This window comes from Eschrichtius robustus, chromosome 15 (genome assembly GCF_028021215.1).
Source record: "Eschrichtius robustus isolate mEscRob2 chromosome 15, mEscRob2.pri, whole genome shotgun sequence".
Taxonomy (NCBI): Eukaryota; Metazoa; Chordata; class Mammalia; order Artiodactyla; family Eschrichtiidae; genus Eschrichtius; species Eschrichtius robustus.
The window spans coordinates 41,296,196-41,368,284 of NC_090838.1; positions in this window are offsets into that span (position 1 = coordinate 41,296,196).

The window sequence follows — 72,089 nt, forward strand, 5'->3', positions numbered from 1 at the left end:
ACACAAAAGTAGTACATATTGCTTGATTCCATTGATATGAAGTTTAAAAACAGGCAAAACTAATCAATGGTGATATAGGTCAAAGAGTGATTGTTTCTGGATGAGCATATGGACAAGAAGGGGTCACCAAGAAGTTCCAGAAAACAAGAGAGTTGAAAGTGTGCTCTATCTTTTCCTAGTTGTGGTTATAAGGGTGTAGATACATCAAAATTCATCAAATTGTATACTTAAGATTTGTTCAATTTACTGTATGTTTTGTATTATGTAGTAAAGAGAATAATAGCCCCCTGAAGATGTCCACAACTTAATCCCTGGGATTTGTGAATATATTCCTTATTTGACAAAAGAGAGTTTTGCAGAAGTAATTAAAGACACTGAGGTGGGGAGATTATCCAGGACTATTTGAGTGGACCCGATCTATACACATCAGCTCTTAAAAGTTGAAGAGGATAAGAAGAATGGGTTAGAACTCTGAAGCATAAGAAGGACTCCATCCACCACTGCTAGCTTTGAAAATGGAGGAAAGGGTCCATGAGCCAAAGAATGTGGGCAGCTTAGAATCTGGAGAAGGCAAGGAAAAAGATTCTCCCCTAGAACTTCCAGAAAGGAACATAGCCCTGATAATGGCTTTATTTTAGCCCAGTGAGACCCATGTCAGCTTCCTGACTTACAGAGCTATACCGTGATACATTAGTGTTGTTTGAAGCCACTAAGTTTGTGGTAGTGAGTTATGGCAGCCATGGAAAACTAATATACCTCAACAAAAAAAGTAAAAGGATATTACAAAGCATTCCTATATCTCTTTTTTGAAGGGTCTTAAAAGTGACACTGTATCCACTTGCTAAACCTGGTTACTCTATCCCTGGAGTGCTCACAGAATTCCATTTTGCTGCTATTCCCCTGTCTTATCTTTCATCCCCACTGGATTGTGAGTTCTCTGAGAGCATCTTCATATCGTCCACAATGCCAGGCACTGTACATATGTACATTCTATAGAGTAGATGCGCCATACGTGCTTGGTAAATTAAATTACATTACACCACTTATCTGTATGAGAGGCAGAGACCAAGACAGACAGGATCGTGCTAATGTGTTCTTTGAGTCGACCTAGCGAGCTCTCCACTGCAAAGACACGTTAATGTTAGTGGTTCTAAATAATGAGGCTGAAGTTGTTTAAAACAACAGGCTGGCATCAGATGAAACATTTCCATACCATTCTAGATTAAACAAAACATTTACCATTTCATGCTTTCTTTCCTGGTAATTTTTGCCTCGTCCTTCACGTTAGTGATTTGTTCCACGTGGCCACTCATTTAGGATAACAGCAAGCCAATAGGCGTGACAAAAAGAGACGGGTCCATACCTGATCACTAATATTCCACTACGCTTCCTTGAGCTGGGGGCCTGGTAAAGCTGTCAGTGTCTTTAAACAAAGGAACTGTGCTCGAGTCTACGTGTTAGGAATTCAATGACTGCAGTAGCAGTAATCAAATTATACAGTAAGTGGAGCGACATGGCTATAAAGGGAGGCCACCATCACAAGGAACTGTTTTCCCTGTGTCCAGTCAAACAACAAATATTTTTTAGCCCATATTATATGTACAGCCCTGTGATAAGTACTGTGGGGGGATATGAAAGACAGATTCCTTGTACTTCAAAAATGTATAATACAATTGGGGAAATAAAACATTTAAGAAAAGTAACACAGGAAAGGGACCAATACATAGTATAAAATTTCAGAAGAGGGAGGGAGCATTTGGAAAGGATTCGGGGAGTTGGTAGGAGTCAAAGCAGGAGTTATACTTTGGAATTAAAGGTGGAAAACTGAGGTGGTATGGTAGGGAGTTGTGCCCAGAATATTCCAGGAACAATTTGCAGCCCCGTTTATCTAGAGTAGGGTTTCCCAATCTCAGCGCTATTGATGTTTGAGACCGTAATTTTTTATGGGGGGTTGTCTTGGGTATTATAGGACATTTCGCAGCATCCCTAATCTCTACCAACTAAATGCCAATAACTTCCCTCCCTGCAAAGCTATGACAACCAAATGTGCCCTCTGGGGGTAAAATTGCCCCTCGCTGAGAACCAATGTTCTGGAGTAAACATTCCCAGGGGGAACTCATGGGAGTTACATGGCAAGGCAAGGAATTTGGATTTTACTCTACGTATATAATAGGGAACCACTGAAAACATTTGTGCTGAAGACTGGCAGGCTGAAGACTGTAGTTTGAAGGGAATTTATCTGATTGAGATCCCCTCCCAAAATTGGAGCAAGGCATTGTGGGAAAAAGGAAGAACAACCCAAATCCTATCACAACAGTCCAAGCACGAAATGATGAAGATTGGTAGCCACAGGATTAAAGAGCACTCAGTGCCTGCAGGTGTTCTTGATGCCCTACAACTTTAAAGTACTTTTATATTTAGATCAGCATTTCAGCATCGCCTGGCATGTTTCATCTGAATACCAAGTTCTCAGAGGTACTTCTCCTTTTAGGATAATAAAGCAGCAGAACTCCCTGCACCCACTCATGGGCCTCCCTGGAGAGAGGAACAGCCACCAGCCGTGTCTAAAGCAATCTGTAGCTTGGGAAGCTTGGCTGGGAACGCTCCACCACCTGATGGCTAGGAAAAGCAGTATAGGCAGCACAGGACCCAACAGGTGGGGCACATCCTCTGGGACCATCCTCGAGGCCCCTGGAGAGAAGACAGCAACAACTTAGAAGCCTCTAGAAGCCGCCAAGGCAATAACTTTCTTGTACTCCACTCTCTCTATACAGTTCAAGTTTATATCTAATTATGGTAAAAAAATATTTTTTTCACAAGTATTTTTTTTAAATTTCTTTTTTCTTCCTTGTGAAATAGCAGTGAGAGGAGAAGGGGAAATAAGTGTATCTTGGGCCCTGCATTCTGGTGGGAGTTTCCTAAGCTCACTGAACCAGGCTGAAATATTGGGAAACCTATAAGCATGGCTGAGCTGCATGGAGGGCCACTTTCTTCATGATCTAAAAATAACACTGATGCATTTAGAGAAGTGTTTAAAAACATATGTAATGAAGATGTTTATAAGAAAAAAAAAAAACAAAGGCTTAAACGGAAAGATTACTAAAAATTGAGGAAATTTGTGAAATATAGCATAATATAAAATGAGTAATTTCAAAAACATAGTAAATACTTTAATTAATAAATATTTCAGTTCTCAAACTTGAAAAAATTTAATTTATCTCAGTAATATTTTAAAGAGAAATTTAATGAAAGAAAACTTCAAGTGTTATTGATAGGTTTAAAAATAAACTCGAATGGGACTTCCCTGGTGGTGCAGTGGTTAAGAATCTGCCTGCCAATGCAGGGGACATGGGTTCAATCTCTGGTCCGGGAAGATCCCAAATGCTGCAGAGCAACTAAGCCCGTGAACCACAACAACTGAGCCTGTGCTCTGGGGCCCACGTGCTGCGACTACTGAGCCCACGTGCTGCAACTACTGAAGCCCGTGCGCCTAGAGCCAGTGCTCTGCAACAAGAGAAGCCACCACAATGAGAAGCCCGTGCACCGCAATGAAGACCCAATGCAGCTAAAACAAAACACCAAAAAACCTCGAATGAATGGACACAAGAGCATATACCTTAGTGGAATGGTTAAATGAATATAAAAGGTATGATTTCTTCCCCATTCAACTCACTGAATTCTGAATATTTGGGGGAATACAGCAACATGATTTTCAAGTTAATTGAGAATTCCTGTACAATTGAGATTACCCTCCCTCCAAAGCTCTAAAAAGGAGTGAAATAGAACAGGAATATCATAGACCTCCCAAATGTTAAAACTTGAAAGAAAAAAACAAAAAAGCTAAGCTAGTTAAAATAGATGTTATGACTGCAAAAACAGATTTCTGGCATAGGGTAGCTTAAAAAATATATAAACCATTGCAAAGTGGTATTTCAAATAAAACATTTTCTGAATAGTGAAAAAAAGCAACACTGAAATTCAATAGATAGGTGTTCATGTTTAGGATACACTGATAGAATTCAAGAAATCTCTTCAAATAGGTTAAAATTTCCACAAGGGCAGTAACTACATATATTCTGTTATTCTACACATCCTTACCCAGTAAAGTGATGGGCAAATGACAACTCTCAACTAACAACTGTCTGAAATTAAATTCACCCTGACCCATCATTAAATGAGTTGTCAAAGGAATGAAGTTCATAGTATCACAGGTTGAGGATACGTTCTCCCCAACAGAGAAATAGTGTATTTCCTTGGAGCGTGAGCTCAGGACTCAGACAACTGGGGTTCAAATCCTGCCTTCACATCTTCTAGGTATATGACCTTAGGAGATTCATTTATTTTCTGTGCTCCAGTTCCCTCAATTATAAAATGGGGCTAAAATAGAACCCATCTTACAGGGGAATTGTGCAGAATTAATGCATCATATATAAATATATATAAATACTTCATATACATATACTTGATAAATAAAGAAATATTATTGGAATGGTGAATGCAAATTAAAGTAAATCACTTAATATTTTTAGTACTAATTTTTTAAATATTAGAATTTTCTATGTGCTGACTATTTAAAGGGACCTCCTAGGAAATCCTTTGGCACTGTGAAGGCATCTTCTAATTTGTTTAGTGGCCAGGGATTTTAATATATTGATTTACTGAAAGCAGGAACTTTCCCTCAATCATGGATCACTTAGGAATCAGCAGTGGGAAGGAAAAGCACAGTCTGCGATCAGATCTCACCTGTGACACTGATTCTGTCTATGATCTTGCTTCCCTGAGCCTCATGCCCTTGTCTATAACAAAGAGATGATGTCTACCTCCCTTGTTAAGAAAATTAACATGTTTGTCCTCTACTGCAGGGTCTGGGCCACAAAGAAGTTTAATGTCCCATTTACCTGTCTCAAGAAAAGAGACTTTGGTCTGTGTTACCATGTGGGGTCCTCCCTCGTCCTAGAAAATATCAAAAATCTGCGAACTTCTGATAGAAAAGTTTTCATTCTCCATATAAATGCAAAAATATTTCCATATCAATTACAGTCAGTCTCAAATACATGTCTCTCAGTCACCTTTACTTTTCCCATCATGTACATCAAGTAAATGGGCTTGATTAAAGTGGGCTGCCAAGCTAGCTGGGGAAGGAGCAGCCAAAACATTACAGAACAAGGTCCTGCATGATGATTTTCAAGGATGAGGCACAAGTGCTTTGTAGCAATCATTTCCTTGGCCCATGAAACACTTTTTTTATTGACTACAGAATATAGACATACTGCCAAAGGCTTTTAAATCAATTTTATACAATATCTTTCTTGAACTACCATTACGCCAACAAGATTCATACCTGCAGCTGATTTGGAGAGAATTGTGACTAAAATATCAGAGCTGCAGCTCTTATTGAAAAATTCCTCTCTGTAGATTGTTATTTTTTTGGCACTTAAAAGCCTAATACCACAGAGAAATGAAATTCCATTTTGCATCTGCCTTTTTAAGTGTCAGCTTTTAACTATCATAATTCCTAAGCCAAGGTTCACACATATCACCTTATTCCAAACAGAACTTTGGGATTAACGGTCTGGTATTAGAAGCAGAAACAAAAATGCAGTTGCTTTGGGAAGCGCTTAAGTACCTGGCTGAAGAAAAGGACTTAATACACAGCTGAAAAGCTAGCTTTGCATTAGTTATCAGTGCAATAATGTTGGAAGGTAGTAGATCACTCTTCCATTTACTGGCATTCTGAAACTATGGATGTAATTCATGTGTTTAACCCTTGATAAATTGGGTTCACTTACTGCACCATTGAGAATCAATAAAAAAGACCAATCCAGGTGTCTCCCCTTCTTCACCTCTGCTAAACACTAAGCTTCCTGATGGCTGGGATTCCAGGTTATTAGCCTTCATAAAAGCCATAATATTCAACCCATATCAGGTCATCAGTAGGTCTGTCGAATACTGTCCAGGCACTGGGGACACAAAAAAGAAGAAATGACTCTTGCCCTCAAATACTAGAAGGAAAGGGAGATGTAATCAATTAATTGCAAGTAAAGGTGTCTTATAGTACAAGTAATAGAAAGTTGACATCTAGTTTTAGACCAGTTGGAGAACAAGTAGAGACTTCCTTCCTTCCCTAGAATCTTAGAATTTCCATAAAAGGGAAACAAAGGTTAATGTGCTTCAAAACAAGTTTACCAAATAAGATAAAAACATTGTGAAACACTTTCAGAATAAGATGATCTGGCCTCTGGACACGTGTTTGTGGAAGGAGGGCTGCTGAAGACCAAGAGAAGGATTAGGGAATAAAGAGTAGACTACAACACGAGAGGACTAAGGGGACATTGGGGGGTTGCTAGAAATAGTTTTCTAGTCATTCCCTTTTCTCTCTAATAGATCAACTGCACAATAGCTATCATGGGAGAGAGAAGTAGCAAATCCAGTCCAATACCAGCCATAGACAATAAGCTCACATCAGCATGGAAATTGAATGGAGATGGATAGATGCTCACATCAATAACTGCAGACACGCTGATCTGTCCCAGAGCATTCTTCTCCCTGCTTCCTAGTCCTTCCGTCTACTATCAGTGGACCAATTTAATATAAAAGAGAGTGGAAGGCCCCAGAAAAGAGTACTACCTGAGACTGAGGTATTAGGAGACTCCTGGGGTCAAGAGATACAAGGTGAGGGAGATGTAAAAAGGAAAAGCTAAGCTATAATCTGAGCTAATGTACCGGAAGATTCGATTGCGAAACTATTTCAGAAGACATCAAGACAAGATAGATCAGGAATTCCACTACTAGAATGGGGGCTCTAGGATCTCTGAGAACGTGTTCCCCAGAGAAATAGGCATAACTGGCTAGTATTTCATATATATCTGAAAGATATAAGTGAAACATATATAAGAAAGATAATATATACGAGAAGCCACTTAAGATCTCTAGAAATTGTTCTAACTGCATACAGCAAATGAGGAAGCATTCATTCAAGAAAATCTACTAAGTCTCAGTAAGAACAGCCAGAGTGTGGCACTTGAGTCACAACCCACTCCTCTTCTAACTGCACCCCAGCCTCCTCAGCTCAGAATGATGGAACCTCTATTCTGGCCAGATGTGGCCAGGAAGACAGGGTTCCTTATCCTCTCAGCTCATAGTCAAGGTATCTCACTGAGAGGGGAAGGCCCTGAGTATGCCTCATCACCCCTCCCTCCAAGTTGCAGAAGCTAGATTCCTGGCAAGTGTTGCTTTCCCCATCCAGCTTCCACTTGTAAGGTGGAGGCTATATGCCTGGGGTGGCAGGCCCCACTTGCCCTTACCCCCACTTGCTTGTAGGGCAGCGGTTCCCACATTGGGAGAGGGAAGCTGAAGAGATCAGAGGCTAGTGCTCACACCCAGATCCCTGCTAGCAAAGCAGGGTGCCACTCAAGGGAAGCAAGCCACCGTCCCCCCACTCAGCTGCAGAGCTGTGGCTCAGAGATTTTTTTCCCAAGCAAGATGACATAAAATGAACTCCATGTAAGAAAAAAAACAAAGAGATCCATACCTAGACAGAGGATAGTAAAAATGCTAGAAGTCAAAGACAAAAAGAAAAATTTGAAAGCAGTGAGAGGAAAAGGGATAAATGTAGAAGATACTGCAGCATGCTGAACATAAGAGATATACTTAGAAAGTGGGAAAGTATAAGAATGGAAAAGATATACCAGGCATATCAGGGATGAAATAATTCTGACAAAATTAGATGAAGGAAGATTATCTGTTATATAGATAGAGAAAGGCATAGATCTACTCTTACATACTCAGAAATGGAAAACCGGAATAATAAATCAAAATAAAACATATGTAAGCTCCCCTACAGACTCAAATATAAAGTGATAATTGACAAAATTACGGGGAGATAGATAAACTAGTAATTGCAATTACGGATTTTAATATGGCCTTCTTGGTAACCGTTAGATCAAGCAAAAAAAAAAAAAATGATAAGGAGGGATAAATAACACTGGAATAACACAATTAATGAATTCAATTTAAAAGCTAAATATAAAATTTTAAATCAGCAAACACAGAAACTTCATCCTTTGAAATTAGAATAGTCACAGTAATTGATGACATATTAGACCACATAGTAAGGAGTAGAAAAAGAAAATATCAGGAGATGCAAGTTACTGATAATTTTCTAGTTCTTGCACTGGATGGAAGGCTCCAAAGTGTCCACTATATTGTATATAAACAAGAGAATGTATAGATAGATCAAAAAAAGGTAAACCAGCAAATAAAAGAGTGTCCTGCATAGAAAAAGTTATAATGTGTTATGAACCAAGAATTGTAATTAATCAAAATCTTTGCACCTGAGATACAAAAAAAGTAGAAAAATTAATTGTATTTTTTAACTGTAAGTCTTACACACCAGGGAAGATGGTGGCATAAGAAGCGGTGGGAATCTGTCTCCCCTTCCTAATCATACTCCCCTACCTAACCATACTGGCAGAATGTGTCTGATGTAATTATTTTGAAACGCTGACTGAAGCAGCTTCCAGAGAATTTAAAGGGCCAGCGCTGTGTTTTTCTCCGCCTTCATTTCCCACTTTTCCTTCTTTCGGGAGCCAGACATATAAAGGTCAGGACATTCAAAACCAACTGCATGCGTAGGGGAAGTTAGGACGCCACTTATCCCAGGGAAAGACAGAGGCTCAGAAAAGACCTGGAAAGCCTGTGAGTTTACACCTCAGTCTGACTCTTGGCACAGATCCATCCCACAACAACTGAACAAACAGAACAAACAAAAAGCAAAGGCTGGGAAAGAAAGAAAACTTTTCCTTTAAGATAAGAGCAATTCAAGGATGCCCTCTTTTACCACTTCTACTCAACATAGTATTAAAAGTTCTTACCAGAGCAATTATGCAAGAGAAAGAAATAAAAGGCATCCAAATTGGAACAGAAAAAGTAAAATTCTCTCTGTTCACTGATCACATCATCTTATATACAGAAAACCCTAATATTACCCCCACAATTGTTATAATTAACAAACAAATTCAGTAAAGTAGTAGGACACAAAATCAGTGTGCAAAAATCAGTTACATTTTTATACACTAACAGTGAATAATCTGAAAAGGAATTTAAGAAGAACAATTCCATTTACAATAGCATTGAAATGAATAAAATGCTTCGGAATGAACTTAAACAAGAAGGTGAAAGACTTGTACACTGCAAACTACAAAACATTGCTGAAAGAAGTTAAAGAAGATGTAAATAAAGACATCTCTGTTCACAGATTGAAAGACTTAACATTGTTAAGATGTTGATGATACCCAGAGCAATCTACAGATTTAGTGGAATCTTTGTCAAAATCCCAACAATATTTTTTTTGCAGAAATAGAAAAATCCATTCCAAAATTCTTATTCCAAGGGACCCTGACTAGCCAAAATAATCTTGAAAAAGAACAAAGAGTTGAATTCTACTTCTAGATTTAAATTTTTACTGCAAAACTAGAGTAATCAAAACAGAGTAGTACTGGCATAAAGACAAACATACAGACCAATGGAATAGAATAGAGAACCCAGAAATTAACTCTTGCATATACGGTCAAATGATTTCTGAGAAGGAAGCTAAGACTACTCAATGAGGAAGGAGGGAAGATGTGAAGAACATGTTCCCCAACCAGAGGCTATAAAATTTAGAATTGATAGCAAAAGCCTAGCTGACAAAAAAATCCCATTTTTCTTTAATTCAAATACCCTTTTTACTAAGGAAAGTTCAGTTTAAAAAAAAAAAAACAAAAATAAAATTTTAAACCCTATAGCCTAATGATAACTATAGCACGACAAGTCAACTTTTTAAAACGCAGCTGATGCTGCTATCAGTTATTGGCTTGAATTCATACATTAGAAAACTAGCAAACAACAATAACAATAAAACAGTGAAAGCAAATGATCTAAGCTCGCTATACCAAAAACTAGAAAAAGCAAAAGGTAAGAAGGAAATATTAAAGTTAAGCATATAAACCAAGAAATAAAACAAAAGGAACTGCTAAAGATGATGCACAAATTAAGCTGATTCTTTAGGAAGAATATGAGATAGAAAAACTTTGGCAAGACAGAGAAAACTGATACGGATATTTAGTGTATTAAAAGGGAGAAATATCTATATATATAAAGCAAGAAAAACAATATAACAATTCATTTGCCAACCTAATTAATATAGATAAACTTTTGGAAGAAATATAAAAATAATACTTACAATATTTAGTAGAAAATCTGCATAGCCTAATAAACATTTGTGGAATTTAAATGGAAATCAAAACATTGGTTTTCAAAAAGACTAAACCCAGATAACTTTATAGTTGAGTTCTATAAAATTTTCAAGGAACAGATCATCTTTTTTTAAATGAAGGTTTTATCAGAATAAACAAAGAGAGGGCAATCTGACCAAGTGAACAAAGTCCAAAAAAAGAAAGGTAAAGCCAATTTTATATATGTATATAAATGAAAAAAATCCTTAATGAAATAGTAAGTACCTGAGGATAAATGTTCCCATATATATCATGATCAGGAAGGATTTATCCCAAGAATGCAATGACAGTTCAAGTCAGAAAATGTATTGATACTGTTTTCCTTGTCACAAGATAAAAGAGAAAAACACATGATTCTATTAATAGGTGCAAATAAAGCAGCTGAAAGTTCAACACCTATTATTATTAAAAAATAAAATAGAAAACCTTAGAAAACTAGAAATAAAAGGTAAAATTTTTTTAATCTTGATAAAGGTTATCCAACAAAGGCCTACAGCAAATATCATACTTAATGAAGAAACTTTGGACATATTCCCTTTAAGGTCAAGAATATGACAAGGATGCATGCTACCATTTTTACTGATAAACAGAGCACTGTAGTGTTGGTTAATAAGCTCCTTCTCTCTCTCGCAATCTCTCTCTATGTATATATGATATATGTATATGACTTAAAAGGTGTGGTAAACGTAGAGATGGGCTGGTCAGATTCCCTTTTATAAAAGGACTTGCACCCAGCTGCATGGAATGCAGTTGACTGATGGCCCTCAGCACTCTGCTCCTTCAGTGTGCCACTCGTTGGCAGAGAACTTTCTCCCCTGAGGTCATATCCTTCCAAGAGCACCTGCTATCTGGTGATTGAACGAAGCAGTGTATAAAGGCCTGTTTTGACCCAACATGACCCAACATGGGGACAAGTCTGATTGATACTCATTCCAGAACTCCTGCTGAGATGGCTAAGGCTCTATCTAGTCTGCATAGCAGTTCAACGTCTCCCTCTTGCCTCTGCTGATTCCTCTCCTTTCCTTTCATAGGTATTGATTCCCCCAGTAAACATCTTGAACACTTACCCCTTTCTCTTGCAAGAGAACCCAGTCAGGGACAGAAGGGAACAAATATGACCGTTGATGCAAAAACATAATGGAATGAATAAGAGAGTTCAGAAAAGTTGCTGATTAAAGGATCTGTATTTTTTTTTAAGTCAATTTTTCGGGTAAGCTGGGCTAGCAAACTACAGGTCAAATTTCTCACCAATAACAACTAAGAAGTCTAGTTCTTCTAGACTAGCTCTTCTTCTAGTTCTTCAAACAATGGGAAACATTGCTTGAAAGAATTAGAGAGCTAAAAAGACAGTCAGGACTTGAGGGACCAGAAAAGCCAACTTTCCCTTTGATATGTTTGCTAATTTTTATTAGCACAGCAATGAGGCTAAGAAGCAAAGCATAAGTTAGCCATTAAGAGTTAGAAAATCTCAACAGAAATGTTAGCTTTCCCACTGTTTGGAAGGAACAAAAGAGCAGCTTTAAAGAAAGCAGATATAAAAATCTGTTACAAAGTCATAGTTAAAGAAACTGTGTGTTGCTAACCCTAGAATCAATCAATAGGCAATGGAATAAAATAGAAAACCTAGGATCAGACCCATATATGAGTAGGAGGCATCACACATTAGCGGGCAAAGAATGGATTTTTGAAGAAATGGTATTGGAAAAACAGGTTCACTGTATTGAAAACCATAAAAACAGAATTTTACCTCCATCTCACTCCTAAACTCCAAATGAATTAGAGGCCCAAATGATTAATTATAAAACCAATAAGAAAAACATAGAAAATATTTGTCATCTTGGGATGATGAAGGAATTCCTAAGCAATACAAAATGAAAAATACTTGCAAGGAGAAAAATTGATGAATTTGCCTGCATTCAAATTACACAATTTTTGTCACTGAGCTACTCCATAGACAAAGTTACCAGCTTTGTGACAAGATTTGAAGGTGATATTTACACCATTTAAACAAAGGATTGATATCTATAATATAAAAGAACACTTGGAATAAGTAAACAACAGGAAACCTAATAAAATTTTTGGGAAAATGTACAAATAGTTCACAGAAAGAGATTAAATGGCTAATATGTAATAATGATGAAAATATTTATTATATTAGTAATAGCTGATACTATATTCCCAAGATTTATGTTTTATATATATTACTTTTTAAAGCATTAATGACAATTCCCTGAAGTAGATATTATGTTAAACATGTAAACGAGTATTCACCTTCATTAGTGTCCCCAGAAATACAAATTAAACCAATTAGATACCATGTTACAAGTATCATGTTAGAAAAAAATAAGAAAGGTGAGAAACAGCAAGTGTTATTGAGGATATAAGTAAATAGAAATGGTTATGAACTGCTGTGGAAGTTTTGATGGAGGGATCTAATCTGGAGAAAAAAAATGGGTCAGTACTCAGTAAAAGTAGGGATGTGAATACCCTATGAGCTAGTGTCACAACCCTTCTATTTATATCACAGGTCCACGGTGAGACGTAAAACATAATGCCCATTTCAGAGTTAAGGTGAAAATTAGGGTAAGGAGAAAGTAGGTGGTCTTCACTATAAAATGGGATAAGAAAATATAATACGCTCAAGTGGTAGAATATAATATATACATACACATGCATATATACATACATTTATATACACACATACATGCGTGCATACATATGTATGTATACATGTACACACATACATACTTATATACATACATGCATGCATATGTATGTATATACATACATACATATACCATTATGGAAGAAAGTTGAAACGGAATAAAATCAGCACACACAACACACCAATTTTAAGTTCACATGTATATCTAAGTAAATCTGTAAAGATGAATTTTGTGATTATATATTCAAAACATTGGAGTGAGTGCCTAAGTAGGAGGAGAATGAGAAAAGTGATAGGAAATGAAGGGGTGCTCCATTTAAAGGAGAGGTTGAGAGAGAGAATATTGCCATTATTTTGAGAGTGTAATCAGTTCAGTTTTATAGACTTAAGGTCCTAAGTGGAAGGAGGGAGAGAGGGAGGAAAAAAGGAAGGAATGGAGGGAGGAAAGGAAGGGGAGAAATCCCATCATGAACTAACTTAAGCACTTAGGAAATTTATTCTCTCACATACCGTGAAGACTTAATCTAGTGACTGTCTGCTTTTCTCCAGGCGTCTCTTGGGAAACTCTGCTGTTCTACCCTACATATTATCTTATTTTATTTAATTGGGTTATAGTTGATTTACAATGTTGTGTTAGTTTCAGGTGTACAGCAAAGTGATTCAGTTATACGTATACATAAATTCATTCTTTTTCAGATTCTTTTCTCATATAGGTTATCACAGAATATTGAGTAGAGTTCCCTGTGCTATACAGTAGGTCCTTGTTGGTTATCTGTCTTATATATAGTAGTGTGTGTATGTTAATCCCAAGCTCCTGATTTATCCCTGCCCCCATGTTTCCCCTTTGGTAACCATAAGTTTATTTTCGGTATCTGTAAGTCTGTTTCTATTTTGTAAATAAGTTCATTTGTATCATTTTTAAAATTAGATTCCACATATGAGTGATACCATATGACATTTGTCTTTATCTGATTCACTTCGCTTAGTATGATAATCTCTAGGTCCATCCATGTTGCTGCAAATGGCATTATTTCGTTCTTCTATATGGCTGAGTAATATTCCATTGTATATATGTACCACGTCTTCTTCATTCATTCCTCTGTTGATAGACGTTTAGGTTGCTTCCATGTCTTGGCTATTGTAAATAGTGCTACAATGAACATTGGAGTGCATGTATTTTTTCAGATTGTGGTTTTCTCCAGATATATGCCCAGGATTGGGATTGCTAGATCACATGGTAGTTCTATTTTTATTTATTTATTTATTTTTTCTACATAATTTTTTTTAAAAATTCAAACAGAAAGTCACAAAAATTATAATCATCCTCATCAGTTCACTCCATCCCAGGTAATTAATTTTTTTTCACCTTGATCTTTTGTTAGAATTTTTATGAATTCATCAGTTTTCCATTAGAGTTCTGAAAATGCTTATTCATTCAGTTCAGCAGTATAGTCAGTTACCAGAAACCTGTACTTGTCAGAGTCTTTTCCATGAATTCCTTGAAGATGAAACCCTTTTATAGGAACATTTTTGCGAAAGCATCAGAGTACACCCAGAACTGTCTGTAAATGACAAAAGACTTAAAAATGACCACGGTTAAAGATTTGATGAAAGTTCATAATAATGCAATTGACAAGGAAATTTAGTTATTTCTGAGATATACATTTTAAGGTAATAATTAGAATTATGACTTGTAACATTATACCAGAACATATAAGATTTTTAGGAATTTCATGTAATGTCTGAAACATTTATATTAACATATTTCCATACAAATAACCCAAAGAAAGTTTAGTATTAGTTTTGTTTTTTCTTTTAATTTTTGAATTTTATTTATTTATTTATACAGCAGGTTCTTATTAGGCATCAATTTTATACACATCAGTGTATACACGTCAATCCCAATCGCCCAATTCAGCACACCACCAACCCCACTCCCCCATGGCTTTCCCCTCTTGGTGTCCATACATTTGTTCTCTACATCTGTATCTCAACTTCTGCCCTGCAAACCGGTTCATCTGTACCATTTTTCCAGGTTCCATATACGTCCGTTAATATACGATATTTGTTTTTCTCTTTCTGACTTACTTCACTCTGTATGACAGTCCCTAGATCCATCCACGTCTCAACAAATGACCCAATTTCATTCCTTTTTATGGCTGAGTAATATTCCATTGTATACATGTACCACTTCTTCTTTATCCATTCGTCTGTCGATGGGCATTTAGGTTGCTTCCATGACCTGGCTATTGTAAATAGTCCTGCAATGAACATTGGGGTACATGTGTCTTTTTGAATTATGGTTTTCTCTGGGTATATGCCCTGTAGTGGGATTGCTGGATCATATGGTAATTCTATTTTTAGCTTTTTAAGGAACCTCCATACTGTTCTCCATAGTGGCTGTATCAATTTACATTCCCACCAACAGTGCAAGAGGGTTCCCTTTTCTCCATACCCTCTCCAGCATTTGTTGTTTGTAGATTTTCTGATGATGCCTGTTCTAACTGGTGTGAGGTGATACCTCATTGTTGTTTTGATTTGCATTTCTCTAATAATTACTGATGTTGAGCAGCTTTTCATGTGCTTCTTGGCCATCTGTATGTCTTCTTTGGAGAAATGTGTATTTAGGTCTTCTGCCCATTTTTGGATTGGGTTGTTGGTTTCTTTAATATTGAGCTGCATGAGCGGTTTATATATTTGGAGATTAATCCTTTGTCCATTGATTCATTCGCAAATATTTTCTCCCATTCTGAGGGTTGTCTTTTCATCTTGTTTATGGTTTCCTTTGCTGTACAAAAGCTTTGACATTTCATTAGGTCCCATTTGTTTATTTTTGTTTTTATTTCCATTACTCTAGGAGGTGGATCAAAAAAGATATTGCTGTGTTTTATGTCAAAGCGTGTTCTTCCAATGTTTTCCTCTAAGAGTTTTATAGTGTCCGGTCTTACATTAAGGTCTCTAATCCATTTTGAGTTTATTTTTGTGTATGGTGTTAGGGAGGGTTCTAATTTCATTCTTTAACATGTAGCTGTCCAGTTTTCCCAGCACCACTTATTGAAGAGGCTGTCTTTTCTCCATTGTATATCCTTGCCTCCTTTGTCATAGATTAGTTGACCATAGGTGCGTGGGTTTATCTCTTGGCTTTCTATCTTGTTCCATTGATCCATACTTCTGTTGCTGTGCCAGTACCATATTGTCTTGATTACTGTAGCTTTGTAGTATAATCTGAAGTAAGGGAGTCTGATTCCTCCAGCTCGGTTCTTTTCCCTCAAGACTGCTTTGGCTATTCGGGGTCTTTTGTGTCTCCATACAAATTTTAAGATTTTTTATTCTAGTTCTGTAAAAAACGCCATTGGTAATTTGATAGGGATTGCATTGAATCTGTAGATTGCTTTGGGTAGTATAGTCATTTTCACAATATTGATTCTTCCAATCCAAGAACATGGTATATCTCTCCATCTGTTGGTATCATCTTTAATTTCTTTCATCAGTGTCTTATAATTTTCTGCATACAGGTCTTTTGTCTCCCTAGGTAGGTTTATTCCTAGGTATTTTATTCTTTTTGTTGCAATGGTAAATGGGACTGTTTCTTTAATTTCTCTTTCACATTTTTCATCATTAGTATATATGAATGCAAGAGGTTTCTGTGCATTAATTTTGTATCCTGCAACTTGACCAGATTCATTGGTTAGCTCTAGGAGATTTCTGGTGGCATTTTTAGGATTCTCTATGTATAGTATCATGTCATCTGCAAACAGTGACAGTTTTACTTCTTCTTTTCCAATTTGTATTCCTTTTATTTCTTTTTCTTCTCTGATTGCCGTGGCTAGGACTTCCAAAACTATGTTGAATAATAGTGGTGAGAGTGGACATCCTTCTCTCATTCCTGATCGTAGAGGAAATGCTTTCAGGTTTTCACCATTGAGAATGATGTTTGCTGTGGGTTTGTCGTATATGGCCTTTATTATGTTGAGGAAGGTTCCCTCTATGCCCACTTTCTGGAGAGTTTTTATCATAAATGGGTGTTGAATTTTGTCAACAGCTTTTTCTGCATCTATTGAGATGATCATATGGTTTTTCTTCTTCAATTTGTTAATATGGTATATCACATTGATTGATTTGCGTATATTGAAGTATCCTTGCATCCCTGGGATAAATCCCACTTGATCATGGTGTATGATCCTTTAATGTGTTGTTGGATTCTCTTTGCTAGTATTTTGTTGAGGATCTTTGCATCTATATTCATCAGTGGTATTGGTCTGTAATTTTCTTCTTTTGTAGTATCTTTGTCTGGTTTTGGTACCAGAGTGATGGTGGCCTCATAGAATGAGTTTGGAAGTGTTCCTTCCTCTGCAATTTTTTGGAAGAGTTTGAGAAGGATGGGTGTTAGCTCCTCTCTAAACGTTTGATAGAATTCACCTGTGAAGCCATCTGGTCCTGGACTTTTGTTTGTTGCAAGATTTTTAATCACATTTTCAATTTCATTACTTGCAATTGGTCTGTTCATATTTTCTATTGCTTCTTGGTTCAGTCTTGGAAGGTTATACCTTTCTAAGAATTTGTCCATTTCTTCCAGGTTGTCCATTTTATTTGCATGGAGTTGCTTGTAGTAGTCTCTTAGTATGCTTTGTATTTCTGCGGTGTCTGTTGTAACTTCTCCTTTTTCATTTCTAATTTTAGTGATTTGAGTCCTCTCCCTCTTTTTCTTGATGAGTCTGGCTAATGGGTTATCAATTTTGTTTATCTTCTCAAAGAACCAGCTTTTAGTTTTATTGATCTTTGCTATTGTTTTCTTTGTTTCTATTTCATTTATTTCTGCTCTGATCTTTATGATTTCTTTCCTTCTGCTAACTGTGGGTTTTGTTTGTTCTTCTTTCTCTAGTTCCTTTAGGTGTAAGGTTAGATTGTTTATTTGAGATTTTTCTTGTTTCTTAAGGTAGGCTTGTATAGCTATAAACTTCCCTCTTAGAACTGCTCTTGCTGCATCCCATAAGTTTTCGATCATCGTGTTTTCATTGTCATTTGTCTCTAGGTATTTTTTGATTTCCTCTTTGATTTCTCCAGTGATCTCTTGGTTATTTAGTAACGTATTGTTTGGCCTCCATGTGTTTGTGTTTTTTACGGTTTTTTCCCTGTAATTCATTTCTAATCTCATAGCATTGTGGTCAGAAAAGATGCTTGATATGATTTCAACTTTCTTAAATTTACTGAGGCTTGATTTGTGACCCAAGATGTGATCTATCCTGCAGAATGTTCCATGCGCACTTGAGAAGAAAGTGTAATCTGCTGTTTTTGGATGGAATGTCCTATAAATGTCAATTAAATCTATCTGGTCTATTGTGTCCTTTAAAGCTTCTGTTTCCTTATTTATTTTCATTTTGGATGATCTGTCCATTGGTGTAAGTGAGGTGTTAAAGTCCCCCACTATTATTCTGTTACTGTCGATTTCCTCCTCTGTAGCTGTTAGCAGTTGCCTTATGTATTGAGGTGCTCCTATGTTGGGTGTATATATATTTATAAGTGTTATATCTTCTTCTTGGATTGATCCCTTGATCATTATGTAGTGTCCTTCCTTATCTCTTGTAACATTCTTTATTTTAAAGTCTATTTTTTCTGGTATGAGTATTGCTGCTCCAGCTTTCTTTTGATTTCCATTTGCATAGAATATCTTTTTTCATCCCCTCACTTTCAGTCTGTATGTGTCCCTAGGTCTGAAGTGGGTCTCTTGTAGACAGCTTATAGATGGGTCTTGTTTCTGTATCCATTCAGCAAGCCTGTGTCTTTTGGTTGGAGCATTTAATCCATTGACATTTACGGTAATTATTGATATGTATGTTCCTATGACCATTTTCTTAATTGTTTTGGGTTTGTTTTTGTAGGTCCTTTTCTTCTCTTGTGTTTCCCACTTAGAGAAGTTCCCTTAGCATTTGTTGTGGAGCTGGTTTGGTGGTGCTGAATTCCCTTAGCTTTTGCTTGTCTGTAAAGCTTTTGACTTCTCCATCGAATCTGAATGAGATCCTTGCCGGGTAGAGTAATCTTGGTTGTAGGTTCTTCCCTTTCATCACTTTAAGTATATCATGCCACTCCCTTCTGGGTTGTAGAGTTTCTGCTGAGGAATCAGCTGTTAACCTTATGGGAGTTCCATTGTATGTTATTTGTCGTTTTTCCCTTGCTGCTGTCAATAATTTTTCTTGGTCTTTCATTTTTGCCAGTTTGATTACTATGTGTCTCGTCGTGTTTCTCCTTAGATTTATCCTGTATGGGACTCTCTGTGCTTCCTGGACCTGGGTGGCTATTTCCTTTCCCATGTTAGGGAAGTTTTCGATTATAATCTCTTCAAATATTTTCTCTGGTCCTTTCTCTCTCTCTTCTCCTTCTGGGACCCATATAATGCGAATGTTGTTGAGTTTAATGTTGTCCCAGAGGTCTCTTAGGCTGTCTTCATTTCTTTTCATTCTTTTTTCTTTAGTCTGTTCCACAGCAGTGAATTCCACCATTCTGTCTTTCAGGTCATTTATCCTTTCTTCTGCCTCAGTTATTCTGCTATTGATTCCTTCTAGTGTAGTTTTCATTTCAGTTATTGTATTGTTCATCTCTGTTTGTTTGTTCTTTAATTCTTCTAGGTCTTTGTTAAACATTTCTTGCATCTTCTCAATCTTTGCCTCCTTTCTTTTTCCGAGGTCCTGGATCATCTTCACTATCATTTTTCTGAATTCTTTTTCTGGGAGGTTGCCTATCTCCACTTCATTTAGTTGTTTTTCTGGGGTTTTATCTTGTTCCTTCATCTGGTACATAGCCCTCTGCCTTTTCATCTTGTCTTTCTGTGAATGTGGTTTTTGTTCCACAGGCTGCAGGATTGTAGTTCTTCTTGCTTCTGCTCTCTGCCCTGTGGTGGATGAGGCTACCTAAGAGGTTTGTGTAAGTTTCCTGATGGGAGGGAGTGGTGGTGGGTAGAGCTGACTGTTGCTCTGGTGGGCAGGGCTCAGTAAAACTTTAATCCCCTTGACTGTTGATGGGTGGGGCTGGGTTCCCTCCCTGTTGCTTGTTTGGCCTGAGGCAACCCAACACTGGAGCCTACCTGGGCTCTTTAGTGGGGCTAATGGCAGACTCTGGGAGGGCTCACGCCAAGGAATACTTCCCAGAACTTCTGCTGCCAGTGTCCTTGTCCCCATGGTGAGCCACAGCCACCCCCCGCCTCTGCAGTAGACCCTCCAATACTAGCATGTAGGTCTGGTTCCGTCTCCCCTGCAGTCACTGCTCCTTCCCCTGGGTCCCGATGCATACACTACTTTGTGTGTGCCCTCTGGGAGTGGATTCTCTGTTTCCCCCAGACCTGTCGAAGTCCTGCCATCAAGTCCCACTAGGCTTCAAAGGCTGATTGTCTAGGAATTCTTCCTCCCGTTTCCAGACCCCCAGGTTGGGAAGCCTGACGTGGGGCTCAGAACCTTCACTCCAGTGGGTGGACTTCTGTGGTATAAGTGTTCTCCAGTCTATGAGTCACCTACCCAGCAGTTATGGGATTTGATTTTACTGTGATTGTGCCCCTCCTGCCGTCTCATTGTGGCTTCTCCTTTGTCTTTGGATGTGGGGTATCTTTTTTGGTGAGTTCCAGTGTCTTCCTTTTGATGACTGTCTGGCAGCTAGTTGTGATTCTGGTGTTCTCACAAGAGGGATTGAGAGCATGTGCTTCTACTCCGCCATCTTGGTTCCTCCCCTCCACTCTATTTTTACTTTTTAAAGGAACCTCCGTACTGTTCTCCATAGTGGTTGTACCAATTTACATTCCCACCAACAGTGTAGGAGGGTTCCCTTTTCTCCACACCCTTTCCAGCATTTATTGTTTGTAGACTAACTGATGATGGCCATTCTTGACTGGTGTGAGGTGATACCTCATTGTAGTTTTGATTTGCATTTCTCTGATAATTAGTGATGTTGAACATCTTTTCATGTCCCTCTTGCCCATCTGTATGTCTTCTTTGGAGAAATGTCTATTTAGATGTTCTGCCCATTTTTTTGATTGGGTTGTTTTTTTGACAGAGCTGCATGAGTTGTTTGTATATTTTGGACATTAATCCTTTGTCAGCTGCTTCATTTGCAAATATTTTCACCCATTCTGTGGGTTGTATTTTTGTTTTGTTTATGGTTTCCTTTGCTATGCAGAATCTTCTAAGTTTAATTAGGTCCCATTTGTTTATTTTTGTTTTTATTTTCATTACTCTAGGAGGTGGATCGAAAAACATATTGCTGCGATTTATGTCAAAGAGTGTCCTGCCTATGTTTTCTTCTAAGGGTTTTATAGTTTCCAGCCTTACATTTAGGTCTTTGATCCATTTTGAGTTAACTTTTTTGTACGGTATTAGAGAATGTTCTAATTTCATTCTTTTACATGTGGCTGTCCAGTTTTCCCAGCACCACTTATTGAAGAGACTGTCTTTTCTCCATTGTGTATTCTTGCCTCCTTTGTCATAGATTAATTGACCATAGGTGCATGGTTTACTTATGGGCTTTCTATCTTGTTCCATTGATCTATTTCTGTGTTTGTGCTAGTACCATACTGTCTTGATTACTGTAGCTTTGTAGTATAGTCTGAAGTCAGGGAGTCTGATTCCTCCAGCTCCATTTTTCTTTCTCAGGATTGCTTTGGCTATTTGGGGTCTTTTGTGTTCCCATCAAAATTAAATTTTTTTTGTTCTAGTTCTGTGAAAACTGCCATTGGTAATTTGATAGAGATTGCATTGAACCTGTAGATTGCCTTGGGTATTACAGTCATTTTGACAATATTGATTCTTCCAATCCAAGAATATAGTATATCTCTCCATCTGTTTGTGTCATCTTTTGTTTCTTTCATCAGCATCTTATAGTTTTCAGAGTACAGGTCTTTTGTCTCCTTAGGTAGGCTTATTCTTAAGTATTTTATCCTTTTTGATGTGATAGCAAACAACACTCCCAAGTTCATTCTGTGAGACCACCATCACCCTGATACCAAAGCCAGACAAAGATACCACAAAAAAGAAAATTACAGGCCAATATCACTGATGAACATAGATGCAAAAATACTCAATAGAATACTGGCAAACCAAATCCAATACGTTAAAAGGATCATACACCATGATCAAGTGGGATTTATCCCACGGATGCAAGGGTTCTTCAATATATGCAAATCAATAAATGTGATACACCATATTAACAAATTGAAGAATAGAAACCATATGATCATCTCAATAGATGCAGAAAAAAGCTTTTGACAAAATTCAATACCCTCTTATGATAAAAACTCTCCATAAACTGGGAATAGTGGGAGCTTACCTCAACATAATAGAGAGCATATATGACAAGCCCACAGCTAACATTATTCTCAATGGTGAGAAGCTGAAAACATTCCTTCTAAGATCAGGAACAAGACAAGGGTGTCCATTGTTGCCACTTTTATTCAACACAGTTCGGAAGTCCTAGCCATGGCAATCAGAGAAGAAAAAGAAGTAAAAGGAATTCAAATTAGAAAAGAAGAAGTAAAACTGTCACTGTTTGCAGATGACATGATACTATACCTAGAAAATTCTAAAGATGCTACCAGAAAACTACTAGAGTGCATCAGTGAATTCAGTAAAGTTGCAGGATACAAAATTAATACACAGAAATCTCTTGCATTCCTGTACACTAACAATGAAAGAGAAATTAAGGAAACAATCCCCTTTACCATCGCATCAAAAAGAATAAAATACCCTATGTATTATGTTCATCCTCAGGCTGGTGGCAAGATGGCTGCAGCAGCTCCAGAGCCACCTGTACCTAATAAGCTCAGAAGGAGAGAGTTATGATAGCCTTCAAAGCCTTTTTTTTTTTTAAACAAAAATTTTCTCAGAAAAACCAGAGTAGACCCCAACTCCAGTTTCATTGGCCCAAATTTGGTCATATGTTCTTTCCTGAAAAAAATTACTGGCAAGGTAATGGGATTATTCTTAGAAAATTATGGAGCTAGAAGGAGGATTGCTTCCCCTAAGGCAGTGGTTCTCAACTGGGGCAGTTTTGTCCCCTGGGGAAACATTGCCAAGTTCTGGAGACTTTTTTTTTTTTTAAATTCTCACAACAAGAGGTCAGTTGCTACATCTATTGAGTAGAGACCAGAGATGCTGTAAAACATGTTACAGTGCTCAGGACAGGCCCCCACAATAAGTTTCCCAGTTCAAAATGTCAATATTCCTGCTCTATGGCATATGGGTTCTCTGTGGAAGGGATGAATTGCTGAAGAATATAGATAGGACCTCTAGATAGTAAGAAGAAAGAGGAAAACACATCAATAATTGCTTCCAGATAGAATGTTATGGAATGCCAAATAGAAAGGGAAAGAATTTGTGGGACAATAAGGTATTACTCTATCTGGTGGCAGATTTGAATAGATGAATACTTTCAAGAATGCCTTTGGAAGGCTGTTTGGGGGAATAGACATGGGTTTGTATCCTAACCTTGTAATTTACTACCTATGTAAACTTGGTGAATTATTTAATCCGTCTGTAAATTTGCTAAATACAGTGTCAATGTATAGAAATTAATTGCATTTCTCTCTATAACAACAAATATCTCAAGTATTAAATTTAATAAAAATATAATTTATAATAGCATCCATAAAATACACGTAATCAAAACTAGAAAAGTATTTTAAGATTTCTATCTAGAAAGGAAATAAAAATATTGAGAGTAAATTTAGAAAACGTACATAGTTGAAGAATATACTAATTTCATGGTTTGGAAGACTCAATAGTGAACAGACCAAATGCAATACCAATCAAAATACCACCCCATCCCCTCTTAGGTCTACAGTTTTAATTCTTGATTTCCTTTGGGATCTGTCATCTGAAAGTGGGAATAACAATATTTATCTCATGGTGGTGATGTTAAGTTTAAATGAGATAATCATGTAAATAGATTAATATTCAACACATGCTAGACATTATCATTACCAGCTCCATGAGACACTGGTGCTTAAAATGATTCTTGAAGGCGGGAGAAATTTTCCAAGAATGAAATGCAGAGTTAGGCAGCATAAGAGCATTCCAGATTGTAGGCAATCCGGGGCAAAAGCTTAAGCCATGAAGCAGTACTCATTAAGGGAACTCTTAGTATTTTGTTGGGTTGGGACCAAGCTTACACACAGGGTAAAGGTGTCAGAAGGGACTGAAGGGGTTGTCAGAAGCCAGATCGGCCGTCTTTTCACACTCTTACCATAGATTCCTATTTGCTTTATTCTAGTTGTAAATCAATGGCCTTCTTTTCCTTTCAAAACTTAATTCTAAGTCATCACCAGTATCCTTGGATTTTTAAAACTGAGAGAAGATACATCTGGTTTGACTTGAGGCTGACATAGTGGTTGTAAGGAAAACCACAGATTTCCTTAAAAAATCATGCCTCATCCTGCAAATTCAGTGATGGATAAAGATGTTCCTTGTTGTATCAGAAGTCCTTATCAAGAGACCCCACAGGGAAGTCAGATCTTGGGATGATCTATGGCTTCCAAACCCACTGACTCTTTCCCACATGGAGATTCTCCAAGGCATGCAGAGGTGCTGTCTGGAGCACAGCTGGAAAGGAGGATGAGAAATAATCCTATGAGACTGAATTAAGCTCAGTGACCTGTTCAGCTTTAAAAGGCCTGAGAAAGATACAGATTTTTGAAAGAAATACAAGGTCACTTATAATAATATGCCTTTTAAAGGATTTAAAGAGGGGAGAAACAAATTACTAGATAAAGATTAATGCATTTCATTTTTCTTCAAAATTCTACCTTGCAAGGATAAACAAAATGAAGAAAAAGACAGCAGAATGGACATTAGCCTGTATTTTCTTCTCAGATGGTAGAGAATACAAATTTCAGGGCTTAAGGTGAAGACATTCACCCCACCAACTCTGTGGGGAAGGACAAAGAAAAAAGCAATATGCTCTATACTTCATTTCTATTCTAACCATCAAATCTCCAACAATTTCCCCTTAAAATATAAAAATGAAAATAAATTGCATTCAAATGCACAAGGAGAGATAAGAAGGATGTGATTTGTTTTTGTTGTTATTTCTTTATAGTTCAAATACGTCTGTGGCTTTTTTTTTTTTTTTCAGAATGACAAGTGCTCCTGTTCTAAGATGCAGTCAGTCTGTGTTCCCTGGGGCGGGGGGTGCTCAGCAATCAGCAAGTTGCTATGCTGTATTCTGAGGGTAAGATGAGATCAGGCAGGGGGCCAGGGGCCTGTCAGTGTTCTTGTACAAACTACGGAGGGTATGAGACACACAAATTGATTGGCATTACGCTCTACACTGTCAGTCACTGACATGGTGAAATGAAATGTCATCCTCTGGGGCTCTCCTAGAAGTAGCCCCCAGGATTTGCATGGTTCTACTCTATTCTCACCATTTTCTAAAAACATACATTGCCACCTAACAGAGGAGACTGAGAAGAGTTGAAAATTTTGTCTCCTTTTAATAATTTCTTCTCTTTCCATGTAACCTTCCTAGCACCCAGCTGGCACTCAGGGGCTGTCCCAGAGCTTCCATTTGGAGGAAGTGCACACACATTGTGTGTTCACCCGGGATCCTGGGCTGCTACTGCTAGCAGAGATTAGTACCCAAAGGACATGCCTCCTGTGTTCTCCCAGGGATAGAATGTGTGTATTCACAGGGAAACGTGCCTCCAAAGTGCTAAGAATGGCCATACCATCTTTATCATTATTTTGCAAAATCTATGCGCCACCCAAACTGTTTCCGTAAATCAATCAATCTTTCTCTTTCCTTCTTTCTTTTTCTTTTATTCTCCTTCTCTCCCTCTCCCCCTCCTTCTTTCTTTCTTTCTTTCCTTCTCCTTTGGAATAAATAAGAATTTATTCCATAAATTCTTATTGAGCGTGTGCTCTGTGCTGAGCACTGTTCTAGTTGGTGAAAAAGCGGTAAACAAAACAGGCAAAACCCCTCCCGACATTCTATGAGTTAAGATTGAAAATACACAAGTAAGCTGTAAGTAAAATACCTACTAAGTTAGAGGGAGATCCCTGTCATAGAAAATACTAAAGCAAGGCTGTAGGATAGGTAATGCCGGGGTAAGATCTGGTTGCAGTTGGCAAAGAGAGCCTCAGGCAGCAGGAACAGAGCAGACAAAGCGCATGTCCGCTCCGCTGGAGGACTGAGGAGTGGACACTGGCAGAAGCAGAGCGGGTGAGAAGGAGCGTAGGACAGGTGGGGACGGAGACGTAACTGCAGGGGTGGGCGGCTCCCATTTGGCCTTGCGGGCCACTTTGGCTTTTACTCGGCTGAGTGTAATAACAAGCGGGTTAAGTTTGCCTCGATTGCACACTACCTCCTCGTAGCAATCTTCTCCCCTCATTGGTGGCATTCCTCGTCCCGTTCCCTCTCAGATGGCCTGCAGTTTTTACTCTTGATTTCCTGTGGGGTCCTGTTCTTAGGAATAGATCTGAAAAACATACTCACAATGAGTTAGGGGACTGCTATCTCTGGAAAGTTGGTGGGGGACATTCCTTTAATAAAATTTCTCTGCCATTTGGGTTTATGTCAGAATTCATTAGGTCAGTGCCCTGCTTTTGTATCCTGTTGCAGTCAGGGAGAACCAAACCCTTTTGCAATTTCTGTTTTCCATATTCACACTTGGGTGCGTGGATTAGTTATCTAACCAGAAGGACAAGGGAAAAACTGTACGGAAAAACTGCAGAAAGGGCACATTAAAGTAGGTCAAAATTTATGCAGAAATATTAACTAAGTGAAACTATGTATGATGAGTCAGAATACAGCCATCAACTTTGTGATTTCTGGGTTGGGAGGAATAAGATTCTTGCAGATACTAATTTTCCATGGATTTGTGGAATGAAGGAGCTGCCTGCATGTCATGGTGGCTTGAGGAGAGCTGAAAGTCTCCCAGGTGCCAAATGCTTCCCATATTTTATCATAGTGCAAGGAATGCAGATAAAAGGAATTGATGATTGATTGTAGGTTATCTGGGAGTAGTGACTTAATACTTAATAATCAGTAATTGATGCCATAGCTGGGATTAATCCATTTGATTGGCTTATTTTCCAGCTGGAGATAAGAGCCACCATGTATTAGTTCAGATATAGAAGAAAGGGGAGAATTCAGGAAAGATCCAGAAAATGGAACTCTATCTATGTGGGACTTCTTACTGAGAAGCCATGGCTGAAGCTTGTGTGTGTGTGTGTGTGTGTGTGTGTGTGTGTGTGTGTGTGTAACTACCATACCACTGTAGGGTGTGGTTTATCTCCCCAACTCCTAAAATAGTACCTGGAACATAATAGGTACTCAAAATATATTTTTTTATTTACTGAGTAAATGGATGGTGAAAAGATGAGAGTAAGGAAAAGCTACGTTATAAATACCTCTCAGGGAGGGAGTATTTTTGACTAAGGAGAAAAACGGCTGCTTGAAGTGACTTTTCTGAGGGCAGGGCTGACATAGTGAAAGGATAAAAGCATGGTGGGTGGTAGGGAGGGGACAGTGTAAGGAGTGGGGTAAAGAGGTCACTACCAAGCAAGCCTTGTCACCTTTATAATCTGTCTCAGATTTAAAATAAAACAAAACAAAAGCAAACAAACAAACAAAAAACAGTTGGTCTACAAGTACCCTACAGACATGGCACTGATACCAAAAGCCTGAGGGCAGGCCATCCTCTGCATCTCCATTGCCTCAGAGCAAGTAAGGGGCCCGGATCTCATTTGAAGAGAGAGTGTTCTTGTCACCCAAGGTACAGATGTGTTTTGGAAGTTGTTCATGTTTGGAGGGAGAGAGAGAGAGAGTGAGAGTGAGAGAGTGAGAGAGAGAGAGAGAGAGCGAGAGAGAGAGAGAGATTTCCAGTATTTTATTTCTTTTTATTTTATTTTTGGGCCACACAATGCTGCTTGTGGGATCTTAGTTCCCCAACAAGGCATCAAACCCCGGCCCCGGCAATGAAAGCGCCAATTTCTAACCACTGGACCGCCGGGGAATTCCTTCCAGTATTTTAAAATAGGCTAGTAAGTTGAGGAAACAACACTGGCCTGGAATTGTACCATTATAGGGGAGGCTGGCTTCTCTATCAGGCAAATCTGAATTTGTCTGATGTTGTATACTTGGGAATATATCAGAATCACATGGGGAACCTTTTAAAAATGGAGGTCTCTAGGCCCACAGTGATTCAGGTCTACTGAATTACAACTTGTTCTTTTTGGTTTTTTGTTTCAAATAAATTTTTCCAAGTTGGAATCTTGGGAATAGGAAGCTATCTGGGTAGGGGTCAGAGCCACCTTTGACAAGTCTCTTACACTTATCAATTTCATCTTCCTCCTTTGAAAAATGGAAGTACTAATAGTAACTTCCCTTATTGCATGTAGCATTACAATGTCCAATACACATTGTACAGTTAATGTACAGTTTTGCCTTATCGTACACCAGCTATGTAACCTTGGTTCCATGCTCTTCTTAGTTATTAACACTTTTTATGTAAATCATCCCCTTATCTCAAGGGACAAGATTTAGAAGTCAAAAACTCGGGTTTTAGAGTCAGTTATTCAGAATTCTGCACTGCCGCCTACTTGCTGGGCAATTTGCAAAAGATCTCTGAAGCTAGTTTGCACGTGTGTGTATGTGTGTTTGTGGTTTCTTTTCATCTGAAAAAGGAAGATAATATCCATAATATATCACAGGGATGGTAGAAGGACAAAGATAGTATGATGCCTTTAAAGCACTCAGCATCCTGCCTGGCAGAGTGAGAGCTCAAACATTGCTTTCAGGTTAATTGCATTGCATTCCAAACCAGAGTTCACTGTGTGAAATGAAATTCTGTTTTAATTGTGAAAGGAACATGCAATGAGAGGCATCAGTAGGGAAGGTATGATTTAAGACCATTTTAAGGGTAGGGATAGCAAACTAAGTTTCTGCAAATAATTGAGGGGTGGAAGCAGGAAAGAGGGACTTTGGCTATGCATTTGGAAATAAGTAGCATACAGTCAAGTCCATCTAGAGAAGACATTCTCAAAGGCTGCTCAGAACATCAGAATTTTAAACCTTAAGGAAACCCAAAAACCAAGGCCAAGCATGGTTAAATAACTTGCCTGAGATCACAGAATGGCAGACTTAAGACGAGCTGAATTCTAGTATGTTGTACAGATGTTTAATATAGTCCAAATGAGTGAAAAATAGCTATAGCAAAAGTAGTTACTGAAAATATCCACATTTATGTTCCATAGTCCCAATTTTTAAGCCTGATGACCTTACCACCATGTAGCAATCTAGCCTCTGTTTGTTTTATAGTATTAGTGCAGTGATTGAAATATGGGTGAGTTTCTTCATTTGTGAATGAGGGTTAAAAATGGTATCTTCCAAGGAAGATCACTGTGAGGCTTACATTCAAAGGACTCAGCATGGTTCCCAAAGCACAGCAATTGTTAAAATTTGGTAACTGGTAATATTATTGCTGTTAGTTGCTTCCTTAGGAAATGTATCAATGTTTTCCTCTTCCAAATGTGTGCATTTAGGCCGAAATCATCACCATTAATACAAAGCTCAGACACTCTAGAAGGAATTTCAGGGATCAGCTGGACACGGAAGTAATTTGGGTGATCAGGTACTTCTTGGAACCCCTGATATGGACTTTGATGATTCTAGAAATCCCCAAGAATAGAAAGGAACTGATGTTGAGAATATGCTTACTATGTTCCTGATGTTCTTCCAGGCAATTTATGCACATTTGCTCATATTTCCCTTATAACACCCCCTTTAGGTAATCAATAATGATACAGATGAAGAAACTGAGTTTCTGAGACATTAAATAACTTAGCAAAAATCATAATTAGTGGTACAGCATGAATTCAAACTCTGCTTTGTCTTCTTCTTCTCTTCTTCTCCCTCTCCCTCTCCTCCTCCTCCCGCTTCTTCTTCCTCTTTTTCTTTTTTTTAAACATCTTTATTAGAGTAAAATTGCTTTACAATGGTGTGTTAGTTTCTGCTTTATAACAAAGTGAATCAGTTATACATACACATATGTCCCCATATCTCTTCCCTCTTGCATCTCCCTCCCTCGCACTGTCCCTATCCCACCCCTCTAGGTGGTCACAAAGCACTGGCCTGATCTCCCTGTGCTATGCGGCTGCTTCCCACTAGCTATCAATTTTACGTTTGGTACATAGTGTATATATGTCCATGCCACTCTCTCACTTTGTCCCAGCTTACCCTTCCCCCTACCCATGTCCTCAAGTCCATTCTCTATGTCTGCATCTTTATTCCCGGCTTCCCCTAGGTTCTTCTGACCATTTTTTTTCCTTTTTTTTAGATTCCATATATATGTGTTAGCATACGGTATTTGTTTTCTCTTTCTGACTTACTTCACTCTGTATGACAGTCTCTAGGTCCATCCACCTCACTACAAATAACTCAGTTTCGTTTCTTTTTATGGCTGAGTAATATTCCATTGTATATATGTGCCACATCTTCTTTATCCATTCATCTGTTGATGGACACTTAGGTTGCTTCCACATCCTGGCTATTGTAAATAGAGCTGCAATGAACATTGTGGTACATGACTCTTTTTGAATTATGGTTTTCTCAGGGTATATGCCCAGTAGTGGGATTGCTGGGTCATATGGTAGTTCTATTTTTAGTTTTTTAAGGAACCTCCATACTGTTCTCCATAGTGGCTGTATCAATTTACATTCCCACCAACAGTGCAAGAGGGTTCCCTTTTCTCCACACCCACTCCAGCATTTACTGTTTCTAGATTTTTTGATGATGGCCATTCTGACCGGTGTGAGATGATATCTCATTGTAGTTTTGATTTGCATTTCTCTAATGATTAATGATGTTGAGCATTCTTTCATGTGTTTGTTGGCAATCTGTATATCTTCTTTGGAGAAATGTCTATTTAGGTCTTCTGCCCATTTTTGGATTGGATTGTTTGTTTTTATGATATTGAGCTGCATGAGTTGGTTGTATGTTTTGGAGATTAATCCTTTGTCAGTGGCTTCATTTGCAAATATTTTCTCCCATTCTGAGGGTTGTCTTTTCATCTTGTTTATGGTTTCCTTTGCTGTGAAAAAGCTTTTAAGTTTCATTAGGTCCCATTTGTTTATTTTTGTTTTTATTTCCATTTCTCTAGGAGCTGGGTCAAAAAGGATCTTGCTGTGATTTATGTCATAGAGCGTTTTGCCTATGTTTTCCTCTAAGAGTTTGATGGTGTCTGGCCTTACATTAAGGTCTCTAATCCATTTTGAGTTTATTTTTGTGTATGGTGTTAGAGAGTGTTCTAATTTCATTCTTTTACATGTAGCTGTCCTGTTTTCCCAGCACCACTTATTGAAGAGGCTGTCTTTTCTCCACTGTATATTCTTGCCTCCTTTATCAAAGATAAGGTGACCATATGTGCGTGGGTTTATCTCTGGGCTTTCTATCCTGTTCCATTGACCTATATTTCTGTTTTTGTACCAGTACCATAGTGTCTTGATTACTGTAGCTTTGTAGTATAGTCTGAAGTCCGGGAGCCTGATTTCTCCAGCTCCGTTTTTCTTTCTCAAGATTGCTTTGGCTATTCGGGGTCTTTTGTGTTTCCATACAAATTGTGAAATTTTTTGTTCTAGTTCTGTGAAAAATGCCAGTGGTAGTTTGATGGGGATTGCATTGAATCTGTAGATTGCTTTGGGTAGTAGAGTCATTTTCACAATGTTGATTCTTCCAATCCAAGAACATGGTATATCTCTCCATCTATTTGTATCATCTTTAATTTCTTTCATCAGAGTCTTATAATTTTCTGCATACAGGTCTTTTGTCTCCTTAGGTAGGAGAAATATTCCAGAGATTTTATTCCTAGATATTTTATTCTTTTTGTTGCAATGGTAAATGGGAGTGTTTTCTTAATTCTTTCAGATTTTTCATCATTAGTGTATAGGAATGCAAGAGATTTCTGTGCATTAATTTTGTATCCTGCTACTTTACCAAATTCACTGATTAGCTCTAGTAGTTTTCTGGTATCATCTTCAGGATTCTCTATGTATAGTATCATGTCATCTGGAAACAGTGACAGCTTTACTTCTTCTTTTCCAATTTGGATTCCTTTTATTTCTTTTTCTTCTTTGATTACTGTGGCTAAAACTTCCAAAACTATGTTGAATAACAGTGGTGAGAGTGGGCAACCTTGTCTTGTTCCTGACCTTAGTGGAAATGGTTTCAGTTTTTCACCATTGAGGACTATGTTGGCTGTGGGTTTGTCATATATGGCCTTTATTATGTTGAGGAAAGTTCCCTCTATGCTTACTTTCTGGAGAGTTTTTATCATAAATGGGTGTTGAATTTTGTCAAAAGCTTTCTCTGCACCTATTTAGATGATCATATGGTTTTTCTCCTTCAATTTGTTAATATGCTGTATGACGTTGATTGATTTGTGTATACAGAAGAATCCTTACATTCCTGGGATAAACCCCACTTGATCATGGTGTATGATCCTTTTAATGTGCTGTTGGATTCTGTTTGCTAGTATTTTGTTGAGGATTTTTGCATCTATGTTCATCAGTGATATTGGCCTGTAGTTTTCTTTCTTTGTGACATCTTTGTCTGGTTTTGGTATCAGGGTGATGGTGGCCTCATAGAATGAGTTTGGGAGTGTTCCTCCCTCTGCAATATTTTGGAAGAGTTTGAGAAGGATAGGTGTTAGCTCTTCTCTAAATGTTTGATAGAATTCGCCTGTGAAGACATCTGGTCCTGGGCTTTTGTTTGTTGGAAGATTTCTAATCACAGTTTCAATTTCAGTGCTTCTGATTGGTCTGTTCATATTTTCTATTTCTTCCTGGTTCAGTCTCGGAAGGTTGTCATTTGCCTCGGAAGGCATTTCTAAGAATCTGTCCATTTCTTCCAGGTTGTCCATTTTATTGGCATATAGTTGCTTGTAGTAATCTCTCATGATCCTTTGTATTTCTGGAGTGTCAGTTGTTACTTCTCCTTTTTCATTTCTAATTCTATTGATTTGAGTCTTCTCCCTTTTTTTCTTGATAAGTCTGACTAATGGTTTATCAATTTTGTTTATCTTCTCAAAGAACCAGCTTTTAGTTTTATTGATCTTTGCTATTGGTTCCTTCACTTCCTTTTCATTTATTTCTGATCTGATCTTTATGATTTCTTTCCTTCTGCTAACTTTGGGGGTTTTTTGTTCTTCTTTCCCTAATAGCTTTAAGTGTAAGGTTAGGTTGTTTGTTTGAGATGTTTCTTGTTTCTTAAGGTAGGCTTGTATAACTATAAACTTCCCTCTTAGAACTGCTTTTGCTGCATCCCATAGGTTTAGGGTCGTTGTGTTTTCATTGTCATTTGTTTCTAGGTATTTTTTGATTTCCTCTTTGATTTCTTCAGTTATCTGTTGGTTATTAAGTAGTCTGTTGTTTAGCCTCAATGTGTTTGTATTTCTTACAGATTTTTTCCTGTAATTGATATCTAGTCTCATAGCGTTGTGGTCGGAAAAGATATTTGATATGAGTTCAATTTTCTTAAATTTACCAAGGCTTGATTTGTGACCCAAGATATGATCTATCCTGGAGAATGTTCCATGAGCACTTGAGAAGAAAGTGTATTCTGTTGTTTTTGGATGGAATGTCCTATAAATATCAATTAAGTCCATCTTGTTTAATGTATCATTTAAGGCTTGTGTTTCCTTATTTATTTTCGTTTTGGATGATATGTCCATTGGTGAAAGTGGGGTGTTAAAGTCCCCTACTATGATTCTGTTACTGTTGATTTCCCCTTTTATGGCTGTTAGTATTTGCCTTATGTATTGAGGTGCTCCTATGTTGGGTGCGTAAATATTTACAATTGTTATACCTTCTTCTTGGATTGATCCCTTGATCATTATGTAGTGTCCTTCTTTGTCTCTTGTAATAGTCTTTGTTTTAAAGTCTATTTTGTCTGATATGAGAATTGCTACTCCAGCTTTCTTTTGATTTCCATTTGCATGGACTATCTTTTTCCATCCCCTCACTTTCAGTCTGTATGTGTCCCTAGTTCTGAAGTGGGTCTCTTATAGACAGCATATATACGGGTCTTTTTTTTGTATCCATTCAGCCAGTCTATGTCTTTTGGTTGGAGCATTTAATCCATTTACATTTAAGGTAATTATCGATATGTATGTTCCTATGACCATTTTCTTAATTGTTTTGGGTTTATTATTGTAGGTCTTTTCCTTCTCTTGTGTTTCCTGCCTAGAGAAGTTCCTTTAGTATTTGTTGTAAAGCTGGTTTGGTGGTGCTGAATTTTCTTAGCTTTTGCTTGTCTGTAAAGCTTTTAATTTCTCTGTCAAATCTGAATGAGATCCTTGCTGGGTAGAGTAATCTTGGTTCTAGGTTTTCTCCTTCATCACTTTAAATATATCCTGCCACTCCCTTCTGGCTTGCAGAGTTTCTGCTCAAAGATCATCTGTTAACCTTATGGGGATTCCCTTATGTGTTATTTATTGTTTTTCCCTTGCTGCTTTTAATATTTTATCTTTGTATTTAATTTTTGATAGTGTGATTAATATGTGTCTTGGCGTGTTTCTCCTTGGATTTATCCTGTATGGGACTCTCTGTGCTTCCTGGACTTGATTAACTATTTCCTTTCCCATATTAAGGAAGTTTTCCACTATAATCTCTTCAAATATTTTCTCAGTCCCTTTCTTTTTCTCTTCTTCTTCTGGGACCCCTATAATTCGAATGTTGGTGCATTTAATGTTGTCCCAGAGGTCTCTGAGATTGTCCTCAATTCTTTTCATTCTTTTTTCTTTATTCTGCTCTGCAGTAGTTATTTCCACTATTTTATCTTCCAGGTCACTTATCCGGTCTTCTGCCTCAGTTATTCTGCTATTGATCCCTTCTAGAGAATTTTTAATTTCTTTTATTGTGTTGTTCATCACTGTTTGTTTGCCCTTTAGTTCTTCTAGGTCCTTGTTAAACATTTCTTGTATTTTCTCCATTCTATTTCCAAGATTTTGGATCATCTTTACTATCATTACTCTGAATTCTTTTTCAGGTAGACTGCCTATTTCCTCTTCATTTGTTAGGTCTGGTGGGTTTTTGCCTCACTCCTTCATCTGCTGTGTGTTTCTCTGTCTTCTCATCTTGCTTAACTTTCTGTGTTTGGGGTCTCCTTTTTGCAGGCTGCAGGTTCGTAGTTTCCATTGTTTTTGGTGTCTGTCCCCCGTGACTAAGGTTGTTTCAGTGTGTTGTGTAGGCTTCCTGGTGGAGGGGACTAGTGCCTGTGTTCTGGTGGATGAGGCTGGATCTTGTCTTTCTCGTGGGCAGGTCCACGTCTGGTGGTGTGTTTTGGAGTGTCTTTGGCCTTATTATGATTTTAGGCAGCCTCTGTGCTAATGGATGGGGTTGTGTTCCAGTCTTGCTAGTTGTTTGGCATAGGGTTTCCAGCACTGGAGCTTGCTTGTCGTTGAGTGGAGCTGGGTCTTGGCGTTGAGATGGAGATCTCTGGGAGATTTTCGCCGTTTGATAGTACGTGGAGCTGGGAGGACTCTTGTGGACCAGTGTCCTGAACTTGGCTCTCCCACCTCAGTGGCACAGCCGTGACGCCTGGCTGGAGCAACAAGAGCCTGTCCTCCACATGGCTCAGAGTAAAAGGGAAGAAAGAAAGAAAGAAAGAATAGAAAATAAAATAAAAGTAAAATAAAGTTATTAAAATAAAAAATACTTATTAAGAAAAAAAAATTTTTTTAAGTAAAACAAACAAACAAACAAAAAAATGGACAGACAGAACCCTAGGACAAATGGTAAAAGCAAAGCTACACAGACAAAATCACACACAGAAGCATACACATACACACTCACAAAAAGAGAAAAAGGGAAATATGTATATATATATCGTTGCTCTCAAAGTCCACCTCCTCAATTTGGGATGATTTGTTGCCTATTCAGGTATTCCACAGATGCAGGGTACACCAAGTTGACTGTGGAGATTTAATCCACTGCTCCTGAGGCTGCTGGGAGACATTTCCCTTTCTCTTCTTTGTTCGCACAGCTCCTGGGGTTCAGCTTTGGATTTGGCCCCGCCTCTGTGTGTAGGTCGCCTGAGGGCATCTGTTCTTCGCTCACACAGGACGGGGTTAAAGGAGCAGCTGCTTCGGGGGCTCTGGCTCACTCAGGCCGGGGGGAGGGAGGGGTACAGATGCGGGGCGACACTGCGGCGGCAGAGGCGTCGTGACGTTGCAGCAGCCTGAGGCGCGCCGTGCATTCTCCCAGGGAAGTTGTCCCCGGATCACGGGACCCTGGCAGTGGCGGGCTGCACAGGCTCCCGGGAGGGGCGGTGTGGATAGTGACCTGTGCTCGCACACAGGCTTCTTGGTGGCGGCAGCAGCAGCCTTAGCGTCTCATGCCCGTCTCTGGGGTCCGCGCTGATAACCGCGGCTCGCGCCCGTCTCTGGAGCTCCTTTAAGCGGCGCTGTTAATCTCCTCTCCTCGCGCACCAGGAAGCAAAGAGGCAAGAAAAAGTCTCTTGCCTGTTCGGCAGCTACAGACTTTTTCCCGGACTCCCTTCTGGCTAGGCGTGGCGCACTAGCCCCCTTCAGGCTGTGTTCACGCCGCCAACCCCAGTCCTCTCCCTGCGATCCGACCGAAGCCCGAGCCTTGGCTCCCAGCCCCGCCCGCCCCGGCGAGTGAGCAGACAAGCCTCTCCGGCTGGTGAGTGCTGCTCGGCGCCGAGCCTCTGTGCGGGAGTCTCTCCGCTTTGCCCTCCGCACCCCTGTGGCTGCGCTCTCCTCCATGGCTCCGAAGCTTCCCCCCTCTGCCACCTGCAGTCTCCGCCCGCGAAGGGGCTTCCTAGTGTGTGGAAACCTTTCCTCCTTCACAGCTCCCTCCCACTGGTGCAGGTCCCGTCCCTATTCTTTTGTCTCTGTTTTTTCTTTTTTCTTTTGCCCTACCCATGTACGTGGGGAGTTTCTTGACTTTTGGGAAGTCTGAGGTCTTCTGCCAGCGTTCCGTAGGTGTTCTGTAGGGGTTGTTCCACATGTAGCTGTATTTCTGATGTGTTTGTGGGGAGGAAGGTGATCTCGCGTCTTACTCTTCCACCATCTTTAAGCTCCTTCCTCTTTTTCTTCTTCTTCTTTCTTAAGCAGTTGAAAGTTTTCAGATTAAATTCTTTCATTCTTTCAGCCAGGCAACAATTACTTGTTAGTCACTTACTCTGTGGTAGGATGGTGTTAATCTATAGTGAGAATGATGATAAAAGTTTAATCATGAAGAGTGAGAGATAAAGGTACTGACCTAAGTAACTTGGGAAATAAATGGAGTCTGTATAACTAAAGGCTAAAGGAAGTGTACATAAGCACTGTACTCCAGTATGGGTTAAAAAGTCTGATAATTCTATACGTGTATACTGGAATTGAACAATTGAGTACTAAACGGATGATAGCTGGTGGGAGCCAGGGTTTTTCCTGTTGCAGTGAGATTTTACAGATAAGCATGAGGGGAATACCATAATGATCCATGTGATCATGGATGAGAGTTGGAGACATCCGTATGAACTCATGTTTATAACTTACTATCGAGATAGACGGTTACATACATAAACATTTACAGATATGTGCATATGCACTAGTTAGGATACACACATACATGCCCTTGCTCTGTCAGAGGAAGAGATCCACAGTTAACGACAATTCAGTCACAATGAGCACATCTAGCTCTCAGATCTTTGTTTCTGTTTTTTTTTTAATAAATTTATTTATTTTATTTTATTTATTTTTGGCTGTGTTGGGTCTTCATTGCTGCACGCAGGTTTTCTCTAGTTGTGGCGTGCAGGGGCTACTCTTTGTTGAGGTGCACGAGCTTCTCATTGCAGTGGCTTCTCTTGTTGTGGAGCACGGGCTGTAGGCACGTGGGCTCCGGTAGTTGTGGCATGCAGGCTCAGCAGTTGTGGCTCACGGGCTTAGTTGCTCCATGGCATGTGGGATCTTCCCGGACCAGGGCTCGAACCCATGTCCCCTGCATTGGCAGGCAGATTCTTAACCACTGTGCCACCAGGGAAGCTCCGTCAGATCTTTGTTTCTAATACCATTCTACGATTCAAGAAATCAGAGTTTCTTGGAAAAACAGCTGATTCTAGGACTGTGGCAGAAAATGTGCAAGATAAGCTAGGTCTTAGAGTGTCAAGAAGTACAAAAGTGCTTAAAGAGAAAAGAAACAGAATATAGTGGTGGGAATATATCAAAGGGACACAGAAGCCAACTTGAAAGAGCTCCCAATGGCCAAAGATGGAAACACTGAACAACAATAAGGTAGTATTGGATTAAAGCCTAAAGTGTAAAATAAGTGTCCGTGAGTCTGTACTAATATAAATAAATGAATAAATAACTAAATTGAGAAGAGAGACATCTCCTGAACAGAATTCCAAATAGTTTATGTAGCTACCCCACCCTCAGAGATAGAACATAACTCTCCACTCCTTAGGTGTGGACTATACATTGTGACTTCCTTCCAAAGAGCACAGCATGGAAAAGGGCAAACAAGAATCACTGTACATTTCAGAAAAGTGATACAAATGCCTCAGTCAAGGTGATCAAGGTCAACATCAACTGTAGTAAATCATACGGATAGTATATACCCTTGATTTGATGGGACGAAAATGACTCTACCATTATGGTTTTCCTCCCCACCTCCCCAAAAACCTATAACTCCAGTGTAATCATGTTAGAAACATTAAACAAATCTCAGTAGAAGGATATTTTACAAAATACCTGACAAGTAATCCTCAAAACTGTTAAAGTCACTAAAATAAGGGAAGTCTGAAAAATAGTCACAGCCAAAAAACAAAGTTGTCACAGTTTAAGGGGACATGATGACTAAATGTAATGTGATATCCTGGAAGGCATACTGGAATGGGATAACGATGTTAGTAAAAACAAGAACTATGAACAAACTATGGGCTTTAGTTAATAATAATGTATCAATGTTGGTTCATTAGTTGTAACAAATGTATCATTCTAATATAAGTTGTTAATAATAGTGGAAATTGGGTGAGAGTTTATGGGAAATCTCTCTGTCTTATCTTTGCAACTTTTTCTGTCAGTTTCAACTGTTTTAAAATATAAAGTTTATCTAATGAAACAATGTAAGCATGGGTGCCTGGCCTCACAGTGATTGCAGTCTACTGGGGAAGGTATACTGGATTGGTTAGAGGGAGTAGAAGTGGTTGAACCAGCTAATGGGCTATTAAATAATACTACAGGAGATTACGGAACTTTAGACTATGTGGCAGTATTATAGACGTTGAAGGGGACAGGTTTTAGATTTCTTTAGGAGGTAAGTGAGCAGAATAGGAGAATGTTTAGACATAGCATTGGTTCAGACTTGCACAGACTGATGAATGGTGGTGGCACTGAGAAGATAGGAAAGATATATGATTGTCAAGGGATGACCATGGTTTGGGGGCATATTTGGTTTGTGGTATCAGAATAAAAGAAGACGATTTTATTCACTGCATATCTCAAAATCATGGTAAAGATCTAGTTTGGAGATAACATCATTTAACACATCTGCCTATGAGGGAGAATTAAATCCACAGGATGAGATCAAAGAGAGAACAAGTGTAGAGAAGGAAGAGAGCCTAGAACAAAGCCTTGAAGAACTCTAAAATGAATTGTCAGAGTAGAGTTAGGTGAGCTTGCAAAACGGATGGGCAAGAGCAGTAAAAAGATCAAGAGACAACAATGTCACAGAAGCCAAAGGAAAAGACTGTTTCAAGAAGGGAGTTGTCAGTGGGAACATCTCTGAGAAAAAAGTGAAACGAAGACTGGACATACCTGGGGATTTAGCAGGAGGAAGCTGTGATGGATCCACTGCTGCTGTGCCCAGACCCTTTGGGTCCCTTTTGTCATCCGTGCACTCTTCCTTGCTAGAGGGCTCTTATTCTAACAACTCACACCTATGGCTGTCTTTGAAGGACTTGTATCAGGCGGGAGCCACTTTGCCTGCACTTGCAGACCACTTTATAAAAATTTTTATTGCTGTATTGTTGATTTAACAATGTTAAAATGTGAAACTAACAAATGTTAGTTTCAGATGTACAGCAAAGTGAATCAGTCATATAAGAAATATATATATATATATATATATATATATATATATATATTCTTTTCCAGATTTTTTTCCCATATAGGTTATTACAGAACATTGAGCAGAGTTCCCTATGCTATACAGTAGGTCCTTGTTAGTTATCTATTTTAGGTATAGTAGTATGTATATGTTAATCGCAAACTTCTAATTTATCACTTCCCTGAACGTTTCCCCTTTGGTAACCATAAGTTTGATTTTGAGATCTGTGAGTTTCTTTCTGTTTCGTAAATAAGTTCACTTGTATCATTTTTTTCATTAGATTCCACATATAAGTGATATCATATGATATTTGTCTTTCTCTGTCTGACTTACTTCTAATCTCTAGGTCCATCCGTGTTGCTGCAAATGGCATTATTTCATTCTTTTTTATGGCTGAGTAATATTCCATTGTATATATGTACCACATCATCTTTACCCATGCCTCTGTCGATGGACATTTAGGTTGCCACTTTCTTACTTTATATGAAATCACCATTTCAGAGTCTGGTTCTGGGAAACCATCCAAAGACAAATGCCTATTTTAAAAAGTTTTTTTAAAAAACTCTCATTTGAAATGGGGCTAATTGAGAAAGTGAGTCCTTTCTGCTAGAGATTCCCCCCTTTTAAGGGGTAGTGCTATAGAACGAAAGGTCTAAGATCCCAATTTGCAAACCACTACACCACAATAAGCCACCGCTCCAGGAGGCCACTGAGACCTCCTGAGTCCTCATTATCTAGGACAGCCATGGTAGTATTCAGTGCCTTCTCTTTAGGGGAGAGGTGTGTGTGTGGGGGGGGCAAGTGTGGTACAGAGTACACTTTTGTGTTTCTATGAGGCGCCGAAATATGGAGGGAATCATGGCAGATACCGCATTCAAGGGCTACCAAAGAGAGAAAAGAAGAAGAAAAAAAGAAACAGGGAGAACCGTGTAGAAGCAAATGCAACTCCAACTACTTCTGGTACATGGTAGGGAGAAAGCTATGGAGATTTACAGTGGCCATGTGGCACTTATATAAGCACACATACTTGCCCACACACCACGTGATATGTTGGAATACCTCACACATGTTATATATGGAATGCCACTTTTAAAGGGGGAGATTTTAAATAGTATAATATAATTTCAGAGAGAAATGAGTCAGTTGTGAACATTTGAAAAGATAAACTGTCCATTTATCAATCTAGCAGAATCAGACATTTTGATCTAATTTCTCAAAATATTATCATTTATCAAGATAAAGGTCCAATCATTAGCATTTTAGATTTGTGGTATTCATTAGATTATAAGAGAGGGTTTACTTCTCAGAGCAACATGAATCAAAGACAGCTTTCAGGCAAAGACTATAAAAGTATATTGGTTTAAAACAACAATGGCATCCTATGGCAACAGAGAAATCAGTAAAAGGTTTTTTTAGGATCAATTCTTATATATTATGTTTAATTAGCTCATACATTAAAAATGTCTTTGTGTTTTGGATATGGCAAATGTGCTTTAAGTGCATAGATGATTTAAGGGGCTCCAGGGTGAGGAAAAAGCAGAATACAGCAAAGGCAAAGGGTGTGAGGTCATCCATTTACCTACTTACATAAACAGGCTGCCTGGAAGCACTCGTAGAGATGGTTAGCTGTGCACATGTGTGATGTCAGGGGACACAGGGGGGTCAGATGCCCTGTCTTCCTCTAGCTATTTATCATGTCTCTAACAAAGCTTTAGTGAACACAGGTATGGCAGTCATTGCTCTCTGTGTCCAGTATGTGTTTTTATCTGAAACAATTCCACCCACACCCCCTGCTCAAGGAAAGAAATTTTGCTCAGGAGCTGCCACTGATTGGACCAAGAGTGGTTACTTCCCCAAAGGTGGCCCACCCGTAGGCTAATCAGTAAGTCAATAGGTGTCCTGGTGCAAAAGTCATTATAAGAATGAGAGTTTGGGTTATTAGCTAGCTAATTAGGTCAGGGGTCTATAGACTTTTGATGGGAACATTGTAGAAGATTTTCTAGTTTGGAGGAGACACACATGAAGAAGACATTCAATGAGGGAAATCATGGGTTCTGTGAGAGATGCAGAGAGAATAAGTACTCAAAACTATTTTCGATCCTAGTATTCTAATTCCTTAGTTAAAGCCCCATCTTTTAAAGATTTCTTGAGTCTCTGCTCTTTGCAAATGAAAGCCCCAATAGTATAAGGAGACATTTGGATCCAGAAGGAAGAAATATGTACTTGCAGTTAGAATATATGGATTTGCACCTTAGTTCTTTTATTTAATAAGTAAGAGAATTTGGACAAATAATTTAGTCTCACTGGGACGTAGTTTCCTATATGATATTATTTTTTAGAGATGCTGTGAAGATTAAATGAGGTAATGTGTATGGCAGTGCTTGGTAAATAGTAGATGAATGGTAACATTTTTCCCCATATTCTGGTTTTAAAAGATGGATTTATGTAAGTAAGCATGCCCTTGGAGAAGGTAACACTGGGTATTTAGTAATGATATGAAGAGAGGCCGGTCCCAGTTACCATGTCCCAGAGGGGCTGGGCAAGGTTAAAGATCAGAATGGATCATGAGTCTGGGTGCCTGGTAGACAAATTTAGTTGCTATATTTATTTTCCATGGACTTGAAGCCTGTTTATTTTAAATTTTCTGAAATACCGAGTTCACTAAAGTTCCAAGGCTAATATATGAGGGAAGAGAGGGTCTGAGTTTCTCAGAAGACAAAGCAATGTCAATCTAAGCGGAAGTTATTATTTATAGCAGTGAGGTCTGTACACACCCACAGCTGGATAGAATTTCAAGTCAACTATGTGAGTACATTCTTCTTGTTAACCCTGGTATCATCTTCTGGAGAAGCCGAGAAATGTGAATACGTTTGCCTGATTCTTTACACAGTTACGGAAAAGTTCAAAACCATTTTTTTTGGTTTGTTTTGCCAGAGGAACTGTTATAAAGTTTTCTTTCTGATTGGCAGATACCTACCTAACAGTTTTCTTTTAATTGCACCTCTGAAACATAGAACTTTTGATTTGGAGGTTGAGGCTGGAGCTGAAGGCTAGAAGACAGAGAATCAGATCTAGTTCTAAATCTGGAAATTCAAATCAAAGAGCCAAGTTAGAAAAGCACAAATTAGTGGTCATCCTTCTGCACTCTGCACTTCAAACAAACTGCTTTGACTCATCTAGGCTGGCCAGTGTGTTAGCTATGGACTTAATATAGGCTTCTTAAACTGGGAAGTTTATATTGCTTTTTTCCTTCTCAGTCTCATCCAAGGCAGTTTGAATTCTAGATGTACCATATAAGGTTTCTACTGTTTGTTTGTTTGTATTTTCCTAAATTGAGATTATAATGATTGCTGGAAGAGATAGAAGTGATGTTCCTCTAGGGGAAAAAAAAAGGAAAAATAATATGAAGACTCATTATAACCCAGTAACACAGTGATGCGGAATATGAAATTTAGCCCTCAGGCAAACTTTTGCAAAGGTTCATCTTCTTGGCATAAAATTTTTCTCCATTATGTGCGTCTTTCCTGTACTCTTTACATATCTTGTACCTCCAAATAATAGAATTTTAGAGTCAAAAGAATTTCTAAATCCTTGGATAATTTCCATCCTTGTTCAGATGCGACAACTAAGGCACAAAGAAAATACTATGACATCACCCAGACATTTGGAGGCGTAAGCAGAATTACGTTCCAGGGTTCTTAACTCTCTCCCAGGTGGCTAGTCTTTCACAGATCACCCTATCTATAAGGCTGGCTCACCCAGTTCTATAGGAGACCATGCTTCTTGTCCATTCCACCCAGCTCTTTTGTGCACGCAGAAATCCCTCCTGCCTTAGCTCTAACTCCTCACCCAAACAAGGGACACTGATGTAGAAATCACCCCAGGTTCTCCCAACTTAACCAAATATGAGGTTCTTAATCTGGGTCACCTGTTTAGCTTTGGGGGTTATGAACTTTCTTAAATTTAATGCAAAAGTTTGGGCCCAAATACCTTCTGATAAGGGCCCATGGATTTCATCAAAGAGATTAAGAACTATGGCTTTCAAATATGAATTGTAAGCCAAATTCTTGGCTTTCTTGAATTTGGTGAGTGGCATTCCTCCAATGGTTCATCAGTTGCTATTGAAATGTCTAGCCCTAAATATGTTTTGCAAACATGTTCTGCTTCTTGAATCTCGTGGTAGTTAGCACCTTGTTTCCTGATGATGATAGATGGCTGGCATAGATGGTAACAGAGAGAGAAACACCAGATACTCAGGCACCACAAACTTTGAGTCAGACGTGTCAAATGAGCCCCGCTTCCATAAAGTCTTTCCTGATGACACTAAGAAACCAGCAAATCTAATCCATTTCCTCTAATCAAAAAAACTCTGATGTTATTTACTTCTTCATGGCACAGGGCACAGCTAAGTTTTATTCTTGAGCAAGAATTCTTCTGCACAGTCAATTGGTTAACCATGTAAAATAGTAGAATTTAAGAGATACAAGGAAAATCTCCAGTTTTCTCACTAGGCAGGTGAGATGAGTGGGGCCCAGGTCACTTTCCACCTTGTACCTGCATTACCTCATCCTCCTCTGGAAAAACCAGAGGGTCAAATAAGACTACTTTTCAGTTCAGATTTGAGTTCAGTACAAATCCTCATATTGTTTTCTTTCATCACATCATAAGGCTAAATTCAGGAAATGGACAGCTTGCTTGGAAATACTCAGAATGGATTTGTGCAGGTTGAGGTCTGTCTGCAAAATCCCTGGGCTCCAACACCCCTTGTGGCTTTGCTTTCAATGTAGAAACAGTGTCTATATTAAGTTTAGGAGGACAAGCATTACAATCATTTATTTGTTCATCATTAATTTATTCAATAAGTATTGGACACATATGAAGAGCCAAGCATCCTGCAAAGTGTTAAGGAGCATACGTATAAAAGGAAACCAAAACCAAACAAAAACCAAGGTCCCTGCGTTAAGCAGCTCATAATCTATCAATGGTATTTACTCCTGATATATTTATTGAACACTTACTGTATGCTGGAGACTTCCCTAAGCATTTCAGTTTTTTAATTTCATTTAATTTTCTTAATTTTATGAAATATTTTTAAAGTAAAACTTTTTAGGCAAATTGACCTCAGGCGCATGTTAAAGTTTTATTAAGTGTGATAACATAGGAACTACAAAGAAATATATTAAGATAGCTGAAATTGAGTTAAGGGTGGCGGGGAGAACTTACATACTCTGCAGCAATGCTGCTCAATGTGTCCTACAAATCAGGGTCAGTCTGCAAACCGTTTGCTACCTGAGACCAGGTATGTACAAAAATTGAGAGAAAGCGTTTAGACACTTCTATAGAAATTTGGTATTGCTGCAACAGTCAATGAATCGTTGTTGCTCTCATCCCACTGAACATGGTATAGATCATTTTATGGGTTTTTAGACTTACATGGTGAATTGTTTGTAGTGGTGTAAGGTAGACGGGTTCTCTAGAAAAAACAAGCTAACAACAACAACAAAAAACCTCACTTTGATTTGTAGGGTTTTCTGATTTCTGGTGTAAATACTCCCATCATGGCTGATTTCAAGCCACCAATGTAATGTCAAATACTGAAAATTTAACAATCAGCTCTCCTGGGCTAGCACAAGCCAGCTCCAGCACATCAGTGGGTGATGTGATCTGCATACTAGTCATGTAAGGTAGGACCACATGTTAATCCACGACAGATTAGGGGAAAAAAACTAGTCCTTCTGAAATTACAAGGTATAGATTACTGGCTAGTTGCACATTATTGTAAATTGTTCCTGTTTTTATTAGTTGATTTAGGTTAACCCTAAGACATGGTGGTCCAGAGCCATCTTCCCCAAGATGCAGTTGTGAAGAGGAGAACTTGACACGCTTACCAAGACCAATACTTCCACCTTCACCCTCTCCATTTTCCCAGTAGTTAATTCTGTTTAAGTTAACTTTCATTGTTTATCTTATTGTCGCTCAGCAGGTAGTTTTCACTGCTGAACCAAGAAATAGACTGATTGGCATTCAGTGGCTTTTTTTCAATCGGGAAGACTTGACCTTCAATTCTGCTAATTTTTCTTTTCTTATTTACTCGGTGATTTTCTCTCCTCCATTTTCTCTATACAGTTCTTCTGGAACACCTTAGATTTCTTGTCACTTTTTTCTTCTACTTTTTTTTAAACCATTTCAATGAGGTATAATTGATGTACAGAAGCTGTAGGTATTTGATGTATATAATCTCATGTGATTGGAGAGAAGTATACATGTGTGAAATTATCACCACAATCAATGCTATAAACCTATCCATCACCTCCGAAAGTTTCCTCCCACCCACTTTTTTAAATTTTTATTTTCCTTTTGCAGTAAGAGCATTTAACAGAAGATCTGCCCTCTTAACAAAATTTAAAATATACAATATACAATATTTTAAATTTTGCTAAATATTATTGATATTATTAGTATTATTAGTCATAAGCCCTGTTTTGTAGAGTAGATCTCCAGAACTTCTTTATCTTAAATAACAGAAACTTGGTATTCTTTGATCACCACCTCCCTCTTCCCTCCCACCTCCCAGCCCATTAGCAACCACAATTCTAATCTCCGTTTCTAATGAGTTTGACTGTTTTAGATTCCAAATATGTGAGATCATGTAGTATTTGTCTTTCTGTAACTGGCTTATTTCATTTAGCATAATGTCTTCTAGATTCATCCATGTTGTCACAAATGGCAGGATTTCCTTCTTTTATAAGGCTGAATAATATTCCATTGTATGTATATCCCACATTTTCTTTAAACATTCATCCGTTGATGGGCATTTAGGTTGTTTCCATATCTTGGCTAATGTGAATAATGCTGCAGTGAGCATGGGAGTGCAGATATCTCTTCAAGATCCAGGTGACTTCAGGGAGTTTGTGTTTCCCAAGGTTAAGCTGCTATGACCTACTTAATACTCTGTGCAGAACACCAGTTATGTAGTCCATATTGTGGTTGGCCAGGCCCAGCTGAACCTCTCTGAATTTTTACTCTAGAGAGGCAAAGAAAGGATCAGCCTTTGACTCTCCTCTTTCTGTAGTTTCTTCTTCGCCTCTGATCAAGACAAATAATCAAATAAAAAATGGGCAAAAGCACACTTTACCAAAGAAGAGATAGGATGGCAAACAAATACAAAAACTTTGGTCATTAAAGAAGTGCAAATAATAACTACAATGAGTACCACTGCATACTGGACAGAAATGGCTGAGATGAAAACAACGGCTGTAACTCCAACTGATAATACCAAGTGCTGGCCAGGTTGTGGGTCACTGGATCCCTAATATGTTACTAGTAGGAATGCAAAATGGTACAGCTACTTTGGAAAATGATTTAACTTATAAGGTTAAATCTATACCTACCATATAACACAACAGCAATCCTATTCCTAGGTATTTACCTGAGAGAATTGAAACTATCCATACAAAGATCTGAACATGGATGTCTAAGCAGCTTTAGTCATAATTGCCCAAAACATCCCAAGTGTCCATCAACTTGTGAATGAAAAAAATTCCCTACAATGGGATACTACTCAGTAATAAAAAAATGAAAGAAGCCCAAGGCAAAGATTGTATAATACTGGATGATTTCATTTATATTTACATATAAATATTTATATGTAGTTTAAGGCAAAACTATAGAGATAGGACAGAGAACGTGTCAGTGGTTGTCAGTGTCTGGGAGTGGGAGAAGGAATTGACTTTAAAAAGGCATGAGACAATTTGGTGGCAGTGATGGAAATATACTGTATTTTGATTGTGGTGGTGGTTACATGATTTTTTATATATATATACACACACATATATATATATATATGAGAGTGGCTACTTCAGCCCCAATCAAATAACCTTGAGATGACTGTAACCCTAGCCATCCCTTGACTGTAACCTCGTGAGAGACCTTGAGCTAGAACCCCCAGCTAAGCTGCCCCCAGATTTTTGACCAACAGAAACTGTAAGATAATAAGTGTTTGTTGTTTTAAGCTGATGTTTTGGGGTAATTTATTATGCAACTATATATATATATATATATATATATATATATATATATATATATATATACACACACACACACACACACACACACACACACACACATATCCTATTATGTGTTCTATCTATCTATCATCTATCTGTCTTTATTCCGACATAATCTGCATAGGTTTAGATCCACTGAAAGATATACTCACTTTATACAGAATACTTACAATGTAAATCTGAAACATTATCATTTGTATTATTTGCTTACTTCTTCCTCATGGTTGCCTTTTATCTACCTCACCTAAAGGGCTTGTCAAAATGATTCCCTATATAATCAAGAGAAGGACTTTCTTCAAAATCACGTATAACATTTATCATAAAAAGCCGTAATTTTAAACCGTTTATAATTTTTTAAATGGCAGTGCATTCATTCAATACAGTAATCACTTTTTGAGTCCTACCTCTGTACAAGACACCACGCCAGACACAGATGTCATACTGGTGTAAGAGATCCATGTAGTCTCCACTTTCATGGGCCCTACTGTCTAGAAGGGAAGGGAGACATTAAGCGAATAATCCAGCAACTGAATACAATTGTGATAAAATAACATGAAGGAGACAGGTGGGATTCAAATTGTTCAGTTTGGAAGGTACCTTATAGTATCCATCAGCACCTCCGTATGTAGGAAAATATTAATTACCTCCGGACTATAAAACATATTCATGTTTATAATTGTAGACATTTAGAAAAACAAAGCTCTCATTGTAGAAAAACAAATGAAAGACTCAAAAATATTTAGGAAAAAAAGTAAAAATTATGTGAAATTGTCTTGTGCCCTTTAGAATGCCTTTGTCCATGGAGGTGGTCCTCCCTCTTCTATTGTGAGAGGAACTCGAGCTGTAGCTGATCATGCATATGACATTCCTCCTAAGCACCAGCTGCTGCATTGCTACCTACATCCTGCCCACACCTTGGGTCGGCTGAATTAGATATGTTTGATCCTCCTGTTTGCAGCCACTAGGGTCTACTAACAGCAGCCAGCAGCCATTCCAAGGGGCCCTGAATGGACTTGAAGTTGTTTATGGGGTTGGTGTGAGCTGGTGCTGGACGGTGAGAAATCATAGGGGCGGTTGCCCTGAGACAGAGCTGCTGTTGTCTAGGCAACTTTATTAAGAACCATCTGTTCCTCAGAAAATGAAACCTAAATTAACTCTTGAGTTCTTAGAATTATGGCTTTTCATTCTTAACTGGTCCTTGGCATTTGGAAACTTCCAGGTCTCTTCAGTTGAGTCGTTTTCACCTTGTTTAGGGTCCTAAAATCCTCATCGAATGGAATTGCTCATAAAGGTCTCTTCTTTCTTAAATTACAATTAAAACAAATTCTTTCACCATCCAGATGGCAGTCAATATATTTCTAGAATGAGACCCCCAGATTCAATGCTGAAATTCTGATTTGGCCTCCAATTCTAAGACCCTCCAAAGACAAACAAAAACCCAGAGGGTGGCATTTTTTGAAAGCATGTTTCTTCACCTAAGTGTAATGTGAAAAAAAATCACATGCATTTCCTGAGTTTTAGCTGTGGCAGCCTCACACCCATAATACACAGCATAAAATGAATTATGTGCTGCATTGGGGATCAGTGTAGCTTCTTTCAGTATTTCCAACATGAAGAGTTTCTTCTTCAGTGTTAGAACAGACAGTTATTTGTTCAGTTGAGCAGGAGACAATAATAGTTGATCCTTTTATAAATACTTACAGTGTACCAGACTATTTTAGGCACCATTTTAAAGATACTAACTCATGTAATCCTCACAACAATCTTATGGGACAAATGTGCTAGTATGCTTATTTTATAGATACAGAAATTGAGGCACAGAGAGGTTAAATAACTTGCCCAAGGTCACAAATCAGTAAAATTCAGAGCCAGGATTTGAACTTGGGTAATCAGGCTACAGAGTCTATGCTCTTAATTACTGTTACAGCACTTTTGAAAGAAATCAGCTTGTGCTCTGGAGTTACGGTACAGGAAATATTACCATTTTAAACACTGGAATTACGCTTAGCACAACCAAACGCTCACACTAAGAGAGGTATGCAGGAGCTAAGACTACACTACAAAATTGCAGGTTACAGATTCACACATCCCAGATAGTTAATTTAGGCTCATATTATTAAATTTCATTCTATCTCTCTCTTATTCTTTCCATCTCGAACTTTCCCTCTCTCTCCTTGAAAAAGTATAGGCTTTGAATTCCAGTTTGAATTTTGGCTTCATTGTGCCTATAGTCTGTCCTTTTATGCTATTGTCCTTTGATGCTATTCCCTAAGTCCTTTGTTTTCCTCATCGTATGATCAGGCCACCCAAGATGGCTATTATTTTGCTCTCTGTCCATCCCCTGCTGGACCACTGCCTTCTTCACCTACACCCTACTCACCCGACTGACCTTCCTACACACTTGCTCCTAGCCCCAGCTGGTGACTGTTCTAACCTTTAGATCAGAACACCTTGAGAACTTATCAAAGGGGCAGTGAGGGCCATGCCCCTCTGCTAGTTTCCCTGATAACCGGTGAGCCAATCTGATGTTGGTAACCTCCCTCTCCCCCCAGGAGCCAGGAGAGGAGACTGCCGCCATGTCCTGACCGCCTTCTGCCACGTGGTGAGGTGTCACTCCAGGACCTTGTTTCAGACAGGTAAGATCCCCCATCCATTAAACCATCGATGTCTCTGTTGCTGACTCCGGGCTCTTTCTTCAGTCTCGAGAATGGGCAAGTACAGGGCTCGCAGGCCTGCGGGGTGCGGCCCAATACTCATCTATGAAATTGGTCCGTGATTTCCATGACAAAGTGCAAAGGAGGTAGAGTATATGAATACTGTGTAAAATATAATGCAGCCAGAATTTCAGGGATTGATTTTTATTATCTGTATGTGGAATAGGTGACCACTTACCTGGTGTGATTTGAAATCTTCCAAGGAGCTCTTGCTTTCTCCAAATATCTCTCATTGTGTTTTTTATCAGTGCTTGAAGTCCCACCATTAAAAAGCAAATCCTTTAAGTTTTGAAGATTTTTATCTTAAAGAAATGACTGTTTAGATGTGTATACTAGTGGGAGACACAACTCTTAAACCTTTCCTGCTAATGCATTGGGGATGATCTAACAGATATTTGACTGTCTGTGCCTGTGGGAATGAGACAGTCAGCACTAGACTGGGAAAAGGGTGATAGGAAATAAACACTTTGCAGGTGGTATATTGTTGATAAATCTCAGCCTTGAGCTATTTGAAAGCCAGATATCTGTGCCCTTCTATTAATGATGATGTTACCAACTCTGATAATCTTTATAATTTTCTTATAGCAAGTTTGAGTGTAATACTTTCCTTATTAGAACTGTATTTTTGTACATTTATTTATGCTATGTATACTGAGTACCCACTCTATGCTATACATTGTTTCAGGTGGATTCCATACAGTTATGAGGAAGACAGTGTCTAGTGAGGAATAGGGAATTCAGACAACAAGCAGGTGATTATTGCACAATGTGATGAGGGCTGAGAGAGATGGCTAGTGCAGTGTGCCCTTGACATTCTGTTGGAGGAAATCCTACCAATGCTTTTGGAGGGCAGGGAGGGTTTCCCCAGAGAAATCTAAGAACGCAAGTGAAAGGAAGAACGAACCAGGCAAAGCTGTGATGGGGAGGGGTTGGGGGATTTGTGTTTCAGATTAAGGGAGAGGTACATTCAGAGATCCTGAGTTGAGATAAAGCAATGTAGCTTCAGAGAACTGAAGGGTGTTCCAAATGGCTTGATCATAGAATGTAAAATAAGAATTGGAATTTAAAAGGTAAATGAAGATAAAGTCAAGGAAGGCCTTGGAACTCACATTAAGGAGTTTGAATTCTATTAGTGTTTATGTACTGCTGAGCCGGGGAGCTGAATCAGAGTTTGCATTTTTGTGGTTCCAGACCCTCTCTGACTTCTACAGCCTTCCCCCTCACCCACTGTGTGCCACCCAGACACACTCCCACCTTGTCTCCATGCACATTCTACTTAAACCAGTCTTGCCCCCAAATCCCATTCCCCTCACTTCTTATAAGCCTTTATGGAAAGGCCAGTTTCTCAGTCAGAACTTTGTTCACCCTATATTTATAAGATCAGTCCTCCTTCCTAACATTCTCTACTCCCTGCCCCCAGCTCCCCAGCTCCCTCCCTTTCTCACAGTATTTGCCAATATCTGATATACTATGTAATCTATCTATCTATCTATCTATCTATCTATCTATCTATCTATCTATCATCTATCTACATCATCCGTCATCCATTTACCTGTTCCCCACCCTACTGTCACTAAAATGTAACTTCCCTGAGGGCTTGGATTTAAGTTGAGAGTAGTTCCTGGCACATAGTAGGAGGTAAAACGTATGTACTTACTAAGTGAAAAAATAAAAGATTTTGAGTGGTCACTCTAGCTTCAATGTGGAAATAGGATCGGTGGCAGGCCTGGAACCAGGAAGGCCAACTGGAAGCTGTGGTGGAAATTCAGACAAGGGCAGGATAGTGTCCTGCACCACTGATTCTAGGAATTTTTAGAGAATGAATGAATAGGGCTTAGTAATTGATTGGGAATGATAGTGGTAGAGGTGGTGGTAGGGTATCAATAAGGGGAAGGAATAATGTAAAATGATGCCTGGGTCTGATAGATTGAATTATTTGGAGAGAAAATATTACTTCCATCCTTGCTGGTGTTGGATTTGGTCATGAACTCGCTTTGGCTGATGGACTATTAACAGAGCAATGTGAGCAAGAACTTTAAATGTCCTTGTGTGGTTGGTTGGCTCTTTCCCTCTAATAATGCAGCATCTGAAGAAAACGTTCAGGGTAGCCATTTGCCTTTTTAACCTGGGCCCCAGAGTCTACACATGCGGACCAGACCTGGACCCACATCCTATTAACTTGAGCTAAGCTACTTGATCTGCAGAGGAAGCAGAGTTGCCCAGCCAAGCTTACACAATCAAATAAAATGATAGTTAGCTTTTAGACCTACATGCAGGAGAATGAATGTATTAACTGAGTTTTGAGGTAGTTTGTTACACAGTGTTATTATAGAAATAGCTGACTCAGACACCAAGGTTCTGGCTTGGACTACTTTGAAGACAGTTGGTACCTTCTATAAACACAGGGACTCTAGAAAAAGAGCATATTTGAAGAGAGCAAGATATTGAGTTCAGATTTGGACATGTCAGGTTTGAGGTGCCTATGTGACATCCAAGCACTTTGGTCCAGTTGGTAGAGAGATACTTGTGTCTGTAGCCCATGAGGGACAGCCGATCAAGAACTATGATTTGGGAACCACTACCACATACAAAATGACAGAAGCGATGAAGGAGTGAATAGAATGAGAAAAGACCCTAAGACAGAGGCCTGAGAGGCATTTCATTTTAAAGGACAGCAACTGAAGAACCCTCAAAGAAGCTGGACTTCATAAGCAAGTTGAAGGCAGCACGGCATAGGTGAGAGCAACGTGCATTCCTTGTTTGGGGACTGGTTCATATGTGTCTCCCAGACCCAGAGAGTGTAGCTCTGACTAACAGCTTCTCTGAGTTTGCTTCCATTCTCTTGTCCACGTCCTCCACAGCTCTCAACAGAAACAATAATAGCTCCAGAGGACTCAGAAGACCATTTTCTATTGCCCCTTCCCAGGCTATGTGCAACGGCCATTTCTGAACCCCTCATTAGGGAAACACATAACAAGTCATAAGTTCCCTCTGATCATCAGGAAGGGCAAGGAAGGGCAGAAGTGTTCTCCTCTGCTCAATGATCCATGCAGCTCGAGCAATATCCATTGCAGGCAAATTCAAAGCAGAAATAAGTTGAGATGTACAGCCCAGCAGTTCTCATAAATGAACTTAGTTCAAGTTGAATTAAGGTGATCTGTGAAAATGTGTTCCAAAATGATTTTCTTCAATATTGAGGACACCAAATCATTCTGAAAAATGGTCTAGCACTTATGGTAAATGTTTCTATTATAACCTTATAATTCTATAGAAGTTAGACTAGGGACCTGTAATGAGCTTATTGAAATGGTGAACACTACATGCTATTTAATATTTGCTGTCACTTTTTTGAAAGCAAAAAGACCTCTTCATTCTGTTTTTGCTGACTGCTCTCAGCTGATTTGTGAATGGGTAAAAAGACCATGTTTGCCAGGCGTGGAAAAAACAATCTGTTGAAGCTGGAAATTACACATTATTGTTCTTGGTGAAGAAGGGTGATGGCATTTGAAAGAGACAGGACTCTTTCTGCTGGAGAATTCTTCCAGCAGCATTTTCAGATTTTAGGGGACGAGTCAGCTTTCTAACTTCTCTCATTGCTTCCTGATCAATCGCGCCCAGACTTGACTTAGAACTTTCTGAATCCCACTTCATAAAGTGCTGCAGGGGTGGGGAAGGTCAAAGGAGCCAGGAAAATTTTCCCAGAGGAGCCACATCTGGAGGAGACCCAAAGGAGTATAATTTAACTGGCTACTGGAGGAGGGATTAGGTCTCTATATTCAGTACAATGGGGAGCCATTAAGTATTTCAAGCATTAGGGGAGCATGATAAGATTTATTTTGAGAAAAGACCACTTGGGTAGCTGACTGAAAAGAAGCAAGAGTTGGTAAAGGTGAATCAGTTAGGAAGCTACTGCAATGGAGTTGTCCAGGTAAGAGATACTGCTAGGTTGGATTAGGGTGAAGGTGGTGAGAAAATGTATTTGAGAAATAATTAGAAGGTAGCCTAGGCAGAGCTTGGAAATGGATACAAAATGATGAAGATGAACAGTGTAAGAATCAACTTATAGGACTGACCAAATATTGGAAGAGAACCACTTTCTACTCTTGATTTAGTTACTTGGAGTGCAAAGTGAGGGGAGTTGGTGCAAGAAGGTAATTAATTTGGTTTAGGACATTTTAAGAATGAAGTTTTTTTTAAAATTAAATTAAATTTAATTTTTTTTTGAATTTTTGAATTTTATTTTATTTATTTTTTTATACAGCAGGTTCTTACTAGTCATCAATTTTATACACATCAGTGTATACATGTCAATCCCAATCTCCCAATTCATCCCACCACCACCCCCACCCCCCCTGCCGCTTTCCCCCCTTGGTGTCCATACGTTTGTTCTCTACATCTGTGTCTCAGTTTCTGCCCTGCAAACTGGTTCATCTGTACCTTTTTTCTAGGTTCCACATATATGCGTTAATATACGATATTTGTTTTTCTCTTTCTGACTTACTTCACTCTGTATGGCAGTCTCTAGATCCATCCACGTCTCAACAAATGACTCAATTTCATTCCTTTTTATGGCTGAGTAATATTCCATTGTATATATGTACCACTTCTTCTTTATCCATTCGTCTGTCGATGGGCATTTAGGTTGCTTCCATGACCTGGCTATTGTAAATAGTGCTGCAATGAACATTGGGGTACATGTGTCTTTTTGAATTATGGTTTTCTCTGGGTATATGCCCAGTAGTGGGATTGCTGGGTCATATGGTAATTCTAGTTTTAGTTTTTTAAGGAACCTCCATATTGTTCTCCATAGTGGCTGTATCAATTTACATTCCCACCAACAGTGCAAGAGGGTTCCCTTTTCTCCACACGCTCTCCAGCATTTGTTGTTTGCAGATTTTCTGTTGATGCCCATTCTAACTGGTGTGAGGTGATACCTCATTGTAGTTTTGATTTGAATTTCTCTAATAATTAGTGATGTTGAGCATCTTTTCATGTGCTTCTTGGCCATCTGTAAGTCTTCTTTGGAGAAATGTGTATTTAGGTCTTCTGCCCATTTTTGGATTGGGGTGTTTGTTTCTTTAATATTGAGCTGCATGAGCTGTTTATATATTTGGAGATTAATCCTTTGTCTGTTGATTCGTTTGCAAATATTTTCTCCCATTCTGAGGGTTGTCTTTTCGTCTTGTTTATGGTTTCTTTTGATGTGCAAAAGTTTTGAAGTTTCATTAGGTCCCATTTCTTTATTTTTGTTTTTATTTCCATTACTCTAGGAGGTGGATCAAAAAGGCTCTTGCTGTGATTAATGTCATAGAGTGTTCTGCCTATGTTTTCCTCTAAGAATTTTATAGTGTCCGGTCTTAACATTTAGGTCTCTAATCCATTTTGAGTTTATTTTTGTGTATGGTGCTAGGGACTGTTCTAATTTCATTCTTTTACATGTAGCTGTCCAGTTTTCCCAGCGCCACTTATTGAAGAGACTGTCTTTTCTCCATTGTATATCCTTGCCTCCTTTGTCATAGATTAGTTGATAGGTGCGTGGGTTTATCTCTGGGCTTTCTATCTTGTTCCATTGATCTATGTTTCTGTTTTTGTGCCAGTACCACATTTTCTTGATTACTGTAGCTTTGTAGTATAGTCTGAAGTCAGGGAGTCTGATTCCTCCAGCTCCGTTTTTTTCCCTCAAGACTGCTTTGGCTATTCGGGGTCTTTTGTGTCTCCATACAAATTTTAAGATTTTTTGTTCTAGTTCTGTAAAAAGTGCCATTGGTAATTTGATAGGGATTGCATTGAATCTGTAGATTGCTTTGGGTAGTATAGTGATTTTCACAATATTGATTCTTCCAATCCAAGAACATGGTGTATCTCTCCATCTGTTGGTATCAACTTTAATTTCTTTCATCAGTGTCTTATAGTTTTCTGCATACAGGTCTTTTGTCTCCCTAGGTAGGTTTATTCCTAGGTATTTTATTCTTTTTGTTGCAGTGGTAAATGGGAGTGTTTCCTTAATTTCTCTTTCAGACTTTTCATCATTAGTATATAGGAATGCAAGAGGTTTCTGTGCATTAATTTTGTATCCTGCAACTTTACCAAATTCATTGATTAGCTCTAGTAGTTTTCTGGTGGCATCTTTAGGATTCTCTATGTATACTAACATGTCATCTGCAAACAGTGACAGTTTTACTTCTTCTTTTCCAATTTGTATTCCTTTTATTTCTTTTTCTTCTCTGATTGCCGTGGCTAGGACTTCCAAAACTATGTTGAATAATACTGGTGAGAGTGGACATCCTTGTCCTGTTCCTGATCTTAGAGGAAATGCTTTCACTTTTTCACCATTGAGAATGTTTGCTGTGGGTTTGTCATATATGGCCTTTATTATGTTGAGGTAGGTTCCCTCTATGCCCACTTTCTGGAGAGTTTTTATCATAAATGGGTGTTGAATTTTGTCAACAGCTTTTTCTGCATCCATTGAGATGATCATATGGTTTTTCTTCTTCAATTTGTTAATATGGTGTATCACATTGATTGATTTGCATATATTGAAGAATCCTTGCATCCCTGGGATAAATCCCACTTGATCATGTTGTATCATCCTTTTAATGTGTTGTTGGATTCTGTTTGCTAGTATTTTGTTGAGGATTTTTGCATCTATATTCATCAGTGATATTGGCCTGTAATTTTCTTTTCTTGTAGTATTTTTGTCTGGTTTTGGTATCATAGTGATGGTGCCCTCATAGAATGAGCTTGGGAGTGTTCCTTCCTCTGCAAGTTTTTGGAAGAGTTTGAGAAGGATGGGTGTTAGCTCTTCTCTAAATGTTTGATAGAATTCACCTGTGAAGCCATCTGGTCCTGGACTTTTGTTTGTTGGAAGATATTTAATCACAGTTTCAATTTCATTACTTGCAATTGGTCTGTTTATATTTTCTATTTCTTCCTGGTTCAGTCTTGGGAGGTTAAACCTTCCTAAGAATTTGTCCATTTCTTCCAGGTTGTCCATTTTATTGGCATAGAGTTACTTGTAGTAGTCTCTTAGGATGCTTTGTATTTCTGTGGTGTCTGTTGTAACTTCTCCTTTTTCATTTCCAATTTTATTGATTTGAGTCCTCTTCCACTTTTTCTTGATGAATCTGGCTAATGGGTTATCAATTTTGTTTATCTTCTCAAAGAACCAGCTTTTAGTTTTATTGATCTTTGCTATTGTTTTCTTTGTTTCTATTTCATTTATTTCTGCTCTGATCTTTAGGATTTCTTTCTTCTACTAACTTTGGGTTTTGTTTGTTCTTCTTTCTCTAGTTCCTTTAGGTGTAAGGTTAGATGGTTTATTTGTGATTTTTCTTGTTTCTTGAGGTAGGCTTGTATAGCTATAAACTTCCCTCTGAGAACTGCTTTTGCTGCATCCCATAGGTTTTGGATCGTCGTGTTTTCATTGTTATTTGTCTCTAGGTATTTTTTGACTTCCTCTTTGATTTCTTCAGTGATCTCTTGGTTGTTTAGTAACGTATTGTTTAGCCTCCATGTGTTTGTGTTTTTTACGGTTTTTTTTCCTGTAATTCATTTCTAATCTCATAGCATTGTGGTCAGAAAAGATGCTTGATATGATTTCAGTTTTCTTAAATTTACTGAGGCTGATTTGTGACCCAAGATGTGATCTATCCTGGAGAATGTTCCATGCGCACTTGAGAAGAAAGTGTAATCTGCTGTTTTTGGATGGAATGTCCTATAAATATCAATTAAATCTATCTGGTCTATTGTGTCATTTAAAGCTTGTGTTTCCTTATTTATTTTCATTTTGGATGATCTGTCCATTGGTGTAAGTGAGGTGTTAAAGTCCCCCACTGTTATTGTGTCTCTGTCTTTGATTTTTGCCAATTTGATTACTGTGTGTCTCGGTGTGTTTCTCCTTGGGTTTATCCTGCCTGGGACTCTCTGTGCTTCCTGGACTTGGGTGGCTATTTCCTTCCCATGTTAGGGAAGTTTTCGACTATAATCTCTTCAAATATTTTCTCTGGTCCTTTCTCTCTCTCTTTTCCTTCTGGGACCCTTATAATGCAAATGTTGTTGCGTTTAATGTTGTCCCAGAGGTCTCTTAGGCTGTCTTCATTTCTTTTCATTCTTTTTCTTTATTCTGTTCAGCAGAAGTGAATTCCACCATTCTATCTTCCAGGTCACTTATCCATTCTTCTGCCTCAGTTATTCTGCTATTGATTCCTTCTAGTGTAGTTGTCATTTCAGTTATTGTATTTTTCATCTCTGTTTGTTTGTTCTTTAATTCTTGTAGGTGTTTGTTAAACATTTCTTGCATCTTCTCAATCTTTGCCTCCATTCTTTTTCCAAGGTCCTGGATCATCTTCACGATCATTATTCTGAATTCTTTTTCTGGGAGGTTGCCTATCTCCACTTCATTTAGTTGTTTTTCTGGGGTTTTATCTTGTTCCTTCATCTGGTACATAGCCCTCTGCGTTTTCATCTTATCTATCTTTCTGTGAATGTGGGTTTTGTTCCACAGGCTGCAGGATTGTATTCTTCTTGCTTCTGCTGTCTGCCCTCTGGTGGATGAGACTATCTCAAGAATGAAATATTATTGAGACATCAAAGTGGAGGTGTTAAGCAAGCAGGTGGATATATTGATCTAGATTGCAGAGGGAAGCCTTGAGATAAAGATTGATTTGTAATAAAGATTGATTTGTAAATTACATTGGTGGTAATTAGAGCTGAAGGCATGGATAAATTCTGTAGGGAGAGGATACCGAGTGAGTAAAGTAGAGGGTCTTGAACAGCACTGGGTAAGTACAGAATTTAATGCTGGCAGGGTGAAAGGAGATAAGATGTCAGAGAAGACAAGGCAGGGAGCAGTGAGGAGGAGGAGAAGCAGAACAATGAGATGGAGCAGAGGAACAGAATGTCTTAAGAACAGGGAAGTGGTCAGCAGCGTCAGGTAGGATGAGATTGACAAACATCCACTGAATTCAGTGGCAGGGAGGCATTTGGTAAGTAATGTGGAGAAGAAGCCACAGTGGAGTGTGGCTATTGAGTATATGTAACTCCATGTGAAGTTTGACTTCGAAAGGGAATAGAGAGACAGGGTGTTAGATGAATCAGGATGGAAATGGCAGGTCAAAAAAGGTTTTTGCGCAGTTGTTCTTTTTATGGAAGACAGTTGATCATGTTGAAAAGTAAATAGGATGATAAAGATCAAAGTAGTGTGTTGGAAGAGAGAAATTTTTTTGAAAGTAATGTCATTAAAGGGTACAACCAGGACTAAGTTATACCAGGGAATGTGCCTGGAAGATGGAGAAGCAGTGTAGGTCACCGGAGGAGGAGGGGGGGTAAGGAAATGAACAGCCTGGGTGTTGGAAAGGGAATCCATGTGGAAGAATAAGTGCCCGGATTTATAGCGGGGCTTGGAATGGAGAAAATGTTATAGGCTAAGTGCCAAAATCTGTAGTTAATAAGAGGACCTAATCAAGGGTGTGACAGATGACAGCAACAAGGGAGGGGATGGTGGGATTGCTGTAAAGCCTAGACATCAAAGCAGCAGATATTTTTGTCAGAGGCTGGGAAGTAGTGGTAGAGAGTTAGGAGGACATCAACTCCACCTGTGGTCCCTAAGGTCACAATCTGAGAGGACTGGAAGTAGGTCCTGAAGGGTAGAGCATGCTCAGTTAAAATCAGGCATTCTGGGGAGTGCATGGGGTGAAACTGGGGTTTGAGAGGATTTTTACTGGATATGGAGTAGCAGATTCAATGTCGACAGTGGAAGGTTAAGCATCACCAAAAATAATAATTGATTTTTAAAAAAAATTTTGTCACTAAATCTTTAAAATTTAAATACTAAGAAAAGACAAAGTAAATTTAAAAACATGAAATATCTCAAAGCTTGTCTAAATCTACTTTTGGTCGGGACTTTCCTGGAGGTCCAGTGCTTAAGACTCCGAGCTTCCACTGCAGGGGGTGCGGGTGTTTTTTTTTTTTTAGTTATCCATTTTATACATATTAGTGTATATGTGTCAATCCCGATCTCCCAATTCATCCCACCACCACCCCCCCTGCCCCCCGCCAGGGGACGAGGGTTTGATCCCTGTTCGGGAACTAAGATGCCACATGCTGCCCGGAGTGGCCAAAAAAGTAAAAATAAATAAATCAATCTACTTTTTGGTGAATTCAAATTGAGGCTTTTAAATAATAAATTTTATTTCTTTTTAGACTATAATTAGGAAGCAAACAGTTTCCAGCTGGGATATTAGTGATTTCACTATATTTTTTTAAATATCAAAAATAACCATAATTACATTTCCCCTGAACATATATGTTGACTATTCCATTGGATAGTCAGGGGACTTCACCAAAGAGCCACTCTAGCGAAGAAAACAAACCTTTTCTTTGAATGGGGCTTTTCAGTGCACACAACTGCAATGGGCACATAGGCCATGCTATAAAAATGTATTGCTTGCAAGGTTGTGCTTCACGCTGAGTGCAGTGGGACTTCTACATGGATAAAATTAAGTAAGTGGCCAACAGCTCCCAACAGCCACATATAATAACCAGAGCCTCAAGAGCTCTTACCAGCTCAACTAGGCAGGAAGATTTAAGGTTAAGTGTTGTGAAAGGAAAATCAAAATGGATACGGTATTGCTAAGAGAGCCCTCTAAAATGGAGCTGGGAGGCCATCAGGAAAGTGTGACTCATGCACGTCTCAGCCTGGATGGAATCTAATCTTTTGGCCACTTATTGTCAATGCAGGCATCCAGCACAGTGTTCCAGAAAGTCAAGATACTTATCAGACCCTTACCCTAAGATAACTTATGACAACCTATCTACTTATTGGACCCTTACCCTAAATAATTTGTGACAGTCTATTCCTTAAGGACAAATATTTCCTTTCCTGCATCAGAGTCAATCATAATTCCTGCCAAAAGAGCCTTGTGGCATTTGCCTTTTTAAGCTCCTGACTCTTTCTATTCCCCAGAACACTCTTTCAGTTTTACCGGAATCTGTGTCTCCAAAACTGCAATTCTGAAGACCCCAAATAAACTCTTTGCAGCTTTCTGCATTTCATGGTCGATGGTGTTAGCACCCAGACAGGCAGACTTTTTGTTACTATTACTTATCTATCTGTATTCATTTCTATTCCTTGGCATGTACTCAGCTCTATTTTGGGTAGTTTAGAGAATCTTATTCTCTGTTCAGAAAGTTGAGGAAGGAATAAGAGATACTGAGTAGTGAGCAATTTTAGTTAGAGACATTTTAATAACATAGAAACAGCAAACAGAGTTTATAAAATGAGTTATTAGTTGAACCAGGAATGGAACCCGGGATTTCTGATCCTGTTTGCCATTTAGCTTTGGGCCTTAGCATATCATGTGGTGTCATTTTATTTCCATTTTAAATGCCCAGAAGAGTTTTATTCATAGACACCTCTGTTGCCAACTATCTTTTTAGAACCTGGCTCCAAATTTTTTCCCCTTTCTCCAATACATAACAAGCATGAATGCTATAAATTGCCAATAAAGAAATGGGCACCCATCCTTAAAAGATTAGCTCTAAAAAGACACAATCATCACAGCCAGCGATAAAAACCTCTATTCCTAATTGTCTATGGTAGGGAGTAGGGATATGGTTCTTGAGACCTGAAAGTCACACAGACATTGGAAAAGTGAAGAGAATGGTAATTTTCCAATGTCCCTGATTAAAGCCATCTGTGCTTCCCTAGTGCTGTTCCTCTAATGCATTCTAATGCAAAATAGTCTCTTCTCTTGTTTATTTTGGAACACAGCTGTTGTCTTAATTGAGCCTAACAGATAATGGAAGTGTTGTTGCCCCCCCACCCCCCTTCTCCAAACAAGCAGTTTGTGGGATTTGAGGAAGATGGGAGGGGATCATCTTTGCTACTGGGAATCTGTATGTCTGTTCTAGTTCTCCAAGTGTACTTATTTATTTATGTTGTTACAACTGGGAAGTAGAAAATATGTGTGTGTATATGTGTGTGCACATGGGTGTGTGTCCTATTTCTCTTTTGAACTTGAATTTGTTTTTCCTTGTGTCTTTTGATAGATTTCCCCCCCCCACACACATTGTTATCACATGATACATCCACTGATTCAAGCTGAGCTTTCAAAGAAAATTTTTTTCTTGCGCTTACCTTCTCCAAGCTGAAGGAGTACAAATAATAGAAGTAAAATATATGCAATAATAGCGAAAAAGGCTGGGAGTGAGTGCTAATGGAATTATAGTATCATAAGGTTCTTACATTTGTCAAATGTGAAGATGAACTGAAAACAGTGAAATATGAACTGACTCAATATTGATTCTATATAGACTGTGATACAGCTACTAAAAAATAATAAAAATGTTATACAGTAGACAAAAAGACATTACAGGGAATACAATGGAATGCAAAAGATATTTAATTAACCTAAAGATAACAGGATAAGAGGGGGAAAATCATAAAAATCTTAAAACATATGGGATGAATAAAAAACAATAACAAATTGGTACACAAATATAATAAACTAAACACTCCAATTAAAGTTAGATATTGTCAGACTAGATAAAATAGCAAGGACCAAACATAAAAGAGAAACTTTAAATGCTAAGACACAGATGGTTTGAAAGAGAAAGTTTAGCAAATGATATACCATGTTAACAGCCTAAGAAAGAAAAAGTATGTTTCACATAAATTTAGTCATTTCATAATAATAAAGGAATTACTTCAGTGGAATGACATCATAATTCTAAACTTGTATATAACTAAAAACAGAGCTTCAAAATTTATAAAGCAAAAATTGACAGAACTAAAGAAAGAAATAGGTAAATCTATAATCATAGTTGGAGATTTTAATATTTTATTCTCAGTAATTGTCAGACAAAGTTGATAAAAGAATACACAGGGATATAGAGGTTCTGAATAACACAATCAACCCAGTAGGCCTAATTAACATTTACAGAATACTAAACCCAACAATTAAAGAGCACATTTTTTTTTTAATATTTCAATATATTTGAAGATACTTAAGTCTTATAGACTAATATGTCATGATCTATTAAGCAGTACAAGAATTTCAACCTTTGTAAATCATTCAAAGTAATGAACTACACTAAAAGAATAAAGGAGAAAAAAATCCGATAATTGTCTAATAGAAGCAGAAAAACATTTGAGTAAATTCACTCATGATAAAAATTGCCAGCAAATTAAGAATAATAAATAACTTTGACCATTTAATAAAGGGCATCTATGAATATATTGAATGCTTTCTCCTAAGAATGGGAAAAAAGGCAATGATGGCCACTCTTGTCATTTTATTCAGTATTATATTCAAGGTTCTCACCAGTGTAATAAGCAAGAAAAGTTGTAAAGACTGGAGAGAAAAAGCATGATTTTTTTCATGTAGAAAATATTAAAGAATCTGCAAAATTACTAAAATTAATAAGTGAATTTGATAATGTTGCAGGATAAATGGGTCAATGTACATAAATGATAAAACAATTAGAAAATAAAGTTAAAAATCAAATCCTACTTATGATAGCATCAAAAAATCAAATATCTAACAAATACTTAACAAAATATGTGTAAAACCTTTACACTGAAAACTATAAAATATTGCTGAGAGAATTTAAAGATAACCTAAAAAGTAGCAAGATAGGCCGTAATCGTGGATTAGAAACATAAGATATCAATTATTCTCAAATTTATCTATTCAGTACAATTCCAGTCAATACCCAAGGAAGCTTTTTTAAAAATGGGAGCCGATTAAAAAATGAGTTAATTTGCATAAATAAGGTAATATAATAGAATTTTTCTGTCCATAAAAGTTCAGTAAAAAAAAAAAACGACAATTGACAATGGGTCTTGTTCTCTGGGAGACATTAGAGAGTGATGGAGTCTGTGTCACACCGGAGAGCATTCTTATCTCAGGAGGGCAGCACCTACTGAGCTAGAGGGAACTGTTACTTTGTGGAAAGGGTGATGGCCAGTACCGCCAGGGCTTCTGAATTTTCAAAAGAAGCTAGCTATCAGGATATTTATGTGAAAGCTTCTAACTGTTAATTTTTGAAATAATTCAATCCATTTTTTCTAGCTGCGAGCATGGGAAAAATAAAATATCTGAGGATCTGAGGGTCTTATTCCATCCCTACGTGCTCTGGTAAAGACTCTAACACATGACAATTCTGTAAAGAAAATACTCAATGGGGGATAAGATTGAGTTTGCCTTTGATGTCTTAGACCTATAATTTTTAATACTTGTTGAATACTCTGTAATGTGTCAGGCAGTAACTTCAGGAACTACTTACATCCTGCATAAGGAAATTTTGAGCCTTTGGAAACTTAAGTAGCATATACATGGAGGAGCTGGCATTCAAGCTCAGGTTTGTATGATTGCAGAACTCAGCCACATAACTGTATTCCTCCCCAGTATGGAGCAGATGAGGAATGAGGGAATGAGAGAAGTCCAGGCTGAGGAAGCAGCACAAGTAAGAGGTGAAAGTCACAACCCCGCACAAAGTTTGCCTCTTCTAATTCATGTCATCTCCTCTCACTTTCCTCCCAGAGGAACAGAAAATGCTTGTTTGTTTTTGTTATTTTATTTTACTTTTTTTAACCATGTCTGGACCAGACAATCAGTACATTTACTCTTTACATAAAGAACACCTCTTGGAATGTCATTGTTTAGGACTTACCTCTTTCTCTGCAAGCAAAGATTATATTCTTGGCTGACCTCAGTGAGCATAGTAATTTCAAGACATGGAACTAATAATCTACTTGAGCATCAGTGAGTCCAGCAAATGAGCTGCATTGTCCCTTCTCATGTGTGATTAAAATCAGAATGAGAAGGCGGGCTCAGGAAGGATGATTAAGCACAGAGATACATGGAAAAGAAACAAAAAAACAAAGGGACACACAGAGGAATAGTGGGTAATCTTCCCAGCCTGCCTGCGCAATAGGGCCGCTGAAGCACATTCTCCCCTGAGCTACCAGCGAGAGCGGCTTCCCCTACCATTACTTCCTGTGAAGCCTGCCCACTTCAGCACAGACCTTCTGTGGATCAGGGGGTGAAGACCCAAGGACACAAGGTTGTTCCAAGTAAGGACGGGTCTTTTCCCCCAGAGAGCCAAAGGGGCAGTCATGCTTCCAGAGGGCTCTAAGCAGGTAAACTGAGTTGAGTTGGTTCTTTTTAGCACAACATATAGGGAGGCAATCCATACACATGTAGATGCTAAGCCACCTCCAACTGGTGTAGGCCCTTGGGCTCCCAAGCTACAATATTTGTACCTTTCCTTCTCTCCCATCACTTGCCCTGCTCACCTACTCATTCATTTCCCTCAATAAGTCTCCCATGGGAAATACCAGGAGCAAAGGCAAAACAAAAGTAGCCATGAAGGGTTTGAAAAATGTCACTAAGGGGAAGACCACTGAGTGTGTTTGTTAAAGGCAGAGTTACTAGGTTTTTAAAAATAATTTTAATCCAATGGACACGCCCTCAGAACACTCACAGCTAGTGGATAAGACCCACCCTTACTGTAACATAATCAGTACCACACAGAGATATATGCCCAGTGCTTTGAGATCTCAGAGGAGGGTGTGAAGGATTTTGCCTGAAGCCAGTTGGGAGTGGAAGTAAGGAAAGGCTCAGGCATTTCAGTGGGTGGTTAGGACCCTGCACAAGAGTGCCCAGCCCCTCCCCGCCACGAAGTCGTGCAGGGCAACCCTCTCTATAATTTCCCGCCCAAGTTGGAACCTTTTCAGTGGCAGGCCTTCTCTATTTCCTGCAGCTTTTAGCACTCTGACCTCCATTCCTGTGAGATGCTTTCACTTGGTCCGCCTCACCCTTGATAACTGGCATGAGCCTTCACAGGAGAGCTGCCAAACATCCTGGATTCAGCAAAGGACTGATGCATGACTTGCACGGGTCCCACCCTGATGAAGGGTCTGACCCTTTGTTGCTCCATGGCTCTCCTGAATCCTAGCCCCTGTTTTTGCCCTGTCTCTTTGCCTCATCCCTGCTTCCCTTATGGTCTTTCCTGCACATTCTTGCTCTACTTTCCCCTACAGACCTCCTGGCCCCCCAATTAGTTTCTTTACTTTCAACCCAGATACTGGACTCACCTCTTTTTAGTATTTTCCCCCTGGATTTGCCTTAGGGCTTGACCTGACTTTTCTGCTTTCATATACTTTGCTATGAAATGATTGACATTATGCTAATCTACATAATAGGTGTTTACATGTGTTTATTCCTCAGGCCTATGCTCCGGCGCTTCTCATGTTTTATAGAATAGGAGCTAGGCTTCAGAGTCAGACAGGACTGGGTTTGAATCACATTTAATCACTGTTTGTCTTTGGGCAAATTACATAAACTCCGAGTCTTAGTTCCCTCACTTATGAACTTGGTATGATAATCATACCTTCCTTGCCTAAGTCATAGAGCAGTTGCAAGTAGTTCATGAAACAATGCCCATAAGCTATTTAGGACAGTGACTAAAACATAGTAAATTTTCAATAAATGTTACTTATGGTGCCAATTGGTACCCAGTCACATCTAAATAGATGTTCAGTAAACATAGTGCAAAATCAATAGGGAAAACAGCCAAAAGATCCCAAATAAGAACACACGCAAAAATATCCTTCAGAGCTGAAGTAATATTTATAAATCAGACTCATGACATATTTTATGTTCAAAGCCACATCTTCTGGGTTAGGGAGGCTGTACAGTGTACCCAGCAGGGGACTAAGGAACCAACTCGCATGGCTCTGATTCCTGCTCCGTTAAACAACGGAAACCTCAGCCTTAGTCATGCTGTCTGGCTGTGCAGGAATGAGATCCTGAATTTGTGAGCTCTGCCACCTTTGGAGCATAAATCCAAAACACAACTCCATAATGCAGTGTGGAAATTAAATATGACACGCTATATCAGTTCTAGGCACATTAGCAGAGATTGAAAATGGTTTCCCACTTAGACATTTTCAATGGATGATAAATAGGGTTAATGGATTGTGACTGAAGTACTCCTGGCCTCTTAAATCTTCCAGGAAGCTTTTAAAACTGGTAAATACATATTCTTCATGATGGTTTGCAAAAATCTGCTCTAATTCAATTTTGAGCTGCTTAGGACTGCAAAAATGCAAAAACCTGCCTGAGGAAACATCCAAGCCCTGGCCCTTTAAAAAAAAAAAAAAAAGACGTTGAAAATGACACTTTAAATCATCAGCTTCCCAGAGTCTTTTGAAGTCCTGCACATTTGAGTTGGCCTGGTGTTAATCTTCTTTTAAGAATAAAATCCAAGGTCAGTATTTTATTTTGCATGTTTTCTCAGGAAGCTTTGGAACGCTCAGGGTGGTTCTTTGAATCAATTTGTGTATGTGTTCACATATATGAAAAGCAGAAGAGGGAATGGGGGCCATGGATCTTGTCATCTAGTTGGATGCAATGTCCCCTACTTTGCCTTGCATAGCCTGGAGGGAACTAAGCTCACTTGAGCCAAAGGAAGAACATGACAAAACAGCTAGGCTTGTGAAGCTGGGTGGCGTTAGCAACCTTGCTTCCCTAATAACTCCAAAGGCTTGACAGATGCATTCCATGAAGAGCCTTGGCACCCAATGATCTTCACTTAAATCCTCAGTGGGACTCTGCTATGCTGCCCTCTAGTGTTAATGGTACAGTAGAGGTGGCAGGAGCCCCCCTGGCCTGCGCCATCTCCGGGGGGAAGCTCAGACACCGGGAACAAGGAAGAAATCTGAGGCAGCAGCAGTTTTCTGTAGGAAAACTGGGAGAACCCAGGGCACAGAGGCTGTTAGGGAAGGACAGGGAAACACGGGCAAACATGAAGGACAGTTCAAGCTGGGACTAGATAAGTGGGTCTTACATTCTAGTTTCTAAAGTGTATCACCTTTGAGGGGAAAAGGGAAATGAATCATCCTCTTTTAACCCACATCCAGGGCATAGGAGAAATTTTCCACTGGTCGATCGACATAGCTGTGCTATAGAGAAGAGTACTTGAAGTTGGGTAGAAAATCTAGGTGTAAGCCACTTACTAGCTAGATGGTTTCAGGTTTTTAAAATTTTTTTCTGTTTTGAGATTTTTTTTTTTTTTTTAAATCTTATTTATTTAGTTATATTTATTTTTGGCTGTGTTGGGTCTTCGTTTCTGTGCGAGGGCTTTCTCTAGTCGTGGCAAGCGGGACCCACTCTTCATCGCGGTGCGCGGGCCTCTCACTATCGCGGCCTCTCTCCTCTCTTGTTGTGGAGCACAAGCTCCAGACGCGCAGGCTCAGCAGTTGTGGCTCACGGGCCCAGTTGCTCCGCGGCACGTGGGATTCCCCCCAGACCAGGGCCCGAACCCGTGTCCCCCGCATTGGCAGGCAGACTCCCAGCCACTGTGCCACCAGGGAAGCCCTGTTTTGAGATTTTAATTACTTCCTTTGAACGGTGGGGTAGTCAAATCCACCTCAAAAGGTTACTTTCTATATTAAATGAGATAGCAATATCTTATAAACTTTAGAGTCCCACATAAATGTTAATTATCTTCATTAGCACTACCATTAATTTCTCAGGAAGTAATCTGGCAAGATGGAGTTTCTTTCTCCTTATGAGGATCTCAAGTCCAGAGACCTTAAAATAACATGACTACTGATTCCCAGTGAATGGACTGGGGAAGCAAGTTCACCTAGTTCACATTTATATCTCACTTAGATATAGCTTCCATAGCACCTACATAGTGAGTTAAATAAAATATTTCTTAAATGATATAGTAACAGTGATGGTGAATCAAATGTTGGTTTGTCTTAGATTTTACTCCTAAGGGATTTAGAAGAATGAACTCCTGGGGGAAGGAAGGAACCAGAGCCAGGACCAAGTGTTACATAGTTCTGTAGATCAGTAGTTCTCACTTTCTTTCTTTATTTATTTTTTGAGACCTTTAACATCTCCATCAACCTGGGTAACTGATAAAGAGTTGTCAAGTGCTTTGCTTGACCAAGTAAGAACACTAATACAAAATAAAACAGAAAACCACAACCTATTCTCATTCTCATTTCATAAAGGAAAGACCATTTTAACCCCCTTCCTTCCAAAGTCAGAAAGACAAAATCACAGTTTTTTTTTTTAATAGCATTAAGAAAAACGTACCTAAAAATTCTTCTCATGTTGTAATAAAGCCAAAACATTGTCAAGACCAGTGAGATCTGCACGCTTACATTGGAAATCATTTATATGGATGTCTCTGGATACATCAATCTTCTGAGACCTCTCCTAAATCCAATTTCTCCCTGCCTTCTTCTCTCCTATGTCTGAGTAGCTATCCCATGTTCAGAAGAAACAGGGACAGATGAGACTATAAAATTCATAGTCTCAGAAGCTAGTAACCCTTGTTATAGCATTTCCTGGAGTAATTGCTTTCTCATTGCAATGGGCATTTGACAGACACACATTTTCCCTTGTATGTCTTTCATCACAGACATAGCAGGCAAACCACTCAGAATAATGGAATAAAGTACCACATTAGGATCTGTAAGCATATGTGCATTTATTCATAACAATGCTGAAAAGGATCTAAGACATTTAAACCAATTGCACATGTATTCACCATATAATTTAATTAGCACTGGTGGAAGGCACCATAGAGTTCCTATTACACTGTTTCCATTACAAATAATTTTTTAAAAAAAATACTTGCAGTATTAGGGACGGTGTTCTCTTTGTAATTACAGAAGGGCAATTTGTTTAAGAGCTTCACTGACGTCATGTATGCAAGAGCTATTTGTCATTTCAGCAAAATGCAACAGATTGATCTTTGCCAAAGGAAATAGTGTTTGTCATTGTAGCACTTTACATTATTTAAATATACATAATGAAGCCAGTAGACTTAGGTAGTCACTATCTACTTAATTGGCTGATTTTAAAATCAAATAGAAGTTTCAGGAAAAAGGAAGGGGAATAGTAACCTCAATGTTTATATTGACAGCAATAATAACTGCCACCATGTACTGAATCATACTGGTTTCTGGGTAGGAAACTAGCTTTAATACATACAGTGTCTCCAATTCTCATAAATAACTAATTCTTACAAATAATCTCCATTTTACTCATGAGGAAATTGAAGCTCAGAGAGTTCCTTATGTAAATTGTACAGGATCAAATCAGAGGCATCAGGAAGTAAAGTTGTATCAATGCCCATCTTATTCCCAGTACAGAACACTATTTTTTCTAAGGTATAATGCTTTAGTGTAAACAGTAGGTAAAAATCCACTGTGAACTGTCTTAGCATTTCCGTTTAAGAAGAACCAAAGGAGTTTAAACTATATGCTGCTATGATTGATGATTCATCAATGATTCTATAAACAGTGCAGATGATTCTATAAACAGTGACATGAATTCAGACCCACTCAATTATTTCCAACTTCCGTTGTAAATATTTTTGACTACTTTAGTGAAAGAAAACACAAATGGATTTTTTGTTGTTTTTTGTCCTAAATATTTTTCATAAGAAGAGCAAAAGACTTTTTTCTTCTTCCACAATCAGAGACAAAGGCATAAGCGAAAGATCTTCTGAGCACTTAAAATACAACATCACAGAGAACCTCATTTGTGCAGAGAAATGCTGAACTTGCGATAGTCAGGATAGGACATTGGTTACATCCTCTTTCCCCTTTCAAATAATTTTGATGACTTCCCCAAAACATAGCAGGACTCACCTCTCAAGCCATTTCTTCAGAGACAGTACCAATCCATTGGGTAAACGTGACTGGTGAGCCCTTTAGAAGTAGACAACTTTAAAAGACTCAGCTGAAATTGCTAATTAGTAGAAAATCACACCTTGAAAGCCATCATAAGAGTGGTAGCTACATCAAGAACTTGCTTTTCTCTATAACTCTGAAACCATTCTTTGTGTTGTTGGAAAGCAGTGCATTCCTGATATATTTAATTGTGAATATGTTTTCCCAGGAATAGGAGTTCACTTGGGACTCTATCATTGTAAAAAAAAAAAAAACCACTATCACAATAGATCACTGTTTTTTCCAACTAGTATAAACTGAATAAAAGCATCTTGGAAATCTTTTTTGTTTCTGTCTAGGGAATCACATTGCATATTAGCCTTATAAAGGCTCTGAGAAGTTCTGCAATAAAGGAATCTGTTTAAATTTCTTTAGTGAGCAATTATGATTTGAGAGTGCAGCACTGTTTTCCATCAGTCCTGTAACATCCTGCAGAACAATTGTAGTGGACTCTGAGATGTGCTGTCCAGATACCTCTTTAAGGAATGACTTCTTGCCCCAGCTGTCAGCTCCTTTAAGGTTTGCC